The 71821-nt window shown below is 41.8% G+C and overlaps 2 protein-coding genes across 3 annotated transcripts in view; both read left to right on the forward strand.

Annotated features, from left to right (window-relative positions):
• Positions 1-5969: 5969 nt before the first annotated feature.
• LOC100762217 (protein argonaute-4) lies at positions 5970-52154 on the forward strand. Of its 2 annotated transcripts, XM_027399287.2 has the most exons (18): positions 5972-6163; positions 15586-15751; positions 19437-19557; positions 22250-22431; positions 22597-22733; positions 22815-22949; positions 23532-23619; positions 26048-26195; positions 26524-26643; positions 26729-26857; positions 27050-27183; positions 28891-29075; positions 30382-30541; positions 35727-36042; positions 36134-36268; positions 45268-45369; positions 45616-45815; positions 48273-52154. In XM_027399287.2, the coding sequence occupies exons 1-18, from the start codon at positions 6145-6147 to the stop codon at positions 48379-48381; spliced, it is 2586 nt and encodes an 861-aa protein (XP_027255088.1). In that variant the 5' UTR covers positions 5972-6144; the 3' UTR covers positions 48382-52154. The 2 variants fall into 2 exon arrangements, with proteins under 2 accessions (XP_035295502.1, XP_027255088.1); XM_035439611.1 differs by lacking the exons at positions 45268-45369; positions 45616-45815; positions 48273-52154 and adding an exon at positions 44738-44911 and having other exon boundaries at positions 5970-6163.
• A 19552-nt stretch (positions 52155-71706) lies between these two features.
• The window catches only part of LOC113833826 (peptidyl-prolyl cis-trans isomerase NIMA-interacting 4-like), a 405-nt gene continuing 290 nt past the window's right edge, over positions 71707-71821 (forward strand). Inside the window, exon 1 of the mRNA XM_035439612.1 lies at positions 71707-71821. This exon is cut by the window's right edge and continues 290 nt beyond it. Within this exon, the coding sequence (XP_035295503.1) occupies positions 71716-71821 (106 nt within the window). The 5' untranslated portion in view covers positions 71707-71715.

A 71821-nucleotide genomic window follows, 5' to 3' on the forward strand; every position in this document is an offset into this window, starting at 1 on the left:
GAGCAAGGTTGCTGTGGACTAGGAGCAGGTGGTGCAGCATTCCATTGAGGTGACTCTTGGAGAGGTGGTTTAGTGTTCAGTGCTTGTCCAAGTCTGGTTTCCTGTTGCTGAGATAAACATTGTGACCAAGAGTTACTTGGCGGGGGGAAGGGGAGAATGGACGGACTTATTTGGCTCCTACATCCTGATCACAGTTGATCACTGAGGAAGTCAGGACTGGAATAGAGGCAGGAACTGTAAGAGGAAAGCTGCTTACTGGCTTGGTCTCCATGGCTTCTCATACAATCCAGGATCACCTGCCCATAGGTAGCACTGCCCACAGTGGCTAGGCCCTTCCACATCAATCAGTAACTAAGAAAATACCCCTGACATGTCCACAGGCCAATCTGATAGGGGCATTTTCTCAGTTGAGGCTCCCTCTTGCATCCAATTAACAAAAACTACGCAGCATAATGTGGTTCCCTGTTTACTGGAATGGTTCCACTTTTATTTCATATTTATTTATTTATTTATTCTGTGTACAGTGTTTGGCCTGTATTTATGCCTTCAGGACAGAAGAGGGCACCAGATCTCATTACAGATGGTTGTGAGCCACCATGTGGTTGCTGGGAATTGAATTGAGGACCTTTGGAAGAGCAGGCAGTGCTCTTAACCGCTGAGCCATCTCTCCAGCCCTCCACTTTCATTTCTACTTAAGTTTTTTATGTATTTGTTTGAAAGCCAGACATAGTGGTACATGTCTGCAATCCTAGCACTCTGGAGGCTGAAGCTAGGCCAGCCTGGGCAATAGAGAGAGACTTTGTCTCAAAAAATAAACTAAAAAACTTGTTTGAGTTGAGAGGTTCCCCAGCTAAAGAACAACAAGGTTCCTCTCTACTGCAGTTTGTCAACTGCAAAAATGTTCCTTCTGGATGTGTGAGCCGTGGGCTTTCAGAGATACTGGTACGAAGGGATGTTGTGGAGTCAGTACCAACAGATCAGAGGCAGACACAAGGGTGGAGAGTCACAAGAAGATTGGTGGCTGGGGTCCTCCACTAGTGAGAGTCCCTTTGGTGTAGCCTCTGGGATGGCACTGACAAGGTCAAGTAGTTCAGTTTCTTAACTGAGCACGGTCTGCGTACCTAGCTCTCTCCTCCAAATGGGTGAGCCAAGTACCTCTCTTTGAGTGGCCTGGGTACAGAATGTGTAAACATGTTTAGTCCCTGAGGACTCTGTTCTCCTCTCTTACACTGAGCTGAGCTCTTGAGCATATTATATCTCAAGGGACAATCCCAGCAGCTCAACAGAGAGACTGCATTATGGGTTTTGGCTGAGGAAGGACAAGGAACAGGAAGTAGCAATTATTTGGCAAGTGCTCACTCAATACTAGACATACAAGAGCACACACTGGGTCTAGAGGATTCAGCTTGCTCTGTGGTGATATATTATTTGTGGTTTATTAAAGCTTGCCTGGGGATTCAGAAAGCAAAGCCAGCCTCAAGCTATGAAGGTCAGAGGGTGGTGGTACATACCTTAAGTCCTAGGATTCAGGAGAAAGGCAGATGGATCTGAGTCCAAGACTATCCTGGGCTACCAGAGAGTGAATCACAGCTCACACTTTTAATCCCAGGATTCGAGAGCTATAAAAGGTAGAGGCATTCAGTCTCAGGGATTACTCTCTAGCTACATTGAAGAGAGCATAGCAGTCTGAGTGAATCTGAGGAGTAGTGGAGTTGGGAATAGTTTGAGGATGGCCGCTTTGGTCTGGGCATAGGTAGGGGTAGTAAGAGTTAGTGGCTGGCTGCTTTGCTTTTCTTATCTTCAGCTTGAAACTTGAGCCCCAGTATCTGTCTCTGAGTCTTTTGTTTATCATGCTACATTGCTCTTTGAGATAGCCTCGTACAGATGAGGGTGTGTGCCCAAGCTTCTTAGAGTTAGTAAGTTATAGAATGGGAATTAGATCCCAGACCCATCTGATTTAAAAAAACAAAAAACAAAAAACAAAAAACAAAAAAAAAAAACCCATCTGTACCTGGAGAATCCGGCACTTTGCCCAGAGAGTTTCATCAAGATTCTGACTCCAACACTATACCATTTCTAGCTCCCACCATTTACTCATTCCCCTTTTTACTCCCATTCGTTCATTCCATAAGCTCCACTCCTAAAGGCATTTGGTACCTGGAAGGTTGTTAAGAAACAGAGACACAGATCTGAATACCTGAATCAAGCCTCAGGCTGCTCTCAAGAATTCATAGAGCAGTGGGGAGGGAGCCCGGCTTGGAGATGAGTTGATTACATCATCAAAGGAGACCCTAGAGTGGCGGCCAGGGGTCAAGAGAACTTAATAGGAAAAAAAAAATTCAAATGTTGGCAATAGAGGCACATTCTCTACTCATTCACTTCCTGGAAGTGTGAGGTATGGTGGGTAGGGGGTGCAGGTGAGCAGTCACTGGCAGAGAGATCTGAAGGGGAAGTGGTATTGAGGCATGGCTTTTCAGCCACAGCAGGAAGCAGAGGGTAGGCTTCCTGAACTGAGGCCCAGTAGTATTTACTAACTAGGAAGGTTACTAGGAAGACGGTAAAGGGTGCCTCAGAGGGAGTGAGTCTGAGAATGAAACAGAGATCATCGAGTAGCAGGGTTGGGATATTTGAGGGGGTACAACCCTGCAGTCCTGACTGGAACTGTACATTTAATGCTCCAGTTTCTGAGTTAATGAAAACACTATTTTTTTTTTAATGCAGAGAATAAGCTATAGTCAGGGTGCCTAGAGAATGAGAGATTTTGTTAAGAGGTAGGGTTGGGAAAGCCTGCCTCAAACCAGGCCAGCATTGTTTAAATAGTTTTGTTTTGAAACAGGGTCTCATATAGCTCAGGTTAGCCTTTTACTCACTGTGCAGGTGAGGGTGAATTTGAACTTCTAATCCTCCTGCCTCCACCTCCTAAGTGCTAGGATTTCAGGCATATGCCACCCAGTCCAGTTTATGCAGTGCTGGAGATTGAACCCAGGACTTCTTCTTGCATGGTAGACAAGGCCTCTCCAAATAAGCTTCAACCCCAGCTCCTCTGACATTGCTTAAATAGTATGAGGAAATGCTGTGAGGTGGGGAAGGGAGGTCGGCTGCCAGGTTTGCTAGAGATGACTCAAACATTAAGAGTGTATGTTAGCTGGGTGATAGTGGCACACACCTTTAATCCCAGCACTCAGGGGACAGAGCAGGTGGATCTCTAAGTTCAAGACCAGCCTGGTCTACAGAGTGATTCCCAGGTTACACAGAGAAGCTCTGTCTCGAAAAAGAAAAACAAAAACGTACACTACTCTTTTGGAGGACCGAGTTCAGTTCCCAGCACTGGTGGTGTTCATCAATTAACTCTCGTGTAGTTGGAATTTTCTTTGGGCACCCAAATAAAAGACACAGAGACTTATTATTAATTATGAATACTCGTCCTTAGTGTAGGCTTGTCCCACTAGCTCTTTTAACTTAATTTAAGGTGTTTCTATTCATCTATGTTTTGCCCCCAGGGCTTTTTACCTTTCTTTCCTATGTCCTACTTTCCCTACTTCCTCCGTGTCTAGCTGGCCCCTGTTGTCTCCCTGGCATCTCTTTTTCTTTCTTTTCCTTTTCAAACCTAAACTCCTCTTCCTACTTACTCTCTCCCTCTACCTCCTCCCTTCCTATTGGCAGATCAGCTTTTTATAAGACCAACCAGGTACCTTAGGCAGGCAAGGTAAAGCAGCAATCCATTTTACATAGTTAAACAAATGCAATACATCTTTGCATAGTTAACTAAATATTCCACAACACTCTAGCTCCACAGAACCAGGGGCACTTTTCTGGTCTCCCTGTGCCCCACACTCAAACACATACACATCCCCATAATTAAAAACAAAAGTCTTTTTTAAAAAAACAATAAAACTTGAGCTTCATGCTAGGCATGGTGAAAAATGCCTATAACATCAGCACTTGAGAATTGGGGGTGGAAGGATCAGTAGTTTGAAGTCATCCTTGGTGACACAGTAAGTTCTAGGTCAGCCTGGGACCTAGAGACATTGTCTCAAAACGGCAACAACAAAATCCAACCCAAACAAAACACCTCGAGCTTCTAGCTACTTTTTTCTTTTTCTTTTAGTTGTTCACCAGTCTTTCTTATTTATTTATTTGTGTGTGTGTAGCAGCTCAGGCATCTTCCTCAGGAGTTACCCTGTTTGTTTGTGTCTCCCAAAGGCCTGGAGCTCTCCAAGTTGACTAAGTTGCTGGCCAGTGAGCTCCAGTGATGTACCTATCTTTGCTTTCCCAGTGTTGGGATTACAAGTGTGGACCATCATGCCTGGCTTCCTATGACTGCTGCTTCTTTTAACTTGGATTGAACTCTGATCATGGTTAGAAAGCAAGTACTCTGACCGACTGAACTATCTCCCTAGCTCACATTTTTTTTTGTATGTGACTATTTTCTCCTCCAATTTTCTGCCCCTACCCCATTGTTGTTATTTAAGTTAATATCTGACTTGTTTTTTGCTTTATTTTTGGAGACAATGTCTCTTAAAGCACCTGCTGGCCTTGAATTCTTTGGTAGCAAAGGCAGGCCTTGAATTCTCCCTCCTCCTGCCTCCATGCCTCAAGTGCTCAACCACTCAGGATCTGGTTTTGTTTCACAAACTATATTTAAAGCATTTATTTATTTATTTATTTATTTATTTATTTATATGGGGTGTATCCGTGGCACTCACATGGAGGTCAGAAGACAACTTTCAAAAGTCAGTTATCTCTTCCACAGTGTTGGCCTTGGGGATGGAATTCAGATTGTCAGGTTCTAAAGTGCCTTCACCCCCTGGGCCATCTTCCTCCTAAGAAGAGGTTAGGGGCTGTAGAGATAGTTTAGTGGTTAAGAGTGCTTGTTACTCTTGCAGAGGCCCCAGGTTCGATTCCTATCACAGCTTATACTATCTGTAACTCCAGTTCCAGGGGATCCGATGCCATCTTCTAGTCCCCCAACGCACAAATACACACACACCGGCACAGCACATATACACATAAAATAAAAATAAATCTAAAAATAGAAGATAAAAAGGGGAGGCCGGGTGATAACACAGGAAGACAAACATCTACAACCAAAGGAAAAAATCTCAGAAGAAACCCCGGCTACCCGTGCCTTGATCCTATCAGAATTTCAGTCTCCAGAACCGAAAGTGCATTTCCGTTGTATCAAGCTACACAGTCTGTGGTACTCAGTGGCGGTCCTTACAGACTAGATCAAGGGTGTCGTGCCTTTCACACTAGTAGACCGCTGTTGCCCTATTCAGTTGACTAGACACCCTATGGTCCCGTCTTAATTGGAAGCCCTGACTGGAAACCTTAAGGACACTGGACCTGCTGGGATACATGCTGCCTAGGAGGGGGCTGCTGAGAAGACTTGGTGACAGGCTGACCAGTCCTGGGACCCAGAACAGAACTAACTGCTTTTCCCTGCACAGGGAACGAAGGTGAGTGGACCTGTATGTGGTGTTGGGTGAAGGAATGAATGAAGGGCGGCAGGGGTGAGAGCGAAGAGGCCCTCTGTGGTGGTGCGGGCGGGGGGGGGGTGGCTGAGGCGAGACTCAGGACCAAGAGGAGGACTGTTGCCTGAGGGTCAGCGAGGACTAGAATCCCGCGGCTCTGAGGAACATCGCCGCCTGAGGAGGATCCGCCGCGCGACTGGCGGGCAGGCGGGCGAGCGGGAGCGCTCCCGACGCGTCCTCTGGGCTCGGCTCTCAGGGCGCGCGCCCGTGCCCTCCGCATCCCCGCCCCCTGCCCCCGGCCGGCTCGCTGGACCCCGCGCGTTGCGGGGCCGCGCACGCCCCCTTCGCCGGCCGGGACCCCGGGTGCGCGCACCCGGCGCCCCCTCCCCGCGCCCGCCGCCGCGGCGCCGCCGCCTCCGCCCCGCTCCCTGGCGCGCGGCGGCGGCGCGGCGGCGGATTGTTTTGTTGTTGAGGCGGAAGAGCCTGAGAGCCGGGTCCCTGTCCCCCGGCCGGGCGCCGCCGCCGCCCCCTGCCCAGCGCCCGCGTCTTCGCGGCGCCGCTTCAGCGCCAATATTCCGGAGAGCAAGCGTTACGCGGCGGCGGCGGCGGCGGCGGCGGGGCCCGGAGCGGGAGGCGCCGGGGACCGGAGCGAGGCGGCCCCGTCGCCGCCATGGAGGCGCTGGGACCCGGTGAGGAGCGCGCTCAGGCCGGGGCCGGACCCAGACCCGGACCCGGGACTCGGGAGGGCGGACGGACCGGCGGAAGGGACTGTCGCTGTCCCGCCGCCGCTCGCGCGGACCCGGATGCGGGTTGCCAGGCCCCGGGAAGGAAGGGGCCCCGCGCCCTGGTCCCCGGGGGGCGGGGACCGCGCCCCAGCTGAAGACTCTGGGTCTCTTCTAGACCCCCCTCGAGGAGATCTAAGGGAGGGAGGCTCAGGAGGTGGCCCGAGTCCCCTGAGGTAGGGCCGACCCGACCCGACCCGACCTCAGGAGAGCTCTGTCCACGGTCGCCGCCGCCGTGAGGCTAGCTGGGGCCTCAGAAGGGACCTGTGTCTGGTGCTCTCGGAGGCCTGGCCCAAACCTGGAAGGCCTCTACCTTCTACCAAGGCTGTTCTTGGTTCTTGGGGTGGGGCCGGATTCCCCCCACCTTTTTTTTTTTTTTTTTTTTTTTTTACACTGGTGTCTGGTCCTCAGATGAAGAAGAGAGACCCCATTCACCCCCAACCCCGGAAAGCCAAAGGCCCTGAAGTTTGGTATCTGTCAGTTTGTCAGTCTCAGAGTGTTGTGGGCTAGACCTTGAACGAACGACAGGGGAATTGCCAGCCAGAACTCCCCAACACAGGCATCAATGTCCTCCATTCTCTTTTCTTTGGGTTATGAGTGGTTGTGAGGATCAAACGAGAAAATGTTTTTAAAGCTGTGATTCGTTGCCGGTATGGATGGTTATCTCCCTTTCTGCCCCAACCCAAGGAAGTATTCCAGACTAGCAGGAACGCTATGCAGTTGGAGCCCAGTGCTCCTGTCTCAAGCCCCAAAAGGTTGCTACGGACTTGGCTAAGTAGGGCAAGGTTTAGGGGCAGTGATGGAATTAATTTTCATATTCAAACTTTGTCCATATAGTGGACTTAGTTGTATGCTTTTTAAGCACATAGAAAATTAGGGTTTTTTATTTGAATTTGGAAACATTGCAGGTTTGTCTGCTTGGAACATGTTTACATAACTGAGTAACTAAACTCTATCTTCATTTGCTGTTTAAAGCTTAAAAAAAATTAAAGGCCCGCATATTCAAATTTCATAGGCCTTTTGAAAATGAGTCGATTAGCTGGGCATGGTGGCTTATAATCCTAACGGTTGGGTGGTGGAGGCAGGAAGATCAGGAGTTCAAGGCTAGCCTCAGTTACAAAGTGAGTTTGAGGTCAGCCTGGGCTACTTGAGACCGACTGTAAACAAACAGATTTGAACCTGCTGTGATGTTGCATACTTCTTATCTCAGCATTTGGGAGGCCGAGGAAAAAAAGAGCCAGAGTTGGAAGGCAGCTTTGGCTAACTAGACTCTGTCCAAAAGAAAATGCCACATTGGTTGGTTATATTTATATAGCTGATAAACCCCAACATGTTATGCTAAGTTACTTCAAATCTGTTCTGCTAGATAAAAACATGCTCATGGCTTTAGTACTATATAAAAATTCCATTCAAATCTAATATAGTAATTTCATACTTGTATTGTCCCCATTGCCCCACAATTTAATTCCATTGAACCTCAATTTCCTCTTCTATAAAACAAGACTAGTGTGTGCTCTAAGACTGATGTGAGAATGAAATGAGATGTTTGGGGGAAGTCTTCTAGTCAAGACTAGTACAGATGTTCAACAAATGTTTCTTCTCTTCCTCCCCATGAGTAACTTACAATAGAAGCAACTGTTGCAGTTATTAGCTGACATAGAGACTATGTAACTATGTGTGCAAGTTCAGTGTGGTGAAAAGAATCTACATGGTGATGTAAGGAACTGCCGAGGAAACCAGCTACCCACCTCTTTGGTTTGATTTTAGTTTTTGCTGGTCTGAGGACTTGGAAGTTTTCTTAGAACTGCTCAGTTTGTAGAGAACAAATGTTCGTTAATCCTACTTAAAAGATGCCAATGATTAAGCCAAAATTTTATATAGATCCTTTCTGCTGAGTAATATTTTCCTGTGTTCTGTATAGCAGATTCTTGTTTTGGCGTTTGACTACCTTGGAAACCTAGTTAACAACAAGTAATAACAATTGCTTGTTGAACATGGACTCGGAAGAGAAGGATCAGATGAGTCTTTTGGGATGTTGCTTCCAGGCTGTTCTAGAACTTAAGAAGTACTTTTACTTACATTACAGCATGCCTAGGTTTAGTGTGTTGAATCTGTTTTTGGTTTTGGTTTTTTTTTTTTTTTTTGAGGGGGGGTTTCGAGATAGGGTTTCTCTGTATAACAGCTCTGGCTGTTCTAGAACTCACTCTGTAGACCAGGCTGACCTTGAACTCACAGAGATCCTCCTGCCTCTGCCTCCCAAGTGCTGGGATTAAAGGTGTGTGTCACCACCACCACCACCACCACCCCCAGCTGTGTGTTTGGGTCTTCTTCACTTGAACAATCCCTGAAGGCCTCTTAGTCCTGTTTACCTTTCTGTCACTACCCAGGCTCATCTTCTGTCAGTAACTTAGAAAATTAAATGACCTTTATCATTCATTTTGGTTATAGTGATTATAACCTTAATTTTTGCATGTTTTTTTTTTATAGTTGCTTGCTTGTTTATTTGCTTGTTTTGCTGTGCTTGGGATGGAGCTCAGGGCCCTGTAAATGATAGACAACTGCCCTACCACTGAACTTCAGTCCCCCAGACCTTTGAGGTGCTTTATAGTTTATAAAATACTTTTATATGGGCTGGGTTAAGGGTACTTGGTGCTCTTCCAGAGGACCAGGGTTTGATTCCCAGCACCCACATGGTGGCTTGAAATTGTAACTCCAGTTCCAGGAAACCCGACACCCTCTTCTAGCCTTTGTGGGCAGTGCATGTATGTAGTACACAGACATACATTCAGGAAAAACAAACACATAAAAATAATTTTAAAAAAGAAAATAATAATTATGAGTTCATTTGAACCAGACCAGGTGGCTTATAATTGTAATCCCAGCACTTGGAAGGCTGAATCTGGGAGATTACTATGATTCCAAAGCCTACGCTACTGAATAAGTCCCTATCAAAACAAAAATAACAACAAAAAGAAATCCCTCACAATTCAGACAAACAAACAAACAAACAAACAAAGCCTATTAGCTCATTTGATCCTTTGGGAAGTAAACAAGGCAGGAATCTATACTCATTTTACAGATGAAAAAAATGAGGTTCAAAGTGAGTTCAAATGACTTACTTCCTCGAGACTCAGAGCTCCTTGGGGAAATGAGGACTAGAGTGTGGGGTGTGTCATTCCTACTTTAACACCTCTTTCTTTAAGGATGATCTCATCCATACCAAGTTAAATCTTGAATGTTTTGTTTTCAGAAAATGTAATTTTTTTGGACTGTCAAAAGTTGTAGGGATGCCACCAATTTAAAACCAGAATATCTGTGCATCAACTATAACTTTTATTCAGGTGTCATTATACTAGCTAACACTTATTGGTTACATAACTGTTACAAAGCACTGTGTTAAGCCTTTTACATCATCTCCTGGAATCCTCACTATAGTATTGGGAGATAGATGGTATTACCACAAACCCATGTTTTATAGAAAAGGAAGCTGAGATAGAGAGTTAGGGAGTGGTAAAACCAGAACCAAACCCAAACACAGGTGTTTTGGTTCCTGATGCTTTGCCACCATGCTTTATTGTTTTACTAAATAGTTTACCCAACTCAAAGAAATTAGCTTTTGGAATGAAATTTTTAGAGTATAATTTCTAAATGAATCTAAGCTTGTTAAAAGAAGTGGTCATTCATGTAGTGATATATTATGTATGATTTATAAAAGCTTGACTGAGGACTCAGAAAAGCAAAGTCAGCCTCAAGCTATGATGATCAGGTAGTGGCAATAGACACATTTAATTCCAGCAGCCAGAAGCTAGAAGGTAGTGGTGCACACCTTTAATCCTAGGACTCATGAATAAGAGGTAGACAGATCTCTGTAAATCCAAGGCCGCCCACGTCTACACAAAGTGAGTCAGTCTAAAAGAGAATTATAGCTCACACCTTTAATCCCAATATTAGGGAAGTATCTAAGACCGAAGCAAGGTCTCAGTATGAGGCATTCATTGTCCAGCCGCACTGAGGAGAGGCAGCAGATTGAGACTTGGTGAAGGGTTGTGCATGGATCAACCCTTTCAGCCTGAGCTAGTGCTAAGAGCTGGTAGTTGGCTGCTTTGCTTCCCTGATCTTTAGGTTGAACCCCAATACCAGTCTTGGGGTCTTTTATTATTTGTGTTACACACTTACCTAAACTTTTATTTTGTCCAAAAAAAAAGTGACACAGGGCCAAAGAGATGGCTTAGTGGTGAAGAGCACTGACTACTCTTCCAGAGGATCTGGGTTCAATCTCCAGCACCCACATGAGGCTAACAGTTGTCTCTAACTCTATTTCCAAGGGGACCTGATGCCCCATGCTGGCAAAACACCCATACATACAAGATAAAAATAAATTTCAAAAAAAAGAAAAGGGGACATAAAATATTTTATTCTACTTTTTTTTTTTTCCTTTTCTTGATGCTAAGAATCGGGCCAGGGGCTCATCTTCTACCTGTAGGGGCATCCTGTACCAATGAGTTTAATCCCAATCTTCTATTGAATCTCTTTTGTTTCAGTCTCTCTGCCTATCCCTTTACCATTAAGTACTTTAGAGAAATATAGATAACCAAAAACCTGTGAAATCTGGGGAAGAAATGAGAGGCCTTGATTCAATCATTATTAAAAATCAGATTCATAGGCTACACATTTGATCAAAGTTTCTGATTCCAAATTTCTCTTATAAAAACAGATTTCTAGCTGAGTGTTGGTGGCTCACGCCTTTAATCCCAGCACTTGGGAGGCAGAGGCAGGCGGACCTCTGTGAGTTCCAGGCCAGCCTGGACTACAGAGCGAGTGCCAGGATAGGCTCCAAAGCTACACAGAGAAACCCTGTCTCAAAAAACAAAACAAAACAAAACAAACAAAAAAACAAGACAAAACAAAAAACCCAAACAAACAACCCCCCCAAAACAAACAAAAACCCCAGATTCCTTCTGATTTTATGCTATGATGATTCTTTAAGTGTATTTTTTGCAAGGCTGATTTGTCTATATGATTTAATTGGGTTGATTGGTAATTGCCTTATCACACCCAGAATAGACCTATGTGCATCACAATAATACTTGTCATATGTTATGTATTGAAAAGTAGCTGTCACATTTTGCACATTAATGTTTAGGTTTCTGTTTTGCTTTTACCCGGAACTAATGATGCTCTTCCATGCTTACTGAATTCATACAGCTCGCTGGGTGATGAGTTAGGTGTTGTGGGAACCATAAATGGGAATTCTAGTTCTAAGAATTTATGAGTCTACTATAGAAGACAGGATAATTTAACTTACTCCTCTTAAAATTATGGGTGTGTGTGTGTGTGTGTGTGTGTGTGTGATGTGCTAGCACACGCATAAGTCAGTTCATCACACTTTTCACCATGAGATCTTAGGGATCAACTCAAGTTGGGCAGTAAAATGCCTTTACCTCCTGTGCCATCTTGCTAGTCCACAAGTGATTTCTTATACTTGAGCTAAGTCCTACCCTGCATACAGGGTCTTGTGTATAGAGGGGATGGATCTTTCTTAGAAAGTTGCATCTGAGCTACATCTTGAAGTTTTGAATTTAGGAGGAAAATGAACAATAAATTGAATAATATGAAGAGATTTTTTAGTACTTTAACTATTATATTAGTGTATGATGATTTGTCAATACAAATTTCATGAAGATATTTGCTTAAGTGATGTTAGAACAGAGCAGACAAGTATTTCAAAGCTTTTCCTTTTTATCGAATTGTCTGTTTTCAGTAAAATGTCACTTCAGCAAGAGAACTTGTAACTTTCCATTGTAACCACAACCTACTTTGCTCAGTGCCTATTCATAATAGAAAAGATGCTTATTTTTTAGGCCAGTGTTCACTTGATATTCTCATTAGAGGAAGATTGGTTAGATAAGTATCTGCAGCCTCTGTCTACAAAATCCTTTCCCGATGAAGGTTAATAGATGTTTTGAGAGGGGGAATAGAAGTCAAGAGGGAGAAGGAAGAAAGAAGAAAGGGAGAGAATAAGGGGAAAGGAGACAAAGAGAGGGCTGTGGTAAAATGAGTTGAGTAAATGATGACTTGTTTATTCATTCTATAACTTTTTAGATAATTAAGTATAATATATTTTGTGGGGCTGTCGAGGTGGTTTAGTGGGCAGTTGTAATCATGAGGACCTGAGTTTGGATTCCCAGCACCTATGTAGAAAACACACTGCAGAAGCTGATGGAGCAGGGCTAAAACAGGCAGAACTTAGGAACACCTATTGGCTATCCAGTCTAGCTAAACCAATGAGCCTCAGGTTCAGTGAGAGATCTTGTCCCAGAAAGTAAGATGGGGAGAGCTGGAGAGATGGCTCTGTGGTTAAGAGAACTTGTTGCTATTGTAGAGGATCCAGCTTGGTTTCCAGCACCTACAAGGTGGCTCATAACCATCTGTAACTCCAGTTCCAGAAGGTCTGATGCCTGTTTCTGATGTCCATAGGCACCAGGCAGGCATGAGGTATACATACATACATGCAGGCAAAATACTCATACACATAAAAAATAAAATAAACATATCTTATCTATCAGGTGGAGACTGATAGATGAGAATACCTGATGTTGATCTCTGGCCTCTATGCATGCACACATGGGCATGTAACATGTAACACATACACATGTGAACATACACACGTGTGTGCATATATATATATATACATATATATATAATAAATACATATATAACTCTTGAGACAGGGTCTTCTATATAGAATAGGCTTTCCTCAAATTTGCAATCCTCCTGCTGCTTCTCCTGAATAATGGGAATACAGGTATGTAATCTTGTGACTCATGATTGGAAAGCTTCTCAACCTTCGTACTATTGATATTTTGAACTGGCTGAGCCCTGCTCATGGATGTTAATAGCACTCCTGGTTGTGGCAGACTACAGTGTCTCTAATAGCTGCCTAATGTTCAGGTCAAGAACCACTGATTTAGGGGGCTGGGGCTCTGATAATTAGTACACAATGTAGATTAGGTACAGAACAAATTAATCAGATTCTTTGGTTTTCTGAGACAGGGTTTCTCTGTGTAGCCCTGGCTGTCCCTGGAACTTTCTCTGTAGACCAGGCTGACCTTAAATTCAGAGATCCCCCTGCCTCTGCCTTCTGAGTGCTGGGATTAAAGGTGTACGCCACCACTGTCTGGCGGTCAATCAGGTTCTTATTTGTTTTCACATTTTTAATGATCTATTTATTATTATTTTATGTGCATTGGTGTTTTGCCTGCGCCTGCATGCATGTCTGTGTGAGGGTGCCAGATCCCTTGGAACTGGAGTTACAGACAGTTGTGAGCTGCCATGTAGATGCTGGGAATTGAACCCAGGTCCTGTCAAAGAGCAGCCAGTGCCCTTAACTGCTGAACTATCTTTCCAGCCCTTGTTTTAGTTTTTAATTTGTATTTTGAAAGGCCACTCTGAGGGCCTTTCAGGCATGGCTGGTACTCACTCTGTAGCTCAGGCTCCCCTTGAATTTATGAGAGTCCTGTTTCAGTCTCTTGAGTGTTAGAATTATAGGTGTATGTCCCACACCTGGCTAGGTTGTCATAGTTCTAAGAATATCAGATATAAACTAGAAGGTATATCATAGTTGGTATTGTTTCAGTTTGATACTTTAAAAAAAGTGAATTGATAAATGTAGCTGCTGTTTAATCTCCTGCTGTTTGTATGGCATATAACAATACAGGGCTATTTATAGGGAATTAGTGGCTGTTCTCCAACTACAAGGACCCTTAATGGCCTTAGAGTTTAGAGATTGTTTCTTTTTATTTATTTTATGTGGTGGTAGGGCTTGAACCTGAGCCTTGCACAAACTAACCAGTACCATCACTGAGATACATCTCTAGTTTTTTTGTTTGTTTGTTTTTGTTTAAACCCAGTGCTCTACCACTGAGCTACATAATGGTTTCATTATGTCTATTTTTATTTAATTAATTTCTTGAGACAGAGCCTCACCGTGTAGCTCTGGGCCTAGAACTCACTATGTAGACCAGGCTGTCCTGAAACTCACAGAGATCCTTCTGCCTCTAATTGCTGTCTCTGGTTTGCTAAGTGCCAGAATTAAAGGTGTGCACCATCTCACCAGGCTCCTGATTTTATTTTTTATTATTGTTATTTTTTAATTTTATTAATTTTATTTTATTAGTATAAGTGTCTTGGCTCCATGTGTGTCTGTACACCATGTGTATGCCTGGTTCCCACAGAGACCAGTAGAGGGCATCAGATCACCTTGAATTAGAGTTACAAATGGTTGTGAGCTGCCATGTGAATTTCAGGAATCAAATCCAAGTCCCCTAGAAGAGCAGTCAGTGCTCTTAATGGCTACACTATCTCTCCAGCCCCCTAATTACTTTTTAGAGATTTATTTATTACGTATACAGTGTTCTGTCTGCATGTATCCCTGTTCATCAGAAGAGAGCACCAGATCTCTTTATAGATGATTGTGAGCCACCATGTGGTTGCTGGGAATTGAACTCAGGACCTCTGGAAGAGCAGCCAGTGCCCTTAACCTCTGAACCACCTCTCAAGACCTCCCCTAATTATTTTAATGCATTCAGTGTGTGTGTGTGTGTGTGTGTGTGTGTGTGTGTGTGTGTGTTCCTTCTTTTGACTGTGTGGGTCCTGGGTGTCGAAACAAGGTTATCAAGTTTGGCAGCAGAGTCTTTATTTACTGAACCATCTCACTGGCACCTATGGTTATTTTTTGAGACAGGGATTCTGCCTTTACGCTCTTAATTTTCTTCCTTTTGTGTCTTGGGTGCTAGGATTACAGGTGTGTAGCACCATGTGACTATGCCTGGCTAAATGTTATTTTTAAATGTGTATAATTTTGTAAACGTCTGTATGAGATGAATAAATCATAACTCTCTGTCTAACTTTGATGTTGCTTTTATTAAAACTAATAGCAATATGGCTAACTACCTAGAATCTAGATAAGTTTAGTATATTCAACACCTTGATTTAAAGAAAATTATGTGTGTGGGTGTTTTACCTGCAGGTTTATACCACATGTGTGTCTGGTGCCCATGAAGGTCTGAAGAGGAGGGTATTGCATTCTCTAGAACTGGAGTTACAAACTGTTGGGAACTGCCATGTAGGTTCTGGGAACTGAACCCAAGTCCTCTGGAAAAGCAGCCAGTTCTCTTAACCTCTGAGCCATCTCTCTAGCCCCAGAGATCCTAAATTTTTATATCAGAACATGCTCAGTGATGAATAAGATCTCAATAACTGTCATTATGATGAAGAGAATATTCTCCTCATTACCAAATAATACAGTATATGTCTTTTGATCTCTTTAGGACCTCCAGTCAGCCTTTTCCAGCCACCTCGGCGTCCTGGCCTTGGAACTGTTGGGAAGCCAATTCGATTGTTAGCCAATCATTTTCAGGTTCAGATCCCTAAAATTGATGTGTATCACTATGATGTGGATATTAAGCCAGAAAAACGGCCTCGTAGAGTCAACAGGTAAGGATTGGGAAGAGTAGATGGCTGTGTATTTAAGTACATATAATTCACATAATTTATCATGTATCATTGTTTTCTGAAATCTGTCAGCAGGTAGGCATTATTTTACCTTAGTAAAGTAAGTGTATGATGGGATCCTCTTTGGTTGTTTTGGCAGCACTGCTGGATATATCATTGATCTATCAATAAATACAATAAATACATATTGTTTGATAAAGTGAATGTGTCATTGGTCATCATCAATGAAAGGCACTGGAAGTCTATAACACTAGATGAAGATGTTAATATATGGGAAGTAGAACTATCTAGAGATTCAGATTTTACCCTTTGTACATGACAGTATAATCTTGTAAGAATTACCTTAAAATATTTTTTTAAAAGTCCCATGAGAAGCTCTGCTTATATCTGTCATTGTCCAAGTGGGGTTCTGGCAAGATAACATGTGTTTTATGGTCAAGCTACCAATTTGAAGACGCCCTGTAGCAAAAGCACATATACACTCACTTCCCTGTCTCTGCTTCCATGTGGTCATCCTATACTAAGATTCTTGTTTTGCTAACAATGCTTCTGCTGCCAAGTGAGCTATTTGGTGATGCTTAGAGGGTGTCTTGGTTTTGTTTTTGGTTTATCCATTATTATTATTATTATACTATAATAATTTGGCTTTCTGGTACAGTTCAGTATTGTGTAAGCCCATGATTAGTCAGGGGGGGTATAACTGAGATCAATAATAATAGACATGCTAATAATAGCTACTTTAAATCTATTCAGCAAACACTGCATTGTGTATTGACTTGTTTATTTATTTATTTTGAGATAGGGTCTCTTATAGCCCAGGCTGGCTTTGAATTCCTGATCTTTTTGTGTCTACCTCCCAGATACTGAAATTACAGGCATGTACCTCATACTCAGTACTTGTTTGTTCTTTGAGACAGGGTCTTAATATGTAGTCCAGACTAGCATTTGTTTACAGTGTCCTTGAATTCAGATCTCCCAGTCTTAGCTAGAGGTACAGGTAGTTGTGAGCTGCCCAATATGGGTGTTGGGAACCAAATTTTAACTACTCTTAACGGCTTAGTCTTCAGTTCCGGGATATGCTAGACATGCTAAGGTCATGACATTTATTAGATGTAAGAATATGTGAAGCTGGATTCAGGGGAGGTGTGAGCTGGAAATAAGCTTTTGAGAGCCATGAACATCATTGGTAAAGCTGTGATACTGAATGAGACCCATGTAGGAAGCGAGTATACAACTCCACACAGCCCTGAGGACTGGGTTGTAGGTGTAGGCCACCTGGCAACATAAACTGGATTGAGCACTCACAGTGTAACAGGTATTAGTCTGTGAGGTTCTGTAACAGAGAATTCTTGCCTTTCAGCTGGAATTACAATCTTTCAATAAGTCAGCAGAATGATGAACACAAACGGAAAGAGGAATGGCATGTCATTTCTAGGCCTTTTAGAAAACACGGAGTTGTTCTGAGTTGTTCCTTTGGCCATGTATGAATGAATACATAGGAAAAGTGAAATTGTAGGTATCAGGGGAATGGGTGCTGCTAAAAACAAACACCTACAAGTGTTACCATTGGTGCAAGTCAGAAAAGTCTCCGCTGTTACCCAGAATGTTCTTGACATTGCTGTATGCAAACAAATAATGGGCAAGATTATTGCCAAGAGAATGAGCATACTGAACATATTAAGTTTTCTTAAGAGCTGAGCTAGCTTTCTGAAAATCATGAAATAATACAATTAGAAAAGAAGGAAGTCAAAGAGAAAGTGTCAGTGTTCAGCTGACACAGAGGCACACACTGAGAACTGATACACAGGAGCACATTGCTGGAGTCTACCCTGTGACTTCATAACACAATTGGTGCAGGAGAGGGAAAGACCCTCTAGACTTAGGGAGGCAATGCTTGTATCTTTGGGAAGTTTATATATTCTAATGGTCAAAGCTTGATAAGTCAACAAATAAAACATATCATGTATTAGATGTTAATAAGTATGATGAAAATAAAGCAGGGATGGAGGCCAGAACTGCAGCTCAGTAAGAGAAGAATGCCTACACTATTCATGAAGCCCTAGGATGATCCCCAGCACTTTGTAAGCCAGGTGTGGTGGTGCAGACTTGTCATCCCCATACTTAATATCAGGAGTTCAAAGCCAGCCATACATGAGACCCTCTCTCAAAAAAAAAAATAAGGAAAAAGGAAAAACTTGTTTTTTCTAATATGGAAAGAATATATAGCTCTTTTTTTTTTTTTTTTTTTTTTTTTGGTTTTTTGAGACGTAGCTTTGGAACCTATCCTGGCACTCGATCTGGAGACCAGGCTGGCTTCTAACTCATAGAGATCCGCCTGCCTCTGCCTCCCGAGTGCTGGAATTAAAGGTGTGCGCCACCACCGCCTGGCTAAACTAGCTTTTTAAAAAGTGAGAATATATATTACATTTCTCTCTCTGCCTTTACTTCATGATTTATTTGTAAAGTTTAGTTTTCAACTGATTTCATGTGTTGTAATATTGATTCATTAGCTAGCTGTGATATCTGGGTTAGGTTACAGTGCACAAACATGGAGCTCATTAAGGCCCTTTCGCTTTCAGAGAGGACTGGAATTTGGTTCCTGGCACCCAGGTATCTTACAGCTGCCTGTAGTTCCAGCTCCAGATAATCCAGCACCCTCTTCTGGCCTCCTTAGGCACCACAAACACACACACACACACACACACACACACACACACACACACACACACACACCCTTTTTAAAGTGGTAACACAAAGCACTCACCTTTTCACCGGCTTTAGCATTCACAACATTACAGACTCAGGTATGCCTGTGTCTTGTATTATGTATACCAATTTCCTTGCTTTTGCCTATATTTTAGGAACTGCACAGAGTAAACCAGAGTATATGTAAGACTACTTACATAGAACCAAGAATTGACTGAGAGAAACTAATTATGTCTAATAGAAACTAGATCAGTAATCTTTTTGGAGTGAGAATATTTTATAGCATTCTTTGTCTATACTACCTAGGAACTTTTGTAATAAAACAAAGTAGTATACAGAGTAATAAGTCATTAACATTAGAAAAGGATGTTGAGCCTACTCATTTGAATACCATGCATCTCAGATATATTGATGCACAAATTTCTAAGTCCTATTCTTTTTTTAAACTAATCTTCTTGATAAGAATTCTGATTTTATAAGAAACATCATTTAATGGTTAAACAACCATGTAAAGTTTAGATGCCTGAAATAGATTATTCTTATAAAGCTATAGTTAATTTATTTCTGTATGGTTTTCTTCTGCCATGTGGGTTCTAGGATTGGCAGCAAGCACCTTTAATCTGCTGAGCCAGCTCATTGGTCCACCTCTATTTTTTTTATTTTTTTGGAAGTCAGGTTTCATGTAGTTCAAGCTGGTCTCAAACACAATATTTAGCTAAGGGTGACTTTGAACTCCTGAATCTCCTACCTCCACTTTCCCAGTGTTGGTATAACAGTATGTCCTATGTGCTCACTTGTTTTTACTTTTCTTAAGTTAATTTTTTTCATTACTTGAGTCAGCTTTGTGACTTCAACCTTTTTCTAGTGGCCCCACACAAAGTTCAGGTGAAGGCAAGGTAACCCTTTGCTTTCTGTTGATCACATCTCAAAGCTAACTGCCACTGTCTCCTTTACTATCAAGGGAGGTGGTAGACACCATGGTGCGACACTTCAAGATGCAGATATTTGGGGACCGGCAGCCTGGCTATGATGGCAAGAGAAACATGTACACAGCACATCCACTGCCAATTGGACGGGATAGGGTGAGTGTTAACAGCAGGGAACTACAGGTCATTTAATAGTAGTTACAGGTGACAGAATCCTTTCCTTTCTCGTCACTCATCAGTTCTTTTCTTCCTTTAGTCATTGATTGTAGGGAGGCATGCCCATGTGAGGTGGTTCTCTCCATCTCCCATGTGGCTTTCAAGAGACTGAATCAATCCCAGTTGTCAGGCTTGTTGGCAAACAAACACCTTTTCTTACTGTTTGCCAGCTTCCTCTTCCTCCTGCTCTTCCTCTTCTGGTTCTGGGACCTGAACTGGGGGCTTCACACTCAGTTTGATCTCAGGCTGCTGGGTGCTTGCTCTACCACTGAGCTACACTCACAGCCTCCTTCACTCAGTTCTTAGGGTTGTTTTTCATTGTGATGATAGACTGGTTACACTTTCCACAGTTATTGCCTCTTAGTTAGCTGATAATTAAAGATGAAAGGAGCACTGGGCTCACACTGATTTTGTCACCTTCACAGACAGTCCACGTTTTTCACATTAGCCATGTACTTTAACAAAGTGCTGCTAAATTTAACAATGGGATTTTTATAACTTCATTTATGAAAGTAATGCCACAGTACTTTCTTAAACATTTATTTCAATATTTAAAAAAGTTCCAGATAAGGTGGTTCACATTTTTAATCCCAGACAAAGGCAGGTATAGCTCTATGAGTTCCAAGCTAGTGTGGTCTACCTAACAAGTTCCAGGCCAGCAAGGGATGCATAGTGAGACTCTTAGTTAAAAACAAACAAACCAAAAACAAAGAGGGGAAAAAGTATTTTTAAAATGGTATGTTTTGCCAGGTGCTGGTGGCATACACCTTTAATCTCAACACTAGGGAGGACAGAGGCAGGGGAATCTCTGTGAGTTCCAGGCCAGCCTGGTCTATAAAATGAGTTCCAGGACAGCAAGGGCTGTTACACAGAGAAACACTCTCTCTCTCTCTCTCTCTCTCTCTCTCTCTATATATATATATATATATATATTATATATATATATATATGATTTATGTGCATGATTGTATGTAAGTTTATGCACATGCTGTGCCCACAGAAGTCAGAAGAGGGCATCAAATTTCCTGGAGCTAGAGTTATAGGGTATTGTAAGCTCCTAGTATTTTAGCATTAGAGATGCTGAAATGGCTTTGTGGGTATGATTTAAGCCAGATAACCTGGATTCAATCCCAGGGAGCTATAGGGTAGAAGGAGAGAACTGACTTCCACAGGTTGTCCTCTGACCTCCACACGTGTGCCATATCACATACTAACCTACAAACATGTATACACACATAAACATCAACTAATGAGTAAATAAATAGATGTAATAAAACATTTGTAAGAGGTACTGAAGACATGGCTCAGCAGTTAAGAGCACTTGCTGCTATTTCTAAGGACTGATGTTGGTTCCCAGGACTAACATCAGGCAGCACAGCTGCTGTTAATTCAGCTCCAGGAAGTCTTTCTTTTTGGCTTCCATGGGAACCTGTACTTATATACAAAAATAGACAAGGAAGTAAATATTCTAAAAATTGGCTTTTAAGAGTAGTTTTAAATTTAAAAAGGTAAGGTTGGAGAGATGGCTCAGTAATTAAGAACACTTGTTGCTTTTGCAACGAACCCGAGTTCAATTCTAAGTACTGGTGTGCTGGCTCATAACCATTTGTAATTCCAGTTCCAGGAAATCCAACACCTTCTTCCTATTCCTAGGACAAAAGGCATGCGTGTGCCACACATACATATATGCAGGCAAAACACCCATACACATAGAATAAAATTCTAAAAGGTAACTCAGTGGTATGACACTTACCTAACATCCACAAGGCTCTGAACTTAATTCTTAGAACCACAAAATTTTTTTATTTATTTAAGTTAAATTTATAAGTAATATGTGGATACATGTACCTGTTAAACTTACTAGGTGATCCACAAAAAACTACGGCCTTTTGACGTTCCTGCATGCTTGTACCTTTCAGTTCCATTTGCCTTGTTAAGGTCCCACACCGCTGTGTCACTTTAGATACTTTGTGTGTGTTATCTTTCTACATATATGTTTATGTAAATGCTTATTTTGCATATCATCCTGTGATTTCTTTTTTCATTAAACAGTATGTTTAACAGTGTTGTTTCCATTTATATACAATTAAATACACCTTATTATATTTTCTAACCAAGTCAAAACTCTTTTTGAGATACGGCTCAGTCTTGCCTATGGTCCTCCTGTATCAGCCTCCTGAGGGCTGGGATTATAGGCATGAATATCAACTCCATTTTTTAAGGGCATTCACATTGTTGTGCATCTGTCACATACTTGTCCTTCCATGTCATCAGGTTTATTTCACTTAGCATAATGTTTGCAAGATTCATCCACATTGTAGTATCTTCCTTATATATAGATTTTCAGGAGTTGGGTCTCTCCTTCTATCATATGGGGCCCCAAAATCAAACTCAGGTTATTAGGCTTGGTGGTAACAGCATTTACCTACTATTCCATCCCTTTGGCCCCTTATTTTTAATTATTGTATAATATTTCCTATTAAATTATTCCTTTATTTATAGACAATTACATTGCTTCCAACGGTCTACAATTATAAAAGTGTTAATTATGGCATTATGCATATGCCATAATGGAATATTCCTGGAGTCTTTCCAAAAACATTTATAAACATGTTTGTGTATTTTTCCCTAGGTTGACATGGAGGTGACCCTCCCAGGTGAGGGTAAAGACCAAACATTCAAAGTATCTGTGCAATGGGTGTCAGTTGTGAGCCTCCAGTTGCTTTTAGAAGCTTTAGCTGGGCACCTGAATGAAGTTCCTGATGACTCAGTACAAGCACTTGACGTTATTACAAGGCATCTCCCCTCTATGAGGTTAGTGCCTTTCTTTGGATCCCTTCCCACAAATGTCAGACTTTTTGACAGATTGTACTTAGCTATGCAAAGGTGCCAACATAAATCACGGTTCAAACTTGATTTCAGTTCATAAACTGACCTCAAAATTCTTTGCATGAAGTATTCAAACCCTTGTCTCTTCAGGTACACTCCTGTGGGCCGTTCTTTTTTCTCACCTCCTGAAGGTTATTACCACCCTTTGGGAGGTGGCAGAGAGGTCTGGTTTGGCTTTCACCAGTCTGTGAGACCTGCCATGTGGAATATGATGCTCAATATTGATGGTGGGTTAGAACTCTGTCTGTTTGATTGGGTTGGACCCTTTTCTTTTCCTTGATGCTAAGTACCCTTTCTATGTTGGTTAGTGTCTGCAACTGCTTTCTACCGGGCCCAGCCTATCATTGAGTTCATGTGTGAGGTTTTAGACATTCAGAACATCAATGAACAGACGAAACCTCTAACAGACTCCCAGCGTGTCAAGTTTACCAAAGAAATTAGAGGTAGGTATTCATGCTAATGTCATCTTGGAGTGAGTGTAACACAGTGCAGGTGATCTGGGCTTGAGACAGACACACCTGTGTTCCCTTCCTAGCTGTGGGCCTTTGGATAAACTTTTTTTTTTTAAATGGGTTTTCTTTTCTTTTCTTTTTTTTTTTTAAGATTTTATTTATTATGTATACAACATTCTGCCTCCATGTATGCCTGCAGGCCAGAAGAGGGCACCAGATCTCATAACGGATGGTTGTGAGCCACCATGTGGTTGCTGGGAATTGAACTCAGGACCTCTGGAAGAGCAGCCGGTGCTCTTAACCTCTGAGCCATCCCTCCAACCTTAAATGGGTTTTCAAGACAGGGTTTCTCTGTGTAACAGCCCTGGCTGTCCTGGCACTCACTCTGTAGACCAGGCTGGCCTCAAACTCACAGAGATCCACCTGCCTCTGCCTCCTGAGTGCTGAGATTAAAGATGTGTCCCACCATACCTGGCTACTCCTTGACTTTTTGAGGACAAACGTTTGAATTTGGTTTTGTCACTATGATTTTGATTAAAACTGATATTCTAGATTTTTTTTTTTATTCTTCAGGTCTCAAAGTTGAGGTGACTCATTGTGGACAGATGAAACGAAAATACCGAGTTTGTAATGTGACAAGACGACCAGCCAGTCATCAAACGTATGTTGATCACATCTGAAATAATACGGTAGCCACAAATGATGGTTTATACCTGTAATCTCAGTACTCGGGGGATTGAGGCAGGAGAATTTCTGTGAGTTCAAGACCAGCCTGAGTTACCCCCAAGAGACTGAAAAATCACAAAATGACAAAAAAAAAAAAAAAAACAACAGAAGAGATCCAAGATAACAATAAAATATGATAGCAACTTGATACTTGAGGAAGCTGTCACTGGCAAAGACTGTACACAGTAGTGTGGTTGGGGATCACAGGAATCTTCACTTACTACAAAAGCCTTAAAAAATGTTTTAGATATTTGTTGAACAGTTGTTTGGTTTACCTTTTGAACCAAGTATATTAAACATAGACCAACCTGCATTTAAGAATGTAATCATCAGGGGTGGGGAGATGGTTAATGCTTACAGTACCTACTGTATAGGTATGAATACCTGAGTTTGGATCTCCATTGCCTACATAAAAGCATGGCATGGTGGTGAGCATCTGTCATCCCAGTGCCCGTGGAGAGATCCCTAGAACTTTCTTGTCAGCCAACCTAATCAGTGGGTGCACTTTAGATTCAGTGAGAGGCTGTCTCAAAAGAGTAAGTTGACAGTGATAGAAGAAGATACCTGATGTTGACCCTTGACATCCTTGCACACATACATGTACTCACACACTCACACACACACACAAATGTACATGTATACTACATACATGTATATGCAAACAAAACTAATAATTTTAAAAATATAATTGTCATTTATTACAATTAGCTGTGGTCTAGCCATCATACAGACTCCTGTGGGAAGACAAACACTGCTTTGCACATTTGTGCATTTGTCTCTTACTTTATAGCTTGATGTTACTCCCAATTATCTGTGTGTGTCCTGTCTCTAGTCTGTTTGGAAGTGCCTATAAAATTACTATATATGGCAGATTCATTCTTGTAATCAGAATCACTAAACTTGTGTTTGACGTAAAAAAATATTGACTCTTAGCTCTTGTAAGTAAATAGTGATAAATGTATATGAATCTTACATTATATTGGTTACTTAGGAGTTCTTTTTTTGTTGTTATGACTTTGTATCCATGATATTCTTTCTCTGTCTGTCTCTCTCTCTCTCTCTCTCTCTCTCTCTCTCTCTCTCTCTCTCTCTCTGTGTGTGTGTGTGTGTGTGTTTGTGTAAGTTAGAGTAGAGGAAAACTTTTAGGTGTTGGTTCTCTCTACTGTATGGTCTCAGGGTTGAACTCATATTTGGCTTCTACAGTGAGGTTTGTTCTTTTAACCTCTTCACCCATCTCCCCAACGTGTATATTTAGTCTTGTTACCTCCAAACTACATAATTTTCCCTGGCTTAGGAATATGGAGGTCTAAAAATAACTATACTCTGTTCATTTAGAAAAAGTTTGTCTTAAGCAAATAAAAGTATATGGATGACTCTAAGTGCTTATTTGAATTTACTCATCTCAGTATCCAGCAAGATGGGCTGTAGAGAAGGCCCAGTGATTAGAACTTGTTATTAGTGCAGAAGATCTGGGTACAGTTCCAAGCATATACATGGCATCTCACAGCTGTCTATAACTCCAGTTCCAAGGGATCAGTGACTCTCTACTGACCTCTGAGGCACCAGGCACGCACATGGTTGACATATATATATATATCCAGTCTGGCCTCAAACTTGAAGTGGTTCTCCTGCCTCATCCTCTTGAGTACTAGGGTTTCAGGTGTGAGCTACCATACCTAGATCTTCTTTTGTGAAAAATAAATAAATTTTGTATTAACAGTTTTTGCTCAGCTTCAACAAACATTGAAATTTCAATGGAATTATTCTGGTACATTGCTAAAATGACTCAACTGAAAATAACAAGACCTTTTTTATTTTTGGTGGTGGTGGTAGGGTCTGAATGAAAGGCTTTATGCATTCCGCACAAATACCTAGTCACTGTACCCCCCCCCCCAGTCTCTCATGTGAAAGTCAGAGGTCAGCTTACTGGAGTTCTTCCATCACATAGGTTTCAGGAATTGAACTAGGTTGTCAGACTTGGTAACAAGCATCTTCATCTAATGAGCCATCTTGCTGCCTCTCCCAACCCCTTTTTGAGAGTCTTATGTAGCCCAGGTTGGCCTCAAACTTACTGTGTATATGAGGATGACCTTGAACTCCTGATTCTCCTGCCTCCATCTCCTAAATGCTGTAACTACAGGCATGCATTAGCATGCTTTGTGTGTGTGTGTGTGTGTGTGTGTGTGTGTGTGTGTGTGTGTGTGTAGTACTAGAGATCAAATAAGCTTTCTGCCCACTGAGCCATATCCTCAGCCCTTGGCCTTTGTTTCTTAAGTGACTAATCAATGTAGAAAATGTTAGTAATTTTTGTTTCCTTGTTAAAAAATGAAGTAAAAGCTCTAAATAAACTTTCTTTCCTCTAGCTTTCCTTTGCAGCTAGAAAACGGTCAAGCTATGGAATGTACAGTAGCTCAGTATTTTAAGCAAAAGTATAGTCTGCAACTGAAGTACCCCCATCTTCCCTGTCTTCAAGTGGGACAAGAGCAAAAACATACATACTTGCCACTTGAGGTAAGCGAAATGAGCCAATCTCCTGAATTCATTTTTCTTAAAAACCAAAAGAAGTGTTCATGCCTTTAATCCTAGCACTGGGGAGGCAGAGGCAGGAGTTTGAGGCCAACTTGGTCTACAAAGTGAGTTCCAGGACGACTAGGGCTACATAGAACATGTCTTGAAAAACAAACAAACAAAAAGTGTTCTAAACTAGAGGTAGAATTTAGCCTTTTTGAAGTATTTTGTTTATAGAACTTTATTAACTATTTTCCCTCTGGAAATGGGCAAAGACTTCATGTCTAGAAGCTGATTTCTAAAAACCTGGCTTCTCTTTGTCTCCTTGCAGGTCTGTAACATAGTGGCAGGGCAGAGGTGTATAAAGAAGCTCACAGACAATCAGACATCCACAATGATAAAAGCCACAGCGAGATCTGCTCCTGACAGACAGGAAGAAATCAGTAGACTGGTCAGTAAGGCATGGTCTTCAGAATCAACAATTCTGAGAGGACAGTTCTTGTTTGGTTTTATATGCAGGCTTTCCCATTCCTTAGGTGAAAAGTAACAGCATGGTGGGTGGACCTGACCCATACCTGAAGGAATTTGGGATTGTTGTCCACAATGAGATGACGGAGCTCACAGGCAGGGTGCTTCCAGCTCCGATGCTGCAGTATGGAGGCCGGGTAAGTTGCTTCCATGCCATTCAAAAAGAGAAAAAAAAAGACACAACTTTGAATTTACCCACAGTTGTGCTCATTATTACCTTCTGTCTTCTGAATGTACCAAATAAAGTTTTGTTTGTTCCCTCTTCAACATTAAAATGGTCTTAGATTGTAATATCTTTTTTCTTTTGTTTCTTTTTTGTTTTTTTAAAGAATAAAACAGTAGCCACACCCAACCAGGGTGTCTGGGACATGCGAGGAAAGCAGTTTTATGCTGGCATTGAAATTAAAGTTTGGGCAGTGGCTTGTTTTGCGCCTCAGAAACAATGTAGGGAAGATTTACTAAAGTGAGTATCCCATTTTCAGCTCAGTAATACCCCCTTCTAGATACGAAATACCATCTTTATGTGAATGTGCTGGGTACACTGGCGCTGACGCCCATGGTGATGCCATCTGGCTCTACAGAAGAAACCCTGTGCTCTATTGTAAACTCTGAGAATTCTTTGAGAATCTGACTCAGCATCTGCATATTTAGAGTAGAAATTTGTGAGTGTCAAGGCTGAAGCAATGCTATTTGGAAAATTCTTCAGTTCTTAGGAGTTTTTTTTTTTTAAGATTTTATTTATTTATTTATTTATTTATTTATTATGTATAACAACATTCTGCTTCCATGTATATCTGCACACCAGAAGAGAGCACCAGATCTCATAATGGATAGTTGTGAGCCACCATGTGGATGCTGGGAATTGAACTCAGGACCTCTGGAAGAGCAGTCAGTGCTCTTAACCTCTGAGCCATCTCTCCAGCCCCCAGTTCTTAGGAGTTTTTATTTTCGGTAAAAACAAACAAACAAACAAACAAACAAACAAAAAACTAGTTCTCCAGGTGTTGGTGTTGCATGCCTTTAATCCCAACACTGGGGAGGCAGAGGCAAGCTAATCTCTGAGTTCTAGGCCAGCTTGGTCTACAGAGTGAGTGCCAGGACAGGCTCCAAAGCTACACAGAGAAACCCTGTCTTTAAAAACCAAAAAAAAAAGCTAGTTCATTTTTGGCAATTGTAACTTAGTAGTGAGCTTGTTTTCTGCAAGAAAACTGTCAAAGAGTATCATGTCACCTCTCACAGATACACCTTCAGTGTAATGAAGTCAATGAGAAGGGTAAAGAAAATCAAGAAAACAGAACTGGGGTGAAAAAAAAAAAGGAATCCTGAAAGATTTTGGCAAATATACAAAATAAATTATGTTTCGGCTAGGTATGGTGGCACACATCTTTAATCCTAGCACTGGGGAGGCAGAGGCAGGTGGAACTCTTGAGTTTAAGTCTAACCTGATTTGCACAGCAAATTTCAGGCCAGCTAGAGCTAAATTGTGAGACCCTGATTTATGCATAGATTGAAATAATTTCTTAAATCCAAAATTTAAAACTTTAAAATAAAAAATAATGTTGATTTCTTGAACCAAACCTGTTACAAGTTTGTTTCTAATTCTAAACTTATGAACTTGAAGTTAACATATTCACATGTTCTCGGTTGAACACAAGTTCATCACTTTTCCTTTACCAGCCTTCCCACAATATGTGTTACCTAAAACTATGACCTCTTTTTTTTCAGTTCTGAATTACTTATTTGATTATTTTTTAAAAAAATCTTTTGTGAGGGGGGAGTGGGCAGGAAGAGGAGGGATAGGAAGAAGAACTATGGTTGGAATGCAAAATGAAATTTTAAAAAATAAACTTGAAAAATTATAAATGCTATTCTAGTCTCTAAGTCTCAGCTGAACCATAATATTTTAGAAGTTCAAAATGGGGTTTGGAGATAAAGCTCAGTGGTAGAATGCTTGCTTAGCATATTTAAGACTCTGGGCTTAATTTCCAGTACCACAAAAAAAATAGTAATAAAAATTTAGATTGATGATTTGGTAGCTTGCTAATACAGATTGTTCTGTTATAATTGCAGAGGTCCAACTATCAATCTAATTTTGGCAACTGCTGAAAGATTTTTTTGTGTGTTTGATTGTTTACATGTGAAAATGAAAGCACTGGTTCTATTTTAACAGGAGTTTCACTGACCAGCTTCGTAAAATCTCCAAGGATGCAGGAATGCCCATCCAGGGTCAGCCATGTTTCTGCAAGTATGCACAAGGTGCAGACAGTGTGGAGCCCATGTTTAAACATCTGAAAATGACATATGTGGGCCTGCAGCTAATAGTGGTTATCTTGCCTGGAAAGACACCAGTATATGGTATGAACCCTTTTAATGTTGAATGAGGGATGATTTCAAGTCCTAGGTTTGACAGGATAAGTTGGTGATGCCACAGTCCCAACTCTCGATTCTCAGTGGTCTAAGCCACAGAGACTGTCTGTGTGTGTGTGTGTGTGTGTGTGTGTGTGTGTGTGTGTGTGTGTAGGGGACAGCTCAGTGCTAGAGTGCTTTGATCAGGGGGACATGATACAGCATCATTCTTCTTTTCTTTCCCTTTCTCTTTCTTTCTTTTTGAGACAAGATCTTATGTAGGTCAGGCTGGTCTTGAACTCATTTTGTGGTAGAGAATGACCTTGAACTTTGACCTATACCTCCCCTTCCCAGTGCTAGGATTCTAGGAGTGAACCTCTATGCCTGATTCATGAGGCACTGGTGCTGAACCCAGGGTTTCCTACATGGTAGGGAAGTACTCTATCAACTGAGCTACATCCAGGCCAAGATTTATTACTCTTTCCTCTTTTGTGTCTATTCATGATAGACAGTGGGCTCTGCTCCATATAACTGCATCCTACCCATTCCAAGACCCAACTTCATAGAGCAGACACTGTTCACAAGGTTGCTAACCACCAAGTTTTTCCTCTCTGCATCTGGATACAACCAGCTTTAAGGCCTTTCCCCGCCTGCAGGAGGAGGTGACTAGACAGGAAATGCTGTGTAGGCCTTCCATAGTTCAGGGAACTGGAAGAAGTAGAATATTCTGGTGAAAGGCCCTTAAGAATATTAGAGTGGGGAGAAGAGGGACCAGTTGGGGTGGGGGAGGCGCTGCTTCTAGAAGAGGATGTGCTTAGTTTGTATCTGCTGTTAGAAGAGTGGCACTGGCTTCTTCTCTTTGTTACCCTCTCTATAAGGACTGTAGACCAGCCCTCAAGCTTTTGTCAAACATCTCTGACCCTCTATTTGCTTCTTTTGTAACCTCCTATTTATCTATAATGTTTAGAAAAAGAGAAAAATAAAATTCAAAGAGCTGGTGTGTGCTCTGAGGGAGGAGGAGCCAGGAGATTAATTCCTTTACCAGACCAGTTCTGAGGGAGAAGAAACCTCAAGGGACCAAGCAAGTGGTGGCAGGGAGCGCCCGAAGAATAAAGGAAGTGGGCTGGCTTCCAGAGTTGCCCGCAAGGCAGGAAAGGGGAGGCTGCTTGGAGGGTTTAGTAGATAAAGGTCCTGGCACCTGAGACCTGCACTAGCACTGTGTAGTCTGTGAGGGTTAATGTTTAGGACTTTTCCTTTACTCATGTTAGGTGACTAAGCATTTTAAAGGGAATTAATTTATTAACTTATTTTATAGCGGAAGTGAAACGTGTTGGAGATACCCTTTTAGGTATGGCCACACAGTGTGTCCAGGTCAAAAATGTTGTGAAGACCTCACCCCAAACCCTTTCCAACCTTTGCCTGAAGATAAACGCAAAGCTTGGAGGAATTAACAATGTACTTGTACCTCATCAAAGGTAAGGTCATGACTTGTTTTTCCTACTGTTATTTAAAATCTAAATTATGTGATTTATGATAAAGGGCACACCTTCTAGCCTGATATGGTGGTACCATTACTTGGGGAAAATAAGGCAGGAGAATTGTGAATTCCATGCCAGTCTAGGCCATATAGCAAGATCTTGTCTTCAAAAACAAAAACAAACAAAAAACAAAACAAAACAAACAAGTATTTAGCTGGTTATGGTAATGCATACTTTAATTTCAGCACTCAGGAGTCAGGCCAATCAATGTCTATGAGTTTCAGGACAGCCTGATCTACATAGTGAGCTCTAAGCCAGCCAGAGCTATACAATGAGACCCTGTCTCAAAAACAAAACAAAACCAAGGTCTGAGATGTAGCTGAATGGTAGAGCACTTGCCTAGTAGTGTATGCAAGGCCCTGGGTTGCATTCCCACCAATGCAAAACCAATAAACCCAACACCTCAAATATGCATCTCAATGACTGTTTGTTATGGAGTGTGTGTAAACCCATATAGCCAACACCAGTGAGATTCTTTTCAGGCTTTCTCTCCCTGCTCCAAATAGATAACTCCCAGGGCCAGGGCTGTAGCTTACTGGCATAGTGCTTGTCTGTTATGTGAAACCCCTAGTTATCTACAAACAGATAACCCAAAAGAAACTGCTCTTCTGACCTGCCAGTATGGATTGGTTTTACCTGTTGGTCTTCCTATAAATGGAATCACTGGTGCAGTATACTCTATTCATTCTCTCTCTCTGTCTCTCTCTGTCTGTCTGTCTGTCTCTCTCTCTCTCTCTCTCTCTCTCTCTCTCTCTCTCTCTCTCTCTCTCTCTCTCTCTCTCCCTACCCCCATCCCCCATCCACCTGCCTCTACCTCCTGAATACTGGATTAAAGGTATGGGCCACTACACCTGTTTTACTTCCTTTTCTTAACATTGTATCCATGCAATTCACTTACATTGTTGCATTTAATTAATTTTCATTGCTATGGATTATTTTCTTATATAGACAAAATCACATAATTCTGTCCTATAGTGGACATTATATATTCATTGTACAGTTCTACGGTATTGATGGATGCAAGCATTGTTTTTCTTGTGTGGGACTCCAGGTGGAATTGCTGGATTATAGAAAATAGAGTTATAGATAATACAGAGAGTATATAGATTTAGCCTTAATAGATGCTGTCAGGTATTTTTCCAACCTGTCTGTATCAATTTATATTTCCACTAAGAGGTCTAGTCATTTCATATCTTTATCAGTACTTGACAGTATTTTTAATTTTATACATTTTTATTAGAAGAAATAGTATCTTATAATTGTCTCAATTTCCTTTCCCCTAATTAATGATGATAAACATGTTCGAGCATAATTTGGGGGCCGCTTTTGTAAGGAGCCAATTCAGTCCTTTTATCTGTCTCTGTTGTTTTTTTTTTTTTTTTTTTTTTTTTTTTTTGGTTTAGTCTAGAAATAATTAGCTGAAGCTGGGTGGTGGTGGTGCATGCCTTTAATCCCAGCACTCAGGAGGCAGAGGCAGGTGGATCTCTGTGAGTTCTAAGCCAGTCTGGTCTACAAGAACAAGTTCCAGGTTAGGCTCCATAGCTACACAGAGAATTCCTGTCTCAAAAAAACAAGAAAAAATAAAAATAAAAATAATTGGTTGAAGATGACCTTAAACTTATTGCTTATTTATATATTTATTTGAGACAGACTCTGTATTGTCTAGATCCATTTAAAAGTGGGGGACTTTGGTTTGGAGAGATGGTTCAGCAGTTAAGGTCTGTTACCGTTCTTGCAAAGGAATCAAGTTCAGTTCCAGGCACCTACATAGGCAGCTCACAACTGTCTGTAACTCTAGTTCCATGAATTTGAAGCCTCTGAGGTTTAACTACACACATGTGGTGCCTGTCAACTTCTGCAGACACACACATCCAATTGAAAAAATCTTGTCAGCCATGGTTGGGCACACCATTAGGTAGAGGACTTGGAAGGCAGAAGACCTTATATATTCAAGGCCAGCCTGGTCTACATAGTGAGTTCCAGGATAGCCAGGGCTACATAGTGAGACCCTGCTTAAGGGATCTTGCCTCATCAGTAGCTGAGATTACAGGCATGTGTTACTACGTCTACATCTAGAGAGATGGGGGGTGGGACTGAGATTCTGTAGCTCAGGGATAAGCACTAGATGCACATACACAAGTACACAGGTCTCCAGCACTCAGAAGGGAAAGGAAAAGGGGAGGGAGGAAAGGAGGGGCTGGAAGGAGCAGCTTCTGTCTTTTGCCTAGACTGATCCTGAATTTTCTGGCTTAAGCAGTCCTTGTGTTTTAACCTTCTGAGCAGCTGGAACTACAGATACCACTCTACATGACTTCTTTGCCCATTTTTATATTGGGTTGCAAGTAATTTTCATTGAATTGCAGTCACAATTTTATGTGGCTTCTGATTATATAAGTCCTTGATAAATAAATAGATATTGTAGCTCTGTTTTCTAGTCTGTGTTTTATTCTGATAAATAATGGCTTTGTTATTTTGTTGTTGTTATTATTATGAGACAGGTTCTATTTATGTAGCCCTATCTGGTCTGAAACTCACTACACTGACCCAGGCTGGCCTCAAACTTGTAGTAATCCTCCTGTCTCTGCTTCTGCAGTGCTGGAATCAGCATGTATAGCTCTAAGTAGCGACTTTTGAGGAACATTTTGTTGTGCTGCTGCTGTGGTTATCAAACAAGCTATTTCATCCCTCTACCACTGAGCCACATCCCCAGGCCTCAGAGATTCGTAATGAGACTGAGTTTACAATTCTTTCCTTCCTTTCTTTCTTCCTTCCATCCTTCTTTCCTCTCTCTCTCTCTCTCTCTCTCTCTCTCTCTCTCTCTCTCTCCCTCTCTCTCTTTGTTTCCTTTTTTGTTTCTTTTTTTTTTGTTCTTTTGAGACAGGGTTTCTCTGTAGCTTTGGAGTGTGTCCTGGAACTCACTCTGTAGACCAGACTGGTCTTGAACTCACAGAGATCCACTGGCCTCTGCCTCCCAAAACTGGGATTAAAGGCGTGTGCCACCACTGCCTTTCAAGACTGAGTTCTCTCCACTCCAACTGATAGACTTTTGTTTAAAATTGAACTTGTTAGATTGGCTCTGCAGAATACTGATGAGGATTGAAAGATTTGGGTTTTGCTGCCCATGTGAAATTTTAAAATATCTAGTTCTCAGTTTCTTGTCTATAAAATAATAACATCTGCCTTTTCAACTCCAAAAGACCATTTTTACATAAAATCTTAGTTGTGAAAGTTATTTGAAAAGTTACACTAAGGGCTATAGTTTGTAGCCTTGGCTATTGATGGTATTGGACAGAAGCTGAATGCTTTCCACACAATTTTCATTTTTGTCTTTGAGTGGAAGTATTAGGTAACGAAATTCTTTCTGAAACATTGGTAATGCGGCATGCAGTTCACAGGTGAAGTGAAACTAAAATCTGGACTCATTGAATTTTACTCCAAATATTTGAAATAATATTATGGCACAGGTGTAGGGAGACACCGTGATCACTCCTCCTAAGGGCTGGCTACAGGTGTGCCCGACCACGCCTGTCAGGACGTGGTCAAGGGGAGGTCAGGATGACTGTGTTAGGTTCTTAAGGGACGGCAGACACGTGGGGACCCCTTCTTTCTGGCCTCCCTGCCTTGCTGCCTCTGGGCATGCTCTGGCTTGCGTTTGGCTGGTGTTTATCTGAATAAAGGTATCTTGAATCTACAAGACTTCTCCTTCACACAGGTGCTTAGTACCTGTGATTTGATATCACCTTTTTTTCTTATATATTTTTAAATTATGTATACATGTGTGCAGGGGGTGTCATCGTGTGCACATGAAGGCACCAGTACAGGTGCTCACAGAGGCTAGAGATGTCAGTTCCCCTTGGAACTGGAGTTATAGGTGCTGTGAGATGCCTGGTGTGGATACTAGGAACTGAACTCAGATGCTTTGAAAGAGCATCTACCATCTTCACCCCTGAGCCATCTCTCCAGCCCCTGGTATACCTCCTTGTACATTCTTTATTTTTATGTCTTTTTAAAACATTTGTTTATTTGTTGAGACAAGGTCTTCTTATGTAGACCAAATTGGCCTAGAACTCAATATCTGCATGCCTAAGTAAGTATTAGGAACTGTGGATATGTGCCATCCTGTCTGGATTATGTCCTTTCTTTTGCAATTGGGTTTAATGTATCCAAAACTGGCCTTGAGCGGAACTCTTTACAGAGCTAAAGATGATCTTCAACTCCTTACCCCCCTGCTTCCATCTCCTGTGTTGAATGTTGAGTTATAGGCACCACCATACCAGGGTTTGCTTTTTTTTTTTTTTTCCTAGCTTCATATTTTTCTTTGATTCCTTAGATAGAGGAATCAATGACACTGGATGATTAGTATTTTCAAAAAATATTTACCAAGTGTCAAGTATGAGCTAAGGAATGTTCAAGGTACTATTCATGACTAAGATGTCACAGAATTCCTACTCTTGTAGGGATAATATTAGTATAGGTCTGTGTGTGCAAATAAAAATAAATAAGTAAAATATATGGAGTAAGTGATAAACATTATGTATAAAAATAAAACAGAAGCGAGCTGGAGAGATAGCTCAGAGGTTAAGAGCACTGACTGCTCTTCCAGAGGTCCTGAGTTCAATTCCCGGCAACCACATGGTGGCTCACAACCATCTATAATGAGATCTGGTGCCCTCTTCTGGTGTGCAGATATACATGGAAGCAGAATGTTGTATACATAATAAATAAAATCTTAAAAAAAAATAAAACAGAAGAAGAGTGGTGGTGGTACACACCTTTAATCCCAGCACTTGGGAGGCAGAGGTTGGTAGATCCCTGTGAGTTCAAGGCCAGCCTGGTTTACAGAATGAGTTCCAGGTCAGCCAGGGCTACACAGAGAAACCCTGTCTCAAAAAAACAAAAAAGAAAAAAATACTAAAATAAAACAGAAAAAAAAATGAAACTTGATTCTCTTCTTTAAATTTCACAACTTAAAGAGATTTAGGTTTTGGAAGGTTAGTGTTCTTTCCTAATGGATGTGGTCCTCTTTTCTAAGGTTGCAGTTATCTTGGTGATATATTTTTCTAGACTCTTAAGATTTGAACCTCTAAGTTTTGAGTGACACTGTTTTCTTAAATCTGGACAGGCCCTCAGTGTTCCAGCAGCCTGTCATATTCCTGGGAGCAGATGTCACTCATCCACCTGCTGGGGATGGGAAGAAGCCTTCTATTGCAGCCGTGGTGGGCAGCATGGACGGCCACCCCAGCCGGTACTGTGCCACAGTCCGGGTGCAGACATCTCGACAGGAGATTGCCCAGGAGCTCCTCTACAGTCAGGAGGTCGTGCAGGACCTGACAAGCATGGCTCGGGAGCTACTGATTCAGTTCTACAAGTCCACACGCTTCAAACCCACTCGAATCATCTACTACCGTGGAGGGGTGTCCGAGGGACAGATGAAACAGGTGCTCCCATTAGCCCAGTGCCATCCTCCCAGGACTCTGACAGCACTCTCCAGCCAACCTCCATGAACAAAATTCCCCTTCTGTCTCCTAGGTAGCTTGGCCGGAGCTAATAGCAATTCGAAAGGCATGCATAAGCTTGGAGGAAGACTATCGGCCAGGAATAACCTACATTGTGGTGCAAAAGAGACATCACACGCGACTCTTCTGTGCAGACAAAACAGAAAGGGTAAGAAGTCATGCTGCTAGCTTCCTCACTGACTGTGCAGCAATGCCATGGTTTTCAGTAGATGTATCAGTATTCCTCTAAAACTAGCTGTGTCTAATGATAATCTAATAACTATATTAACTATATATGAACTTAGATGGCGACTTCTGGATAACAGGAGTCTTAAGAATGAATGTTTCTTGCAGGGTAGTGGTGGTACAATCCTTAAATCCCAGCACTCAGGAGACAGAGGCAGACCGATCTTTGAGTTTGAAGCCAGCCTGGTCTACAGAGTTCGTTTCAGGACAGCCAGGGCTACACAGAAAAACTCTGTCTCAAAAACAAAAACAAACATACAGAAAGAGAGAGAGAGAGAGAGAGAGAGAGAGAGAGAGAGAGAGAGAGAGAGAGATTGTTTCTCTTGTGTGACAGAATTGCTGAGTTTTGGAGAGCGGGCTTAAGGAATTGTATGTTACTTTTCTTTTTTATTCTTTCTTTCTTTCTTTCTTTCTTAAAAGATTTTATTTATTTATTATGTATACATCATTTTGTTTCCATGTATATCTGCACACCAGAAGAGGGCACCAGATCTCGTAACGGATGGTTGTGAGCCACCATGTGGTTGCCGGGAATTGAACTCAGGACCTCTGGAAGAGCATTCGGTGCTCTTAACCTCTGAGCCATCTCTCCAGCCTTTTTTTTTTTTTTTGAGACAGGGTTTCTCTGTGTAGCTTTGGAGCCCATCCTGGCACTAGCTCTGTAGACCAGGCTGGTCTGGAACTCACAGAGATATGCCTGACTCTGCCTCCTGAGTATTTCTTTTTTCTTTCTTTCTTTCTTTTTTTATTTCTTATTACTGTAAGAAAACACATGACAAAAACTTCACTGTGGCTCACACTTTGAAGGTACAGTCCATCATGACAGGAAGTCAGGGTGGCAGGAGCTTGAGACAGCTGTCACATTACATCTGTAGTCAACAATCAAGAAGTGCTCAGCTCACTTTCTTTGTTTCAGTCTACTTGGGATCCAGGAAGTGGAATGGTTGCTACCCACAGACAGGGTGGGTCTTACCACACCAGTTATCCTGATCTGGAAGCCCAGCCTGGTGGTACACAGCTTTAATACCAGGACTTGGGAGATAGAAGCTTGTGGATCTCTATGAGTTTGGGACCAGCCTGGTCTATGGAGGGAGTTCCAGGACAGCCAGGGCTATACAAGGAGACTCTGTCTCAAAAAAACAAAAACAAAAAACAAAAATTTAAACTAATTTAGAGACTCTTCACATTCATGCCTAGTGATTCTAGATCCTGTCAGTCGGCAGTCAGCACTGGCCATCACAAACTCTTTGTGTAGTGTTGAGGGGTGCTGGTCAGAAACATGTCAGTGTACATTACACTGGGATGGTGTGTGTGTGTGTGTGTGGGGGTGTTTTCCTGGACATCAAACCCAGGGCTTCACGGGTGTTTTTGCTGCTTTTTACTGATGATGGATAAGTGATAGTTCTAGGGTATGAAGCAGAATGTCCCCAGTGATTTTATATCACTGGAGTATCTACTTGGAATGATTATGATGTCATACTTATTAACCACAAGCAAGAGACTTCACTTCTCAAAGCCACAGTGAAAACATATGATAATTTGACTTATGGATATGTTTGTTTGTTTGTTTGTTTGTTTGTTTATGTGTCTGTGTGAGTGTATGAGCATGTGAATGTATGTAGGTGTATGCATGCAGAGGCCAGAAGAGGTCATCGAGTGTCCCCCTGAACTAGTCTCTGCTTATTCTTGTGAAACAGGCAGGGACTTTCCCTGAACCTGGGGCTTGCATTTTCTTGGCTAGGAGCTGATGAGCCCCAGTGTTTTTCCTGTCTCTGGCACCCTTCAGACCTGGTGTTACAGGCATTTACTGGGACACTGGTTTGTGATGTGGGTGCTGGGATCCAAACTCCAGTCCTCAGGATTGTGAAGCATGTGCTTCACCACTGAGCCATCTCTCCAGCTCCAGATTTTGGAATTGCCAGTTTTATGTTACTGTGAAATCAGTCTGCATTCTGTAACTGTGCTAAGCAGTACAGTATCCTCTCATAATGCAGCCATCGTCATAAGAGTAAACAGATGATAGTCTACAGTGTGCAACACTGCTAAACTGTGATATTCAGAAGGTTATATGGATTCCGCGAATTTTTCATTTGTGAAAATTTTAATTTATAATGATCTTATTGGGTATATATAATCCCTTCATAAACTGAAGGACATTTGTATTCTTACCTGTAAAATGTGATGATGAACAACATCTAGACATGGTGGTTACCCAGCTGTGGTTCCAGCATTGGGGAGGTGAAGTGGAAGATCCTGAGTTGCAGGCTACACTCAGTTATCTTGTCTCAAAAGCGAGTGCTGGAGATGCAGCTAGCACACTCAAAGTCCTGCATTCAGTTCCCAGTGCACCCTCAGTGAAATAGCATGTGCAAGGCCTGCTTAGGCCCCATGAGAGAGACCCTGTGTAAAAAACAAAACACAACAAAGAATAGAGTAAATTAATAAATAAATGTTAATTTTGGGTATAATTCCCAACACTTGGTAAAGAAAAAAATTTTCCATTTATTTTACTTATGATTTGATATTTATGCTTAAAGTGGATAAGTTACAAGAATATTATATTGGATGAGTGCTTTTTGGATGTTTTTCATGACATTATTTATCTTGTCCAGGCCTACTCTGTTCAAGTCTAGGAAGGACCAGATTTTTTCTGATGCTTAATTGTATAAGCTTGCTGGCTTCTCCAGTTATTTTCTAGGACAAAACTGTCTCTTTTCCAAGGATGAGATATTTGTTTTTGGAGACCCTTGTTCTCGCTCCCCCCCACAACCCTAGTCCCCAGATCTGCTAGTCAGTTTGTATTAAATCTTTGTCCTCTGATAATTCTTAGATTTTGATAATACAGATTATCTGAATGCTTCCTGAAATTGAAGCAGAAACTATCCTGTCACCATCTTTTATTGTAATGGTTTCCTCTTCGCTCCACTGTAAACTTGCTACCTATGTAGTTTATTGTGGAGTGGAGAAGAAATCTAGGACCTGGATTATTTACCTGCTACCCCCAGTGCTGAGAATGGAACTCGGGGGCCTCAAATATGGTAGGAAGTAGTTTACCACTGAGCTATCTCCAAACCCTGAATTACCTTTCTCTCCTATAGCTCTCTTCTTTTTTTAAATTTTATTTTTTTAACTTTCGTTTTACATTCCAACCTCAGTTCTCCCTCCCACCCCTCCTTCTGCCCCCTCTCACCTCTCCCTTAGCTCTTCCTATCCCTCATCCCCCACCCCCACCCACCTCTGCCTACTCCTCATGTGTAAGGGCTCCCATGAGGAGTCAATAAAGTCTGGCACATTAAGTGGGGGCAGAACCAAGCCGCCCCTCTCCCATGCATTAAGGCTGGGCATGGCATCCCACCATAGGGAAAGGACTTCAACAAGCTAGCTCATGTACCATGGTTAGATCCTGGTTTTACTACCAGTGCCCCTCAGATAGTCCAAACTTCACTACTGTCTCCCACACACAGAGGGCCTAGTTCTGTCCCAAGGAGTCACCACAGCTGTTGATCCAGAGTTCATGAGTTTCCACGAGCTTGGTTCAGCTGTCTCTGTAGATTTCTCCATCATGATCTTGGCCTCCCTTGCTCATGTATTCCCTCCTCTCTGTCTTGGACTGGATTCCCAGAGCTCTGCCTGGTGCTTGGCTGTGAATCTCTGCATCTGGTTCCATCAATTACTGGATGAAGGATCTATGATGATAGTTGGGGTATTCACCAATTTGATTAGAGGGGTAGGCTAGTTCAGGCATCCTCTTTACCATTGCTAGGTCTCTTAGCTGGGGTCATCCTTGTGTATTCTTCAGAGCCTAGCACCAGGTTTCTTCTTAACCCCATAGTGGTTCTCTCTATTAAGTTTTCTCTTTCATTGCTCTTCTACTCCGTCCCTCACCCATCATTCAGGATTGACAGTTCCAATTCTTTAGTTTACTTTATACCCTGACCACTATCTCCAGTTCTCTGAACATGCCTCTTGCCTGTCTCCAACTCTGAAATACATCTACTTGCTCGTTTGCTTTGCTTCACTATCAGGCTGATGGGAGTTGCTGGTTGACAAATCACTTATTTGGTTGTGAACCATGTTATAAACATTATAGCAAATCTTAAACCTTAAATGCTGTGATTTTTTCCCCATGGGTTTAAGATTTGCTCTAGTGTTTGTTTCAAGTCTTTTTTTTTTTTTTTTTTTTGGTTTTGTTTTAAGTCCTATCCTTGATGTCTTAACGCTGACATAGGCCTATTTTCTGCACTGACAGTACAGGGGCAAGCACAGCTGCCTTCTGAATCCTACTTTCTGTTTTTTTTTTTTTGAAGATGGGACCTGGAAAGCATGGATTTTCTCAGTTATCTAGCTTCTTCTTTCAAATGTAATTTGTGCTTTTTTATCTCCTTCCTCAAATCTCAGGCTAATCTCCCCATCTGTACTTCTGACTCCAGTTCTCTCTGTCTTCTCTAGAGCCTCACTTCATAATGACTTTTTTTTAAGTTTAGATTTCTTTGTTCTTTTAAAAATGTAAAATGTTTTTAATTAGTTAATTAATTGTGTGTGTGTGTGTGTGTGTGTGTGTGTGTGTGTGTGTGTGTGTGTGTATGTGTAGGTCAGAGGACAATTTATACCTAGGTTCCCGGGCCACTGAGCCAGCCCACAGACCCTCATCTTTCTTATTCCATGACTGCCTTCTCATGTTACAAAGTTGTTCAATTCTTCCTCAATTCCCCCAATAAGCATCAGGTTAACTCTGCTTCTCCCTGTTGATTGAACTTACCTTTTTATTATTATTATTTTGTAAATTTCCTTTTAGAAGAGTAATCACTTGACTTGCTGTAAAGTGTACCCTCACATCACACTTCATACTTTGATTTTCAGAAAGTAGGGAGTTCAAGAGAGAATGGAAGTTTTGCTTCCCTGCCTTTATATCCAATCAGGTCAGATTCCCACACTGACCTCTTAGCCACACTTATGACAACACAGCTTCCTCTGGTCTTAACAATATTACTTCCCAGGCTTCTTACTCATCTCTGCAGTCAGATTATCTTACTTAAGACAATTAGACTTATTTATCTTATTTTGTGTTTGAGTATTTTTGCTTCATTTATGAATATGCACTACATTCATGCCTGTACTCACAGAGGTCAGCAGAGGGGGACAGATTCCTGGGGACTGGTGTTATAGATGGGTGTGAGGAGTGTAGTTGTTGGGAATCAAACCCAGGTCTTCTAAAAGAGCAACAGTGCTCTTAACTACTGAGCCATCTCTCCAGTCCCCCTTTGACCCTTCTTCCTGTTCTCAATAACTCTGTCTTGAGCCTTGTCCACTTTTCTAGGCTCACTTGCTTATCAACTCCAAATCCATATTTCTACCCTCAATTGCTCTATTAGACTCCTGATTTGTACTTTGAATTATCTACCAGACATGTTCACTTGGATGCTCTGTGCTACCACAGACCAGGCTGTGTGGTGGTAATAGCAATAAGAACCCATCCTTGTGGCTGACAAAGATTCATTTCTTGCTCACAGTGCACAGTCACTGTAACCCTGCTGCAGCTGTGACCCTGATGTCCTTTCTTTGGAACCTAGGCTGACAGAGTCCATCTGGAACCTTGCCAGTCACTGTGGCAGGAAGCAAAAAAGATACAAGACAGGCGGTATGCTGGCCCTTAAAGCTTCTGCCCAGAAGTGTCATATTTTGTCATCAAAGCAATTCACATGGCCACTCCTGTGATAGCTGGGTGGAACGGTATAATCTTCCCCCAGGGAAAGGCACAGAAATATTTGGCACCAGTGATACAGTCTACATAGGCATGTCAAGCAAAACACGTCCAAACTTCCCACGTACTGTTTAATCCCCATCCAAAACCTCCCCTAGTTCCCTTAGATTCTGTTACTTGGCATCACTGTGTTTTGTGTTAGCCAAGATGGAAACTTCAGGGTCATTTTTAAATTCTTCTTCTGCCTTATTATCCCTACCATGTCCAGCTTGTCAAATGGGGTCCCCTGTGTTCTGCCCCCAAATCTCTCTTACCTCAAGTTCATGTGTTTCCCCTACCCTAGGCAGAACTTGTCAGTCATGCTGGGATTCCCTAGCAGTCTCTTCATAGCCATTGCTCCTCCCTCCATCCTGCTATCAGGGATTGATTTCTAAAGCACACCCCCCACACTCAGAGATCTTCACATTCTCTCCATTGCTTACAAAACACCTTCCTTTGCTACTTTACTTTTCCCCCAGAGGAGCCAGAATAACATATTCATTTCTTCTTCCACTTAATTTCATTATGTCTCCCATTTCCCACTGCATTCTCCTCTCTGGAATGAGCACATCCACCCCACGCCTTTTTATTGTTTATAAGGTATACTACAGATACAGTAAAGATTGACCTTTTTAGAATATCGTTGTGCTTGATGATTGATGCATGTAATTCTGTTTATACCAAATTGTTTTTGTTGTTATTGTTTTGAGAAATTACACATTAGAAAAGTGTGTATGGCCGGGCATAGTGGCGCACGCCTTTAATCTCAGCACTCGAGAGGCAGAGGCAGGAGGATCTCTGTAAGTTTGAGGCCAGCCTGGTCTCCAGAACGAGTGCCAGGATAGGCTCTAAAGCTACACAGAGAAACCCTGTCTCGAAAAACAAAAAAACAAAAAACAAAAAAAAAAAAGAAAGAAAAGTGTGTATGTATTTGTATATGTGTGTTTTACTAGACTTTGAACCTACAGTCCCACACATGGCAGGCAAATGCTATACCATCAAGCTATATTTCTCCCTCTAAAAAAAGCCTGATAAACTGGTTGAAAGCAGTATTCCTCAAACCTGACAGAAAACATTTAAGCACACCTTAAAAACTAATATTCTTTTTTTTTTTTTTTTTTTTTTTTTTTTGGTTTTAGACAGGGTTTCTCTGTGGCTTTGGAGGCTGTCCTGGAACTAGCTCTTGTAGACCAGGCTGGCCTCAAACTCACAGAGATCCGGGATTAAAGGCATGCGCCACCACCGCCTGGCAAAACTAATATTCTTTAAAAAACAAAAAAACTAATATTCTTAAATAACACACTTTCAGAAAAGATGCTAGACCATTATGTACTTGTCCCTCTTATTCATGAGGGGTCTAACTAAGACTCCCTTTTGGATGCCTGGAACACACACACACACACACACACACACACAATTATACATAACTGCGATAACATTTAAATTAGAAATTAGAAATATTAAGAGATTAATAATAATAAAGGAGAGTCATAAACTCTAGTAAAAGTCACGTGAACCAGACATGCTCTCTCAAACCTGTAATCTCAGCACTTAGACTGGGATGACAGGACTACTATGAGTTGAAGAGTAGCCTGGTCCACAAACAAAGTTTCAGGTTATCCTAAGCTACATAACAGATCCTTTCTCAAAAAACAAACACAGAGATAACAAAAAGCTATGTGAACACTGTCACTCTCAATTATGTTATAGTAATATTTTGGACCTTGGTTGACCACAAGTAACTGAAGCCAAAACTTGAGATAAGCAGGAGTTACTGTGACTTGGTTATACTTTCTCTGGCTTGGAAGATACCCAAACTTAATATGAATTTGGAGGAAGAATTCTCCATACTCCAAGTTTTTTTGTTTTGTTTTGGGTTTTTTTTTTCGGGGGGGGGGGGGGGGGTTTCAAGACTGGGTTTCTCTGTGTAGCTTTGGAGCCTAAATGGCACTCACTCTGGAGACCAGGCTGGCCTTGAACTCAGAGATCCGCCTGCCTCTGCCTCCCGAGTGCTGGAATTAAAGGTGTGCGCCACCAACGCCCGTCCATACTCCAAGTTTTTATATGCACTGTTATGTGATCTGTAGCTGGAAGGAACAGTTAGAAAGGAGTCAGATAAGCTCTGTGGGAACAATTGCCTCTGTGCTAATTAAACTTTCTCATATGAAATTCTACTGAACAGCCGAAGACACAGACTGAGTAACAAGATTTCATTCTTGCTGCTGTTCAGTGCATTTCCAGAGACCCCCTCTGTGCCTTTCTAGAAGTTTGATTTTAGTGTTTTGGTTGTGGAAGAAACGTAGGATTTTAGAAATCCAAAGTTTGTCACCAGAAATTATAGGTGATTAGATTGAAGCACAAAGATATTCAGCTCTGTTCAAAGTGTGTGGCTGTGAGGACTGGACTGGATCTGAGCTGTCTTCAGTGTCCATCTCAGTAAGGGCTTCTGGAAATCATCTGGCTGGGAGCGTCTGTGACTGAACCCACAAGGGTTTCAGCTTTGCTGAACCTGGCAAACCAGTTCAAAGATCTTCATCTTATCCTTTACTGAAAGCTGTGTGTGGTGGCTGTGGTTATTTTTGTCTCAAATGAGGAATGAAAGTCCTTTCTTCTGGGGAAGTTTATCTCGTATTTTTCTTTTCTTTGTTGCAGTGCTGGGGATTGAACCCAAGGTCTTACTCATGTTCATGCTAAGCAAGTACTCTTCAGCTGAGCTACGTTCCCCATTCCTTAAGTGTTTTCCTCGTCTCTGCATACACAGTGTCATCTATAAATATGTGGCAATATTGATGTACAAAACTATAAATAAAGTCATTATTTGGATTCCCCAAAAGAGGTTCTGGAGACGTGCTTGAGAAAAATACTTTAGGATGGAAGGCTGGGCTAAGGAAAAGTAACAATGGGATCCAACTTGGGTTTTTTTGAGGCAGGGTCTCACAGTGTAGCCCAAGATGACCTTGCTGACCTTGAACTTACAAAATCCTCCTGCCAAATGCTGAGGTTACAGGTATGAATCACCAAGTCTAACTTAACACCTTGAATTAATCTAGTTTTGAGACTTCACACAAGAGCAATTTGCTAACTTGTTACTAATTAATGAATCAAAGGAAAAAATGGCCTTAAACCAGCTTGTTACTCAAATGATTAATTGTATTTTTTTAAATTACATATCTTTTTAACAGGTGGGGAAAAGTGGCAATGTCCCAGCAGGCACTACGGTGGATAGTACCATCACACATCCATCGGAGTTTGACTTTTACCTCTGTAGTCATGCAGGAATTCAGGTAATTTGGAAGCTGGTCCAGATCTCTGACCTGATAGGGAGGTATTTGTCAGTTCAGCAGCTAGCTTGAGGAGACTTGTCATTAAACACTGTGCTTAGCTTTGTTAATTGCTTCACTCCAGAAATCTGCTTTTAAGTGTGTGAGGCAGAGATACTGTTGAACTTAATAATTAGATTTCGGTTCCTCTTTTCTCCTAGCTGGCCAAATCCTGCTCGAAATACATTAATCCTAAAACTCTTCCTTCAGGGAACCAGCCGTCCTTCACATTACCAGGTCTTGTGGGATGACAACTGTTTCACTGCAGATGAACTTCAGCTACTGACTTACCAGCTCTGTCACACCTACGTGAGGTGCACACGCTCTGTCTCCATTCCTGCCCCTGCATATTATGCCCGGCTGGTAGCATTTCGGGCAAGGTACCATTTGGTGGATAAAGATCATGACAGGCAAGTTCTTCAACAGAAATTTCTTCCTGTTGTGGAAGCATGCTTTTTTTTTTTTTAAGCTATACAGAAAACTCTTAAACGTTTAAACACCCTTTTACAGTTTAATCTGCAAGGAACAGTTAAAACTGCACAAGGCTTTGAGAGCTTTTAATGTGACTTTTGGTCCTAGAAGAAAGAGCTTGGGCTTGTTTAAACTTGTGTCTCTAATGGAGTCTCATTTGGAGTTGCCTGTGGTTTTCTTTTCTTTTTCTTTTTTTTTTTTGTTTTTTTTTTTGTTTTTTTGTTTGTTTGTTTGTTTGTTTTTTGAAACAGGATTTCTCTGTGGCTTTGGAGGCTGTCCTGGAACTAGCTCTTGTGGACCAGGCTGGTCTCAAACTCACAGAGATCCACCTGCCTCTGCCTCCCGAGCGCTGGGATTAAAGGCGTGTGCCACCACCGCCCAGCTGCCTGTGGTTTTCACATAGAGCTAACTGCATTCTAATTCTACTGAAGTCCCAGGCAGCCTCAAAAAGTGGCCAGCATAGCACCCTGGCTCAAGTCAGAGTAGTCTTAGCCTATGGATTCCAGTTTATGCATGAGGGAGTCCCACTTAGTTCATTTTGCTTCCAGTACAATCCAGAAATGACCAGAGTGAGCCAGGGCTTATGGGAAACAGAAAGAGTGACTATCCTCATTCCCAGATAGGGATCTCAAGGGAATCAGACATTTTGACCTGTTACTGAGTTACCGATAAATGGCTAAAGGAGCTCTTTGCATTAATTTTCTTTCCCAAGTGGCCATCTGTGAAGTGTAGCAGTTTCTGGGCTCTTCCCCAAGTCTCAATTCAGTTGCTAAATAGTAGACATTCCATCCACTACAAGTCTATTTCTGTAAGGGATTGAAAAATACACTGTTACAGAAAAAACGCCCAGCAGTGGCTTTGTACCTTACATTCTCCAATATACATTCATTCATTCAATACATTTATTTGGTACTGTGTGCCCAGTACTGTGCTAGATACTAGAAAATAACAAGATGAGTAAGACATACTTCTTGCCTGCAGGGATTTTATGTTTCAGTATAGGAATAATACAAGCTAATATAAAACCCACAACTAGTCTAACTTAGTATAGATAACTGTGAGTGGGATATCAGAGGAAAGACCAATAGGGATTTTATAGCTGGATGAGCAGGGCTTAGCTTTACAAAGGAAAGGATTTTCCAGGAGAGGACAGTGGACATAAAGGAGAGAGAGCAAGTGACATTTTTGAACAATAGCAAGTTTTCTTTGGCTGGAGCATATAAAAAGAGAACAGCAGGCATAGAGTGGAAAACTATGTTAGAACAAGATTATTATTGCTAAATGAAAAAAGCTGTTCCTGTGATAGAATAGTCTAAGTGGGGGAGAAAGGATGAAGTCAAAAGTGATTAGGATAAGGCTGGATGGTTGTGGTGCACACCTTTATTCCCAGCACTCAGGAGGCAGAGGCAGGTGGATCTCTGTGAGTTTGAGGCCAGCATGGTCTACTGAGCAAGTTTAGGACAGCCTCCAAAGCTACAGAAAAACCCTGTCTCGAAAAACCAAAAAAAAAAAAAAAAAAAAAAGTGATTAGGATAATAATCAGCATTTAAAAAGTGGTCGAGGCCAAGGTGTGGCTCAGTGGTGAGTACTATGTTTGTCATACATGAAGCCCTAGATTGAATCCTCAGCACTGAAAAAAGGAATAGTTTGCCAAACCCCCTTGTTACACGATACCCAAAAATGGATGTTTAGAGATGTGAGCACTCTGCTAGGCCCATAGATTCACTAATTTAGGAAACTAGTATTGTTAGCAAGTAAAAACAAAGTTAATCCAGACATGGAGGTACACTCAAAGGCAGGTGGATCTCTATGAGTTTGAGGCCAGTGAAGCCTTCATAATAATAGCCTGTCTCAGAAGAGGAAGAAAAGGAGAAGGAGGAAGACGGGGAAGAGGAGAAGGATGCTCTTTTCTTGGAGATTTCATTCCAGTGAAGAAAAAAATACCCAGTAATACCTAGTAGTGTCCCAATTAACAATTTCATGTTGGTTACAGTACTAGTACTATAAAAGGAAACCACAACAGTCTATGAAAACATATTCTAGGTGACCCTGACTTGAACTTGTGAGTCAAGCAAGATTTCTAAGAGGGAAATGACTTGTAATTGAAGCCTGAAGGATGAGTAGGAACTGACCAGACAAAAGGGACAGTAGAAGTCCTGATGTAGGTGCTATCAAACACTTGGTCTTTGTGAATATTATTTTATTTAATTACTGCAGCCATCTATTAAATAAGTTGTACTGTATTTTTTCAGTTGGCCAAACATATTTAACATAAATTGTTTGAGTAGCCCAGGCTTGAACCCAAGATGTTATTGAATCCAGTACTATTTGTCCTATCTGAAACACTGAAGTTTTTTCTTAACACCTTTTTTTGTTTTGTTTTGTTCTCATTATAGTGCGGAAGGCAGTCACGTGTCAGGACAGAGCAACGGCCGGGACCCTCAGGCCTTGGCTAAGGCTGTGCAGATCCACCATGATACCCAGCACACTATGTATTTTGCCTGAGAGTCTTGGAAAAGAACTCAACCAATTTGGCATCCTCAAATGTTACAGATGCCTACTGCCTCTAGATAGTGCCACATTAATTTCAGGTGGTCCCCTACCAGCAGCTCGGAATAGTTAGTTGCACTGAATCTGTACTTTGCAGCCCTGTCTGATGCATCAACAAATTGAGCCATTTAAAAAAAAAAAAAGAAATAGAAACTCATAGATTATGTTTTCTGATGCACTGGACAAAATTTTTACCTCAACATGCAAAGGCTGATGAGCCTTGACTTTCTAAAGGACTTACTTTCCAAGAAGGGTTTCTATGGGATATTTTGCTAGCTGTGGTATTCACCGCATCTAGTCTTATAAGAGGAGGATTTCCTTTTTCCTGTGTTCATTGAACAAGATGTATGCATACGTGGGAGAGAAAAACCAAACAACCTGTTTCGTTTCCATGCAACTTTTTAATTGGATGGGTCCATAGACTTTCTAATGGAGATTTCTGACTTTGCCACTGTACATGCCTTTAAGGTGCATTAATTTTTTGAAAGTTTTACATATTACTTTCACTGCTTTATCTTACTGATCTCTTCAGGCCTGTGCTGTGGAGTGCAAACTGCCCGGCAATTGCACTATATTTGGCTGCAGATTCAAACAGGGCAGTTCTCTTACTTGGCTGGCTTTTGTGAATATGTGACATAAACAGATGTGGTTTGTGTCACAGGGACAGATAACACTGCCATGTAAAAAGTTCTCCCTATTTGGAAAAAACATTAGCTTTTAGTATTTTTCCAAGTTTTCAAAAGTGCCCATTTTATGCTGCTGTGTGGTTTGTTAAATGTAAATGATTTTTAAACTTTTCTCATAGAAAGTTAACTTTGGCAATAAGCATTTTTTAAAGGCCCCTCCCCTTTCTCCCCCAACAAGGGAGTTTTCTAGATGAAATTTTAGTATGATTTTTATCAACTATTTCTTAATATATCATAGCCTGGATATTCTGAAAGCAGTCGATAAAGACATATATTTCCATCCCCTTTTAAGTAATTGTTTGAATTTTTTAAACCTATTTTATGGTCATAGTCTGTGTCCTGTCACTTTTTTTTTCTTTTAAAATAAGCTGGAGCCAGAATGCTTCCTGATTGGCCAGGCTTTGCCAATGTATAAGGCATATTGAGCGATGCTGCACTTGGAAAAAAAAAAAAAAAAAGTACCAGCATGTAAAAAACTTGTTTTCCCTGGGAATCAAGGCTGTATACACAGCTGCTTACAGTACAGTTTTGTTTGCTCTTCTTTTAACCTGAAATGTGCTTGGTGGCTTTGCCTTCCTTTTTTTCAACTAGAACTATGTAGAAGTTGATTTTTTTTCCTTTTCCTGTAGATTCTGGATTCCCTCATAGGGAGGCAGGACTCTTTTTCTTGTCCAACAAAGGGAGTTGATGTAAAGCAAGCATCAGTTAGAACACAGGGGAAATGTATTCTATATTTACTGTAGATAATACTGTGTAAAGGACAAGCGTTACATAGTCTAGGTAGTTCCACCAGGGTTTCCCAGCCCACATTATACTCTATCCTGGAAGGGCAAGGAGTGAAAAGTAATAGGCTCTGTGGAGAGCCACACTCCTCATGGCTGAGGAGGGAGCTGGGAAAGAAACAGACCCAATATACTAAAAACAATTTGTCGTCTATCTAGAAACTGTTGGTGGAAACACTGGATCAGATGGTGAAGGGTGTTCACTTGAACTCATTAGTTGGTTCAAGGTCAAAATCTGTTAAATTAGCCTTCTCAAAGTCCCAGCAATATAATGCACTGTTCTCCTCAGTCTTTTAAACAAGCTTGTAAATACATTAATGTTTACATTTCCATGTGCTATTGCTCAGCGGTGCCACCAGTGTTGGTTGAGCTGGTCTCCAAGAGAGTTTTATAAAGTCCATCAAGTCCTATAGCACATGACGATGAGTGTAGAAATCTTCAATCTCTGCAGACAGTGGGGAAAGCAAGTCCCATGGCTGAAGCACAGTGTAGGCAGGAGTGAAAAGATGGCAGATGCTCGTTCCCTGCAAATACCTCACTTGGATATCACAAATCAGGACATGCCGATGAATGGCTGGCTGGCTGCCACTTTTAGTCACACTTGTTCAGGAAGAGCACAGAAAATATTCTTCAGCACAGCCACTCTGGACCCAAGAAGAGGGGAAAAACATGGGAGCTTTTTAGGAGAAGGAGAACTCACCTGGAGCCTGTGATGTGAAGAACTCTTGGTAGCTAGCTAGCTGGCTGGGTGCCAGTAGGCACCATATCTACTCTTGAGTGCCCCAGGCTGCTGGTTAACAATGCACAGAAGAAACAATGCCATCTTCCTGCATGATGGAACAGGGAGAAAGCTGGGTGCCCAGAAGCCCTGATCCACTTGCCTGCAGTTGGGTTCTATACTTGACCTTGAACAAAATGCCTGAAACACCTCAGTCTGTCCTGGTATGCTGGGGCCAATCAGTATGGTGGTAGAAGAAAAGCCAGGAGGCCCATTTTTGTAGGGACACAGTACCGCTGAGGATGTGGTGCTGTTGTTTTGGACAAATGGAGAGAAATATGGAAGAATTAGAATTGTTGGGGAAAAACTTGCCGAGGGGTGAATAGTTAAGAGGTGATCCCTGCAGAATCAGAACTGCAATAATACCATCACAAGCAAGTCGGAATGCATAGTTTTAATTAGGGTTGACAATTCAAATAGTTATCCCCCTCAAAACTGACTGAATGGTTATGCATGTGTCAATCAATGGGAGGTGTGCATTCTCTAGAAGTAGTGTTAGGCTGTTTGATTTTCTTAAATGCAGTCTATTTAGGCACTGTCATGTAGTGTGGAAGATTGCAGTGTAGCAATGCTAAAGAATAAGTTCCGGGCCAGGGAGCACAGGACATTAAGAGTGGGGAAGACCCAAATGTTGAACCAATTATGTTTTGTTGTTGTTGTTGTTAGGTATTGAATCCTGATCTGTTTATAAAGTGAACCAGCTGGCTTGATGCAGCCAGTGTTCTGGGCAGGTGAACCACTTTCATTCTTACTGTAAATTCTATATGCTGCTTCCAAAGGTGATGATTTATAAGCAGGCATGTTCTATATGGTCTGTATTTTAGGATTTGGTGCCCAACCTATATCCTGTAGCAGAGCTTACCCACCTGGCTCAGTTGCCTATTCCTTCTCATGGGAATAAGCAATCTACTGTTTTAACAAGGCTTACTCTGTCTGCCCTGCCCTAGTTGCCCTCTGTGGATATCCTGTAAGATTCTCTTGCTCATTAGCAAGGTGGCAGCTCAGCTCTCATTTTAAGAAAGTGGAGGTTAAGGGCATTGTATTAATATTGCTTCAACTCCAAGAATTTTTTCTTATAAAATTAAAGGAAAGATCTTTATTGGCCAACCATTTTCTTTTCCCTTGCTATTGACATACTCATATTCTTTCTGTGTCTACTGGCTGAAAATGTTTGTGTTTGTTCATCTTACTAATGGTATGGTTTTTGTTTCTCTCTGGTTAGACTTGTAATGTTTTAAAATGTATTTTATTAATTTAGACTGGGTGTCTGTCTCTAGCAATACGAGGTACTTTCTAAGCTACCAAGGAAGGGTTTGTATCCCTGTGTGAGATAAGATGATGATGTTTAAATTTTTTTGGCCTGCAGGGATATTTTGTGTTCATGTGTCCAAAAGGATGGGTGGGGTGGGGGATAAATTGGCATTCTTATGCCAAAAGTTGTTTTTCTTGTCAGTTGTATAATAAATATGGAATATACTGTAATGATGTCATGCATGGTTACTTTAAGAAAAACAGTTCACCTATTTGAGAAATTGTCCAAAGAAGAGAAGTGAAACAACTGTGTATTTAACTTCTGGGTCTCCCTGTATTTAGGAATCGCCACGTGGGACTAGCTCATATATGGGAACTTTGACAAGATTCATCGGGGTTGTAGGTACTGCTCTCAGTGGGAAGCTCTGATTAAGTGATGTCTTAAGGAAGCTGGTGAGATATGATGGCCCACTCCAGTAATCCTGGAAGTTGGGAGGCTGAGGCAGGAATATTATTACAATTCTGAGTCCATCCTGGGCGTTAGAGTGGGACCCTATGTATTAGCTGCTTTTCTCTTGATTGGGTAAAACATGACCAAAACAGCCTATGGGAGAATTGTTTTCCCTTTGCTTATGGTCTAGAGGGAGAGTCCACAATGCTGTAGGAAGCATGGCTGCAGGCAGCCTTAGCAGGAAGCTGAGAATTATATCTGCTACCACAAGGATGAAGCAGAAAGTGATGTGGAAATGGGGCAAGGCAGTAAACTCTCAAAGCCTGCTCCCAGCGCTGGGCTTCCTCCAGCAAGACTGCACCTTTGCATAGCCTCCCTAAACAGCACCACCAACTTGGAGCCAAGCATCCAAATGCCTGAACCTGTGGAGGACATATCTGTCTGACCACTACACCATGTCTAAAGACATGCAAACAAAAAACCAAAGTTGCCGGGCGGTGGTGGCGCACTCCTTTAATCCCAGCACTCAGGAGGCAGAGGCAGACAGATCTCTGTGAGTTTGAGACCAGCCTGGTCTACAAGAGCTAGTTCCAGGACAGCCTCCAAAGCCACAGAGAAACCCTGTCTTGAAAAAAAAAAAAAAAAAAAACAAAGTCCCAAGGAGACAGTGTGGCTAGGTGCTTATATTTATGACTAGATTCTCTAGAGAAGCTCCCCAAATTCACACAAAGCAGAAGTTTCCAGTCTCTTGTCTTCTTTGTTTGGGACAAGGCCTCCCTGTGTAGGCCAGGCTGGTCGTGAACTCTTCCTCCTGCTTCAGTCATCAGAACTCCATGACTACTGACATGAGCCACCATGCCCTGCTCATGACTTCTAAAACTTAACAATAAAATCTCTTTTGCTGAGTTACAATAATGCAGAGATTTGCCCAATCTGAACTTTATTCTCTGGGAATCTAGTTCATCAGGAGAGGAAGTCCAGCATAAAACCAACTCCTGAGATGGTGGTGTTCGGTTTTCCATCAGCAGAGTTCCTCCTCATGTGCCAGTTATCAGACATACGTCAAGATTGAGGTGTGTGTGCAATCTCCACGTAGATACTTAAAGCACAGAAGAGTTAACAGTTTCCTCAAACAGTTCCTTCTAGAATCTAAAGAGCCAGCTCAGTGAATAAAGTGCCTGCCATACAAACATGAGGACCAGAGTTCAGATCCTGGACCCCACACCAAAGCCAGGTGGGAAAGCTTGCTTGTAAATCAGCAATTAGAAGGTGGAGACAAAGAATCCCAGGAGCAAACTAGCTAACTAGACAAGCCACGTTGGTGGGCATTTTGAGACACTGCCTCAATAAAGTGGAGAGTAATGGGTACTCCCAATGTTAGCTTCAGGCTTCCACATGGACATATGAGTGTGCATACCCACACATATGTGCACCCCATACATGTGTGAATATACATACACATACCACAGATACATGCACAATTGACTAATTGATTCAAAGAGTTCATTCTAACAAGGTATACAGTAGAGGAAGAGGCAATGCAGTTAACATCTGAATGCCTGCTTGCCAGGCACTTAACAGGGATGTTTTTAATCTTGGCAACACCTCTTTGAGGTTGACAGAGGAATTCTCATTTTCAAGAAAAAAGAGCTACTGGGTTGGGGGCACAGTTTATTTGTGCAATGTGTACATATGGCCATGAGTTCAACCCCTAGCATGGCAAAAATAATAAAACCAGCCAATTAGCTTCCGAAAGGATAAATACACAATTACTAAGTGGCAAAGCTGTAATTTGAATCCATGCTTTGTTTAACTTCATTTCACCTACTGTTAGCATAAAATGACAGATGCTCTGAACAGAAAGAGTTTGCCATGGGAGTCAGGAAAGGGTTTACAGCATCAGCAACTGTGGGATAGATCATAAAGAATAAGCAAGCTGACGAAGGAGACTATAGGCACACTACTCCCTCATCGCAGATTACAGTAGCTGTAATTGTCTGAATATGGTTTTCTACTCCTCTTTTGGGAGACAGTATCCCCATTTTATATGGGAAGTCACTCTGTGAGTCACGAGAGCAGCCTTCCTTACATACCAAAGGGTTGGAGGGGACAGGTGTTATCACAGCCAGTGATGACTCATGTCCCTTCGATTGTGGACAGTAAATAGGAAGAGACAGACAGATCAGCACCATTACAATGCATATAACTCTTCTGTGTCTTTTCCTCTCTTTTGATTCTGATTTCCCCTGTGCTAATGTTGTTCTCCAGAAGCTAGTGGTGAGTTCTTACAGAGAAGGGGGATAAAATTAGAGGTATTTTTAAAAAGGAAAAAGAAAGCAATTATAAATTTACCAAGCAAAAGAAGAAATGACTTTAGAACTGTTCAACAAACATTTCCAGGGCTTCTGTTATAAGCTAACAATTACAAAGAGGAACCTTGAGTTTGTTTAGAAAGCTTGGGGTGAGGCATACAGGTAAACAGGTAGCTTTAATGAGATTTCTGAAACAGAACCTTCAACGAAGCCTTTTTTATTTATTGAGAGTGCCTGTTAGGCAAAGGATAACTTGCAGAAGTTGGTCCTCTCCTTCTACCAATATGATTGATTCCTAGGAATCAAACTCAAGTTGTCAGCCTTGACAGCAAGCACCTTCATCTATTGTGCCATCTCACTGGCCCAAGAAATGCTTCTTAGAAGTAATTGATAAGTTAGCCATCTTATAACAAATAGCTTTTATGAGTCAGAAGAATTGCTGTGAGTTTTAAGCCCAGCCTGGCCTATATAACAAGTTCTAGGCTAGCTTGAGCTATCACAGCAAGACCCTTCATATAAACACAGTGACAAAAAAATGCCTGAGGACTCATTGATTAAGAGCACTGACTGCTCTTCCAGAAAAATTCGGATTCAATTCCCAGCACGCACAAGTGTGGCTCACAATTATTTGTAACTCCATCACTTCTTGGCCTTTTGGCTAAGGTCAAGTGCAATTATTTGTAATCCAGTTCTAAGGGATCCTCTGCTCTCTTCTCTCCGCTGTGAGCACCAGACATACATGCAGAAAAAACCATCCATACCCATAAAAATTGTTAAATGTTTTTTAAATGACTAACATTTTTTAAATGATAACATAGATGTTTTGAAATGATAGTTGATACATTAAACAAGCGAGGCACAGAATAGCAAGCACTGCATAATCACACTTGTGTACAGAATGTAAAATAGTTAGTCTCCTAGATGTAGAGTGGGAGGGCTGAAGAGATGGCTCAGAGGTGGCTCACAGCCATCTCTAATGGGATCAAATTCCTTCTTCTTGTGTGCATGAAGACAGGCATTCATATACATAAAACCCTTGAATAAATAAATAAATCTTAAAAAAAAAAGAGGTAGAGTGGAATGGTGGTTACTAGGAGCAAGGTAGGTGACCATCACAGGATACAGAGTTTCAAGTGGGTAGAACTAGCACTGGCCTCTATTTGAATGATATGGTGAGTGTTGGTATTTCTTCTTAAAAATCACTGAGAAAGCCAACCTTTAAGCATTCTTACCACAAAAATGCTGGAAGCCAGAAGAGGGCTCCAAAATCCCTTGGAGCTGGAGTTAGAGGGATTAGGTTGTGAGATGCTTGATTCGGGTGCTGGAAATGGAAGTGAGATCCTATGCAAGAGCTGTATAGACCCCTAATAGCCAGACCACCCCTCCACCCCTGCTGTCCCCACCATCACTTCTTTAGTGCAGTGCAAAGATTGAACTCATGATCTCCCTCATGCTAGGCAAGCACTGTACCACCTAGCTCTAACCTCAGCCCTGTATTCTTAGATCTTAAAGGCTGAAGAGGGAGGAAGTGGAGGTGATGTGGTTGGCTAAGGGTCAGGCGCCAATCCTTTACAGGACAGGACTTGAATGGCATTTTAAGGAGTTTAGAAATTGTCTTACAGGCATAGATTCTGCCTTGTGCTAGTTTTGATGGCAAGAATGTTGTGGCAGCTGGAAGCTGAAATTCTGCTAAGAGAAGCTCTAAGTTTTTGTAATTTTTGCAAGCAAAAATGGATGAGGCTTGAACTTGAGCAGTGAGGTACAGTCAGAAGAATAGAGATGAGAAAGAAAATAGAAAGGACCTTGGTGGCTGAGTGGATACAGGAAGTGAGGGGAGGGAGGTAGACTCATTAGGGATCCCAGCCTCTGGTCTGGGTAGGTGGGTAAACTATAGTGCCACTAAGAGGAAGAACATAGGGAAACAGCAGGTTTATGGGAAGGAGGAAGATGGTAAATTCAGTTTCAGGCAAGTTGGACTGGAAGGCCATTGTGTTTGGACAGAGGAAAGAGACTGGACACATCAGTATGTCTAAAACCATTTAAATGTGGTAACAGGAATGTCATGCAGATGGGAAAAGTGTGGAGTCCTGAGGAACACTGATGTCTAAAAGCAGACAAAGGGAGAAAAGATAGAACCAATTGTTCTAGAAACTGAAAGAAAAAAGGACTCCTTGCCAACCCTGGTCCTAAAACCCCAGGACCCAGGAAGCAGCAGCAGGCAGATCACCACAAGTTTAAGGTCATCCTGGTCTAGGTAGTGAGTTCCAGCCCAGGAACCCAAATAGTGGAAGGAGAGAACCAGTTCTTGCAACTTGTCCTCTGACCTCCACCACACACACACACACACACACACACACACACACACACACACACACACACAGAGAGAGAGAGAGAGAGAGAGAGAAAGAGAGAGAGAGAGAGAGAGGTAAATATTTTAAGTTAGAAAATGCTGCAAGTAGAGTCTCTTCTGTTTCTTTCTCAGTTTTTCTGCTTATATGTTGGCTCTTTCCCCCCATTTCCTGCACGGTCTCCCTCTATCACACACTGTATCTGCCCAGTGTTTTCAATTATTCCTTCTCTCTTCACCCCGCCTCCAGTGTACACGTGCTCAAACCTCTCCCATCCTGCAGATACAAACTACTTCCAACTTACCCAATACCAGAATGTATTATATCTCTCCTTATTTATCTAATCCTCTAGCTAGATCTGTCCCAGGGACTCCTCAGATCTCTTCAGTCATGATCCGCTCCCTCCAGCCACAGGTATTGCTTTCATCACAATTACTCCTAACTCCCTTGCTGTAAATTCCAATGGACAGTTTTCAGATTTTGTGTTTATTTTTCATGGTACTGGAGTTTGGACCCACGGCTGGCTTTACACATGATAGGTAGGCAACTGCTCTATGACTGAACTGCACTCTTCCTAGATCTTAAAAAAAATTAATACATTCATTTATATGTGAGTACACACACATAGAAACTTGTACCTGCACATGTCATGATGCACACGCAGAGTTTGAGACCAGCCTAAGCTGTAAACAAAGTAGCCACAAATTTAAAAGAATAACAGATGGATGAATCAATTTGGATGTGTGTGTGCCTCACGAGTTTATGTGCATCATATGTGTGCAGCTGACCCTGGAGGTCAAAAGAGGGCATCAGATCCTCATTGGAACTAGAGTAAGAGGTGGTCGTGATCCACCATGTGGCTGCTTGGAACAACCGGGTTCTCTTTAAAAGCAGTAAGCACTCTTAACTGCTGAGCCATCTCTCCAGCCCCCAGCGCTCAAGCTATCTTGACTTGCTTCAACAGAGTATCACCACTCTTTTTCAGGCACCGCGTTCATTGGAGGTGGTGGCTGTTGCCCCTCCCCTCCTAAGACAAACAAAGTAAACAGTTAAATATGCTTAGTCGTGGCATGCGTTGGCATCACAGTTAGCTGTTTTCTTCTCAATGTACAAAGTGCAGAATGTTTCTTTGTTAGAAACATCTGATAAAGATTAATTTGTTTGTTGATCATTTCTTCTCTTTTTTCCCCCTCTTCTCTCCTGAAGTGGATCTTTTTTTTTGGGGGGGGGGCAGTTTTCGAGACTGTTTCTCTGTGGCTTTGGAGGCTGTCCTGGAACTCACTCTGTAGACCAGGCTGGTCTCTAACTCACAGAGATCCCCTGCCTCTGCCTCCCGAGTGCTGGGACTGAAGGTGTGCGCCACCACCGCCCAGAGAAGTGCATCTTCTATTAGTCAAATAGAGTATAGTGGATGCCTCTCTGCAAATCTTTTGTTTACTGTTTTCTTTATAGAAATTTTTTTCTCATTGTTAGTGTCTTTTGTTTAATAAATGCAGTATTTTCCATCAACTATTTAAAGATAGGAACTATTTTCCCCCTTATTAAAGATGACAAAATTAAGGTTTAGGAAGACCAAATTAGTTGCCTGAAGTCAAACAAAAGAATATTTATCTCATGTATATTATAAAGCAAAATAACGTAATAGCCAGCATGGCCACAATTCCACCTCCTCGGTAGACAAAAAAGAAAAAGAACGTTACTTTTTTTGTTGTTATGTTTTGTACCTTTACCTTTCAAAATACTGTGTGTGTTCATACATAGTCTGGTTTCATTCTTTCCTCTTCCCATTGTAATTGTAATCTTGGATTTGGGTTTGCCATCTCCCTGCTTTTCGGTATTTTTGTTTTGTTTTGTTTTGTTTTGTTTTTGTTTTTGTTTTTTGAGACAGGGTTTTCTGTGTAGCTTTGGAGCCTATCCTGGCACTCACTCTGGAGACCAGGCTGGCCTCAAACTCACAGAGATCTGCCTGCCTCTGCCTCCCAAGTGCTGGGATTAAAGGCGTGCGCCACCAATGCCCGGCCTACTTTTCAGTATTTTTTATTTGTTTTTACTTATGTGTTTGTGTCTGGATGCCCTGAAGCTGGGGTTGCAGGCAGCTGTGAGCTGCCAGATGATTGGGGTGGGTGCTGGGATCTTCTGCAGAGGCATTGAACACTCTTAGCTGCTGAGCCCTGCCTCCAGTTTCTGTGCTTTTCTTCTTAGATTTATATATTTTATGTGTATGAATGTTTTGCCTGCACATACGTGTGTGTGTGTGTGTGTGTGTGTGTGTGTGTGTGTGTGTGTGTGTGTGTGTGTGTGTGTGTTGCCTGCAGAAGTCAGAAGAGGGCATCAGACCCCTACAACTGGAGTTACAGATAAGAGTGACTCACCACTTGGGGACTAGGAACTAAACCCAGGTCCTCTACAAGATCAACAAGTGCTCCTAACAGCTGGGGTGACTTAGCCTGGCAGTAGTAGTGCAGGCCTTTAATCCCAGCACTTGGGAGACAGAGGCAGACAGATCTCTGTGAGTTCAAGGCCAGCCTGCTCTACAAAGTGAGTTCTAGGACAGGGAGGGCAAAACAAACAAAAAAGTAGCTGAGCCAATTCTCCAGCTTCCCCTTTTGCTTTTCTGTCACAGTGAATGTATACATTTGTATCTTTAAACCAAAAGGAATTTATTGGGCTGGAGAAATGGCTCCTGCAGAGGAGCTGGGTTTGATTCCTAGTAGCCACATTTTGGCTCACAACTGTCCTTTAACTCCCCTTCCAGAGGATCTGATACCCTCTTTGAGCTCTGCATGTAGGCAAAACATTTCATACATATAAATAAAAAATATTTTTTAAAAATTAGCCAGATGTGGTGTTGCACACTTTTAATCCTAGCACTTTTGCACACTTTTAATCCTAGCACTTGAGAGACAAATGAGCAAATCTCTGTGAGTTTGAGGCCAACCTGCTCTTCATAGTAAGTTCCTATGTAGAGAGACCCTGTCTCAAAATAAAAACAAAACAAAACAAAACAAAAAAAAACCCAAAACCCAAATGTAGTTGGCTTTTGGATATTTTTGATATTTGTGTAATTAATGACAAGCTTTTTATTTTGAATTTTTTTATTGAGCTATGCCTCTTTCCCCACTCTCCTTCCCTCTTCCCCTCTCCCATTCCACACTCCCCCTACCACCCATGCTCCCAATTTACTCAGGAGATCTTGTCTCTTTCCTCTTCCTAGGTGGATCCATGTAGGTCTCTCTTGGGGGTCTTCTTACCTAGGTTCTCTGGGGTTTTGGCCTAAAGGCTGGTTGTCCTTTGCTTTATGTCTAATATCTATTTATGAGTGAGTATATATTATAGTTGTCTTTATGGGTTTGAATTACCTCACTCAGGATGGCTTTTTCTAGTTCTGTCCATTTGCCTGCAAATTTCAAGATGTCATTGTTTTTGTTTTTGTTTTTCCACTGAGTAATACTCCATTGTGTAAATGTACCACATTTCCTTATCCATTCTTTGGTTGAGGGGCATCTGCTGTTTCCAGCTCTGGCTATTATGAATAATGCTGCTATGAACATAGAAATGCCTGTGTGTTGTGAATATGCATCCTTTGGGTATATGCCTAAGATTGATATAGCTGGGTCTTAGGTAGATTGATTCCCAATTTTCTGAGAAACCACCATACTGATTTCCAAAGTGGCTGTACAAGTTTGAACTCCCCAGCAATGGAGGAGTGTTCCCCTTTCTCCACATCCTTTCCAGCATAAGCTGTCATCAGTGTTTTTGATCTTGGCCATTCTGACAGGTGTAAGATGGAATCTCAGAGTTGTTTTGCTTTGAATTTCTCTGATTACTAAGGATGTTAAGCAATTCCTTACATGACTTTAGGCCATTTAAGATTCCTCTGTTGAGAGTTCTCTGTTTAGCCCTGTATCCCACTTTTTATTGGGTTCTTTGGTCTTTTGATGTCTAGTTTCTTGAGTTCTTTGTATATTTTGGAGATCAGTCCTCTGTCAGATGTGGGGTTGGTGAAGATCTTTTCCCATTTTGTCTTGTAGGCTGCCATTTTGTCTTGTTCACTGTAACCTTTGCTTAACAGAAGCTTCTCATTTTCAGAAGGCCCCGTTTATTAATTGTTGCTCTCAATGTCTGTGCTACTGGTGTTATGTTTAGGAAGTGCTGTTGTGCTCAAAGCTACTTCTCACTTTCTCTTCTATGAGGGTCAGAGTGGTTAGTTTTATGTCCATGTCTTTGATCCATCTGGACTTGAGTTTTGTGCATGGCGATAGATATCGATCTTTTTGGATTCTTCTACATGTCGACATCCAGTTATGCCAGCACCATTTGTTGAAGATGCTTTCTTTTTTTTCCATTGTATAATTTTAGCTTCTTTGTCAAAAATCAGGTGCTCATAGGTGTGTGGATTGATATCAGGATCTTTGATTCAATTCCATTGGTCCAACTGTATTTTGAATCTTTTTTAAAGATTTTATTTATTTATTATGTATACAACATTCTGCTTCTATGTATATCTGCACACCAGAAGAGGGCACCAGATCTCATTTTGATGGTTGTGAGCCACCATGTGGTTGCTGGGAATTGAACTCAGGACCTCTGGAAGAGCAATCAGACTCTTAACCTCTGAGCCATCTCTCCAGCCCATATTTTGAATTTTTAAAAACATCTAGTACAGAGAAACATTTTTATCAGTATCCTGGTTTTTGTTTTATTTTTTTTCTTTTTCATTTTTTTGTTTCTCAAGACAGGGTTTCTCTGTATAGTTCTGGCTGTCCTGGAATTGACTTTGTAGACCATACTGGCCTTGAACTCACAGAGATCCACCTGCCTCTGCCTCCTGAGTGCTAGGATTAAAGGCGTGTGCCACCATGCCTAGCTTGTATGTCTGTCATAATAAAGGAATTTGTTTCTCTGTAGTGTAGTTGCTGGGTCATAGGGTATTCATATCTTCAACTTTTAAAAAACAAAACCAAATGAATGTGTGAAATCATTTTACTCTCACTAGCAGCATTTATTACTCCATGTCTTTAATTTGTTCCCAGTTTATGAGTGAAGTTGATGAGTCCTTGTAGAACTTTCTGTCTTCCTAATTAGGTCTCTCTTTTTTTTCACATGGCTGTGGGGTGCATGGGTATGGGCACTTGGGTGTGCAGACTCACATGCACAAGTGTGGGGGTCAGAAGCTGATTCTGGGAATTATCCTCAGTCTCCCTCCACCTTGTTCACAGAGGGATGGTCTCTCAATTGGACCCAGAGCTCACTGATGTGTCTAGTCTACTAGCCAGTTTGCTCTGGGGAGTCTCTGTTGCTGCCTTCTAAGTGCTGAAATTATGGGTAGCACCCATGCCCACCAGCAATTGTATGGGTTCTGGGTATCCAAATTCTAGTCCTCATGCTTCTGTGCCAAGTGCTTCACCCACGAAGCCCTCTCCCCAAACCCTTGAACTTCCTATGTTCACTCTTCATACTTTTTTTTTCCCCTTGAAATAGCTATTCCAAACACTTTACTTCCTCAAGAAATCTAATTTCCTTCTGCTGACTTGTAAATTTTTTTTTTTTTTGAGCCAGGATTTCTCTGTGGCTTTGGAGGCTGTCCTGGAACTAGTGAGGCTGGTCTCGAACTCACAGAGATCCGCCTGCCTCTGCCTCCCGAGTGCTGGGATTAAAGGCATGTGCCACCAAAGCCCAGCAAATGTTCCCCTTTTTTACCTTGTCCTCACTTTATTTTTTGCTGTCTGTGGTGATTTGAAAGAAAGTGACCCCTCCATTGGGAATGGCACTATTAAGAGGTGTGGCTCTGTTGGAGTAGGTGTGGCCTTGTTTGAAGAAGTGTGACTCTGTGGAGGTAGGCTTTGAAGTCTTACATATGCTCAAGCCATGCCAGTGAGACAGACCAATTCCTGTTGCTTGTCAGTCAGCTCCAGCACCATGTCTGCCTACACTGTTGCACCATGATGATAATAGACTAACCCTCAGAAACTGTAAGCCAGTCCTGAAGTGATTACTTATATTGTTCTATTAATAAATAAAATACAGAAACCATATATTGAGGTAACAATCTGATTGATCAGTGGAGCAGTGAAGAAAAGACCAGTCGCCGGGTGTTGGTGGCACACGCCTTTAATCCCAGCACTTGGGAGGCAGAGGCAGGTGGATCTCTGTGAGTTCGAGACCAGCCTGGTCTACAAGAGCTAGTTCCAGGACAGCCTCCAAAGCCACAGAGAAACCCTGTCTCAAAAAAAAAAAAAAAAAAAAAAAAAGAAAAGAGAAAAAGACCAGTGACCTTCCTCTATCCAGAAAGGCTTGTGAATCTGAAAGACCCCTGCCCCGCCCCTTAGCCCTTTCTTTCTCAAGTTTGCCTCCTCCTCTCCGGTCGGCGGCTTCCCCATCCCCACCCCGCCGGCCTCCACTCCCCCCCCCCCGCCCCGCCCCCGCGCCCCCGCCCGATGGGGAACACTCCGTCCCAAGGCCCTCGCCCCCAAGGTCAGCCATCTGGACGCGGAGGGGGGAATTGAGTCTGTTGTACCAGACACCAGACCTTGAGAATATGCTGGTCTGGAATGGCTCTGTGCCTCACTTGAACCGTCCAATAGAAATGACTCTGTACTTCGCCTCATTTGAATAACCCTGTGTAGCGCCTCATTTACATTGACCAATGGGAATAGCTCTGTACTGCGCCTCATTTGAATTATCCAATAGAATCCCTGCTTCTCGCTTGCGCTTTTTGCTATATAAGGACCTCTCTCCCTTGGCTTGGCGCGCTTGGCCCAACAGAAGCTAAGCTGCCCCGGGTACCCGTGCCGCTAATAAAGCCTCTTGCAGTTTGCATCCAAGTTCGTGGTCTCGCTGATTCCTGGGTACGGGTCTCCTCCTACGAAAGTACCTCTTCAGGGGTCTTTCAAATCTTTCTAGCTTCTTCCTCAACATAACACATATCCTGGTTTTCATTCTGAGGTCAACACATGCATAAAGTGTACTAGCTGATTTAATTCAGCAGTTTTTTTTTTTCTACTAACTGATAGCTATCATTCCTTTCTCATTAGCACTTAAAAAATTTAAAGTTAGTGCTGGAGAAATGGCTCAGAGGGGCACTGACTGCTCTTCCAGAGGTTCTGAGTTCAAATGGTGGCTCACAAACATCTATAGTAAGATCTGGTGCCCTCTTCTGGCCTGCAGGCATACACAGAACACTGTATACATTAATAAGTAAATAAATCTTTAAAAAAATTAAAGTTAATAAACATTGTGTAATCTGTCTCTGGTGGTCTTTATTACCCCTTTCTGTTTATTAAGTATATCTTTTAAAGTGCAATTAGATTTAGGATTGTGTGGTATACCTGTAATAAGCTTTATGTTGTAATATACAAAAAATGATTTCATTTTACTAGAGACATATGCTGGAGCATTGTCTGTCTTCATTTGTACAGGTATTCTTTACTACTTCCTGTGTGTCTCTAGATGTCTTGGGTCCTCCAAAACATCTGTGATTAATTCTGGTCAGCTAGTAGCTAGCCCTGCCCTCTAATTCAAGGTAAACTTTATTGCCAGGGAAGCCAGAGGCATTAGATCTCCCTGGAGCTGGAGTTGTAGGCAGTTTATGAGGCCCTGGGTATGAGTGCTGAAAACTCAGGTCCTCTGCAAGAATGGTGTGTGCTATTACCCTCTGAGCCATCTTCCCAGACTCTCACTAGTCTCTTTGAATTGTTAGTATCTCTTTGTGTTTAGGAATTCTTCCTCACCTCCAGTGTCTTACATGTTTTTCTTCACACATTTTTCAAGACTTTATTTTCACAGAAGTTGGTTTTTGTGTGTGGAGTGAGGCAGAACTCTAATTTAATTATTTTTGTATCAAAAAACAATTGCTTGGCTCTGTTATTGGTTAGTCTGTCCCTTGCCTGGCATCTGCATTGCCACTTCAGCCATACCAATACTGGTTTTTTGTTTGTTTTTTTTGTTTTTCAAGACAGGGTTTCTCTGTGGCTTTGGAGGCTGTCCTGGAACTAGCTCTTGTAGACCAGGCTGGTCTCGAACTCACAGAGATCCACATGCCTCTGCCTCCCGAGTGCTGGGGATTAAAGGCGTGTGTTACCACTGCCCGGCACCAATACTGCTTTTACTCATATTTTTGTGCCAAATTCCGAACCCCCAAATCACCAAGAGACCCATTCCAAAGCAAAAGCAAAGAGTCTTTTATTGTTTAATGAGTTAACTGTTTTAACTCAAGCCCCCAAGCCATTTATCACAGCAGGTGGAGTGAGAAGAGCCCAGAGGCAGGGAGTTTATTAGGAGGAGCAAGGGGAATGTCTAGGAGAACGCAACAATCTCAGGACTGATGCACTTCTGGGCTTGGGCAACCTGTCCTGTGTTGATTGGTCAACTGGTTGTTATGGCCTGTAGGCCCTCCCAGGGCAGTTGCTATGCTCTGCCCTGGGAGGGCCACTTTTACTGTAAAACATGCCCAGAGGCTCCCCAGGGTATCTGACCTCCTAGTGATTAGGCAGGTCCTTCAAGGTCAGAAGGCCAGAAACTAAGCACATGTGCTGAGTCAGGGGCCTTTGTCTTGCTAGGTCTTTTCTGCAGCCTGTCATGGCTGCTAAAGCAGAGGGCTGGGTAAGGTTCTGGTCCCTTCAATATGAGGTCTGTTTCTCAACTTTGAACTGTAGTCTCTCTTATGCCCTGTCTTATCTTCCATGGTTAAGCTGTCATCCTTAACGTGAAAATATTAAATGAAAGTTCTCAAGCTGGGATTGGTGGCAAAGACCTGTAATCCCAGGTACTGGAAGGCTGAAGCAGAAACATTACAACTTTCAGGCTAACCTGGGCAGTTTATTGGAACTCTACATCAGAAAGAAAGAAAAAAAAAAGAACAGAGTTGGCAATATAGCTCAGTGGTAGATTACCCAGCATGCCTGAGTCCCTGCCTTCTGTCCCCAATGCTGCAAAAATCAGCCAGCCAAGCAAGCAGGCTAGAAACACAATTCATAGGTTTCTCTGTGTAGCTCTCTAAACTATGGTGGCCTTGAACTCACAGAGATCCTCCTGTCCCTGCCTCCCGAGTGCCGGGATTAAAGGTGTGTACCACCACCGCCCAGCTAGTGTCATATACCTTTAATCCCAGCACTTGGGAGGCAGAGGCAAGCGTCTGGTCTACAGAGTGAGTTCCAAGACAGCCAAGGCTACACAGAGAAATTCTTTCTCAGAAAACAAAAGAAAACCAAAGAAGAAGGAAAGAAAGGAAATAAGGAAAATGGAAATAAGAAGATCGCACACCATTCCCATGGAGATTGCTCTGTCTCGCCCTGTCTACCCATGTATGTATACTGTATATGTTACCTACTTTTTAACACCTGGTGGCCTTCTGTTGTTAGACTGACTATTGTGGTGTTGGGATGCTTGTATTTATTTTACTTAGCAATGGCTAGTGTACAGAGTAGTGATGCTGGCAATTCATATCTGCCACGGGGGAGCCATAAAGTGCTTTTTTGTGAAAATATAATGTTTAATAGGATAATGATGGGAAGAGAGAACACGTTTACATAACTTGCTGCATCAGACTGTTAAAATCGTTTTGTTACTAGTTATTGTTCATCCCTTATTGTGACTAATTTATACATTTTATCAAGGTCTATATGTACTGGGAAAAGTATATGTATAGAGTTCAAATCTATGAACAGTTTCAGGCATCCATGAATAGAGTGTATCTCATATTAACAAGAGCTAATTGATGTATTTTATTATACTAGCCATCTTATGGAACGTGAGGCTACTACCTACTGTTTAATAAGATTTGATGCCTAGTAGACCAATTTCTCTGCCTTATTCTTTTTACGTAGCTACAATTTTCAGTTCATCTATATGCATTATTTGGGGGCTGGTTTGTTTAGTTTTCTGACAGTTTCACTATCTGTAGCCCAGACTAGTCTGGAACTCATTGAAGTAGTTCATGCTGTCCTTGAACTCTTAACTGCTACTTGAGTCTCCTGAGTTGCTGGGATCACATCACAGCCATGACCACCATAGCTGGCTCATTTCCCTTCTTTCCTTCCTTCCTTCCTTCCTTCCTTCCTTCCTTCCTTCCTTCCTTCCTTCCTTTCTTTCTTTCTTTCTTTCTTTCTTTCTTTCTGAGACAGGGTTTCTCTGTGTAGCTTGGAGTCTTTCCTGGCACTCGCTCTGTAGACCAGGCTGGCCTCGAACTCATAGACATCTGCCTGTCTCTACCTTCCAAGTGCTGGAATTAAAGGCATGTGCTACCACTGCCTGGCTACATTTATAAAAAGATTTAATTTTACTTTTATTTGTGTGTGCCCACGGAAGTTAGAAGAGAGCAGTGGGTGCCCTGGAGATGGAGTTATAAGCAGCTGTGGACTGCCTGGCATGTGCTGGGAACCAAACTTGGTTGCCCTGCAAGAGCAGCAAGTGTTCTTAGCCACTGAGCCATCTCTTCAGCCTTACTATACCTTTTAAAATAAGTTTGTCAGCCAGGTGCAGTGGCAGATGCCTGTACTCACAACTACTCCATCTCAAAAGAAATTAAAAAAAAAAATAAAAAGCTCGGCATATTATGTATACATAAACACAATGGGGCTTTAATGATTCACTCACTCTCTAAACAAATTCCAGAAAACAGTAATGAGGTGTCCTACCTAGGAGAAGAATCTTTCTCAACATTTATGTAGGACCTTAATGTTTCTCAATAAAATTTTACAACTATTTCTTACAGAGTTATTGCAGACCTTTTGTCAAATTTATCCCTCTTGCTGTTGAAAGACATTTTATTAGCATATATTAATTAGGTAGAATAATGCATTTCATAATGAGATTTTTCATCTATTTATTTTATGTGTGTGAGTGTTTTGTCTGCATGTATGTCTGTATGCTATGTGTGCTTGGTACCCTCAGAGGTCAGAAGAGGGTGTTGGATCTCCTGGACCTGGAGCTAAGGGTGGTTGTGAGCTGCCATGTGGGTGTTGTGAATGGAACTTAGGTCCTCTGCAAGAACAATAAGTGCTCTTAGTCACTTACTCATCTCTCCAGGCCCCATAATGACATTGTCACATACGCATATTATGTACTTTCACAATATTCGCCCCCATGTCCCTTTTTATCTGCCTTGTATTGGTTGGTTTTCGTCAACCTGACACAAACCTAGATGTATCAGGGAAGAAGGGATTTTAATTGAGAAAACACCTCTGTGAGATTGACTTATAAACAAATTGATAAGATATTGTCTGGACTAACAATTGCTGTGGGGAGGCCCATTTTTGAGGTGAGGCTGTGCCAAGATCAAACATCCTACAGTAGCCACACATTAGACCTTTAGGTCTTAGGACTATAGCTTTGAAAAATAAGTACAGTTTTGAACTCTCTGAAGCAGAGCAATCTCTGTGGGCCCCGACAGTGCTGGGATTATAGATATGTGTCACCACGCCCAGTTTATGCTGTGATGGGGATCAAACCCAGGGTTTGTGAATTCAAGGCAGAGCATTCTATCATCTGAGCTACAGCCCCAGCCCTGATTATTCATTTGAGATCTCTGTGAATTCGAAGCCAGCCTGGTCCACAGAGTTAGTTCCAGGACAGCTGGAGCAACTCAGAGAAACAAACAAACAAACAAACAAACAGTCTTTTTAAATTTTTCACCAAGGTCTTGATTAATAGCCCTGGCTGACCTAGAACTTGCTATATAACGAAACTCACTGAACTTGCTGTGATTCTCCTATCTCTGCCTGCCGAGTGTTGGTGTGATAGGCACGTGCCACTACATGTGGCTAAGAGCTTTGTTTTCATTACAGGAGTAGTGTTTACATCTGTAACCCCAGCTGTGGGAGGCTGAGGCGGGAAGATTGCAAGTTTGGGGCCCACCTGGGCTACCTAGTGGACCCTGATTTAAAACCAAAATCAAAACACAGTACCAGACATGGCTCCTGTTATGCTTGCAACCTTAGTGAGTGAGTGAGTGAGACTGACCTGTGATATTTCTTTCTTTTGAAGTCCTTATTGGTTTTGGTTAGATGGTTTTACAGATTTAGGGACTACTGTACTGTTTTCTGACACAGTTTATACCAAAATATATGTACAGGGATCTCTCATTTTTCCAACATTTGGCAGAACTTACCTGAAGCATTTTGTGTGTGTGTGTGTGTGTGTGTGTGTGTGTGTGTGTGTGTGTGTGTATAGTCTTGTCTACTGACCCTACTCCTTTGGTTATCATATAAATACCTTAGCTAATGGTTTAAAACTTCTATGTCTATTTTCTACTCTAATTCCATTTTCTCTATTGTATTTTTATTTTTTCAGTGGTATTTCTTGATATTTACCAGCTGTACAAATTAAAGTTTTTGGTTAAACTATGGTTTTCCCAGGTCCACATATCCGTGTGAGGTAGAACTGAGGTTTTTACCTATATTTGCCTTTAGAGACACTTATATTTGTGTCTCACTAGGTACTAGGTGGACTTTTAAATCAAGGAGTAGAAAAATGGTTATGATTGTTGATGAATGCTAACAAATTGCTGTCTAGAATATTATTATACTGATCGATGGCAACATTATTTTTTTAAATTAGTGAATATATAGTTATTCCCTACTGAATTTCTTCTCTCTCTCCCTCTCTCTCTCTCTCTCTCTCTCTCTCTCTCTCTCTCTCTCTCTCTCTCTCTCTCTCTCTCGGTCTTCTTTTGTCACAGCCCATTCTTTGGTATGGTAACTTTGTGCTGGTATCTGACATAACAAACCTGTGGTTTTCATATACTGATCACAGATCTGTGCTGTGAGTCTCTTTAGATTGGTGCATTTCAAAGCCGGGGATGCTGAGCCCTGGGGCCTTCAGAGTCATCTCAGCTTTTGCTGAGAAGTCAGAAATATGAAGAGTGACCTGAAAGTTCAGAGTTATTCTCTGTAAATAAAGATGTTCCTGAATTCTGTTCAGAAGTGGCCTGTCCAATGCTCTTAGATTCTACTATCTAGCCAAGCTGAGTTCAGGGTTTGAGGGCAGGTACTCTGCAGAGCCATGTTTTTTTTTTTTTTTTTTTTCTGAGTCTTTTTATCTCCAGCCTGGGTGTCAGAACCAGGGACAGCGCTCCTGATGCCTCCGCAGCCCCTCTCCTGGGCTAGGGAGAGAGTGGCAAGATTTGGATGTGGGGTTCTCTAGCCTCTTTTTGTTTCTGTCTTTATGTTAGAGTTCAAACAATCCTGATAGTTCCAATCTTGTATGCCAGTTCTGACCTTTGCACCTTCTGCTAACATGGCTTTGTCCACCTTTCTTTTATCTCTCCTTTTCAGGGTTAATTTCTAGAAATTTACACCCCTAGGAAATTTACCCCAATTATCTTAGACTAGATTGGACTCAGTTCCTTATAGTTCTTATGACACACTCTTGTGTTTCTGTCATTATACTAAAAGCTTCATCTGTGCCGGGCGGTGGTGGCGCATGCCTTTAATCCTAGCACTTGGGAGGCAGAGGCAGGTGGATCTCTGAGTTTGAGACCAGCCTGGTCTACAAGAGCTAGTTCCAGGACAGCCTCCAAAGCCACAGGGAAACCCTGTCTCGAAAAACCAAAAAAAGAAATTTACCATCTGTGTTTTGTGTGTGTGGATTTTTTTTTTTTTTTTTGTAGGATTAGATCAAATCTATCCTTGTATCTTTGTTTTGTTGGGAAGGGCTGATGCTTAGCCTTGACTGGAATACCAAGCCCAGTAGTCCTTATCACTTTATTTTGTGTTTTCATGGAGGAATTTGGTCTCCTTCCTTGTTTTTTGTTTGTTTGTTTTGTTTGTTTGTTTTTGTATAGTTTCTTATCAGACGAGACTTTCTTTTCTTCCTTCCTCCCTTTCTTTCTTTCTTTCTTTTTTTTTTTTGGAGACAGGGTTTCTCTGGCTTTGGAGGCTGGTCTCTCGAACTCACAGAGATCCACCTGCCTCTGCTTCTGAGTGCTGGGATTAAAGGTGTGTGCCACCACTGCTTGGCTGAAACACACTCCCTGTTTATTTCTAGATCAAACTGGATATTTCATAGTCATTGTTCTAATTAGTTATTACTAGTCAATGAATCCTATATGTTACTACTTATTTCCTTGATTTTTTTCCATTTACTTACAGTGCTTTCTTTGTTCTCATTCTGTTCCTGTTCTCTCCTCCGCTCCCCCCTCTCTCTTGCTCTCTCCTTTTGAGGGGTCTCACTGTGTTGCCCAGGCTGGTAGCAAACTCTTGAGCTCAACAAATTTTCCTGTCCTCAGCCTCATGAATGCTGGAAATATGGGCACATATCGCTGTGTCTATATTCTACAACATTTTAATGTTCAGGAGAGGAAAGCACAGATAGGGATACCAGGTTTTGGTTTTGGTTTTGGTTTTTCCCATTCTTATTGTTGCAGTTCAGGAAGATTTCTGTGACTTAGAGGCCAGCCTGGTCTACAGAGTGACTTCCAGGGCAGGCTCCAAAGCTACAGAGAAACCCCGTCTCAGAAAACAAAACAAAACAAAAAAAATTCTGAGGAAAACTGATTAGACTGACCAACACAGATGGTAGAGCCTCTCCTGTATGTTAGCAATGGACTACACTGTTAGCAAGGATTGAATTGGAGAGAGTGAACCAATAGCTTTCCAGGAATATATTTTGAGTTACTGAATGGCCAGCAAGATGGCTTAGTGCGGAGCACTGGAACAGGGCAGAGAACACAGCAAGCTTAGGAGATGCCGGCAAAGGGGTCAAGTGGTTCTGGAAAAGGGTGGAAAGGAGATGCAGCCTCTAGGAGTGACAGTGCTGACAAGAAGGCTCAGGGCCCTAAAGTTGGTGACA

The sequence above is a fragment of the Cricetulus griseus genome, chromosome 2 (assembly GCF_003668045.3).
Source record: "Cricetulus griseus strain 17A/GY chromosome 2, alternate assembly CriGri-PICRH-1.0, whole genome shotgun sequence".
Taxonomy (NCBI): Eukaryota; Metazoa; Chordata; class Mammalia; order Rodentia; family Cricetidae; genus Cricetulus; species Cricetulus griseus.

What these genes read in the sequence shown, in the direction of transcription:
- LOC100762217 (XM_027399287.2), top strand. An exon ending in AGGCATCTCCCCTCTATGAG is followed by an intron (nt 22,432 to 22,596) that starts GTTAGTGCCTTT and finishes TTGTCTCTTCAG; the next exon opens with GTACACTCCTGTGGGCCGTT. An exon ending in TGCTGCAGTATGGAGGCCGG is followed by an intron (nt 26,858 to 27,049) that starts GTAAGTTGCTTC and finishes GTTTTTTTAAAG; the next exon opens with AATAAAACAGTAGCCACACC.